The sequence below is a fragment of the Harpia harpyja genome (assembly GCF_026419915.1).
Source record: "Harpia harpyja isolate bHarHar1 chromosome 26 unlocalized genomic scaffold, bHarHar1 primary haplotype SUPER_26_unloc_3, whole genome shotgun sequence".
Classification (NCBI taxonomy): domain Eukaryota; kingdom Metazoa; phylum Chordata; class Aves; order Accipitriformes; family Accipitridae; genus Harpia; species Harpia harpyja.
Genome location: NW_026293175.1, coordinates 1 through 65427, shown reverse-complemented (window position 1 = coordinate 65427; position 65427 = coordinate 1). Strand labels below are relative to the sequence as shown.

At 70.2% G+C, this 65427-nt stretch overlaps 6 protein-coding genes and 1 long non-coding RNA gene across 7 annotated transcripts in view; 6 read left to right on the top strand and 1 right to left on the bottom strand.

Moving 5' to 3' along the window:
- LOC128138010 (blue-sensitive opsin-like) overlaps window positions 1-1568 on the top strand; it is a 5505-nt gene extending 3937 nt beyond the window's left edge. Inside the window, 1 exon segment of the mRNA XM_052779281.1 lies at window positions 1365-1568. Coding sequence (XP_052635241.1) covers window positions 1365-1493 — 129 coding nt within the window. The 3' untranslated portion in view covers window positions 1494-1568.
- A 3697-nt stretch (window positions 1569-5265) lies between these two features.
- LOC128138006 (red-sensitive opsin-like) lies at window positions 5266-8232 on the top strand. The gene is given in 7 exon segments (XM_052779277.1): window positions 5266-5452; window positions 5557-5853; window positions 6506-6674; window positions 6767-6773; window positions 6775-6933; window positions 7680-7919; window positions 8068-8232. Coding segments are annotated over 7 exon segments (1095 nt in total). The 5' UTR covers window positions 5266-5343; the 3' UTR covers window positions 8182-8232.
- A 3163-nt stretch (window positions 8233-11395) lies between these two features.
- On the top strand, window positions 11396-26168 carry ATP2B3 (ATPase plasma membrane Ca2+ transporting 3). Its single transcript, XM_052779280.1, is given in 24 exon segments — window positions 11396-11484; window positions 13850-13996; window positions 14727-14916; window positions 15249-15446; window positions 15760-16017; window positions 16122-16247; window positions 16324-16452; window positions 17060-17101; window positions 17236-17255; window positions 17257-17401; window positions 17495-17709; window positions 18347-18403; window positions 18405-18590; window positions 18936-19177; window positions 19399-19633; window positions 19873-20052; window positions 20596-20683; window positions 20889-20995; window positions 21260-21451; window positions 21537-21750; window positions 22760-22971; window positions 24227-24334; window positions 24708-24896; window positions 25883-26168. Coding segments are annotated over 22 exon segments (3579 nt in total). The 5' UTR covers window positions 11396-11484; window positions 13850-13996; window positions 14727-14738; the 3' UTR covers window positions 26141-26168.
- Window positions 26169-26334: 166 nt separating this feature from the next.
- On the bottom strand, window positions 26335-28866 carry CCNQ (cyclin Q). The gene is made up of 6 exons (XM_052779276.1): window positions 28718-28866; window positions 28480-28613; window positions 28163-28350; window positions 27669-27800; window positions 26677-26898; window positions 26335-26586 (listed from the first exon to the last, which is right to left on the bottom strand). The coding sequence occupies exons 1-6, from the start codon at window positions 28864-28866 to the stop codon at window positions 26335-26337; spliced, it is 1077 nt and encodes a 358-aa protein (XP_052635236.1).
- Window positions 28867-29916: 1050 nt separating this feature from the next.
- LOC128138008 (uncharacterized) lies at window positions 29917-32184 on the top strand. The gene is made up of 8 exons (XR_008233936.1): window positions 29917-29978; window positions 30064-30125; window positions 30225-30322; window positions 30417-30549; window positions 30642-30720; window positions 30811-31028; window positions 31735-31816; window positions 32050-32184. It is a non-coding gene; the product is annotated as an uncharacterized LOC128138008 (long non-coding RNA).
- A 5407-nt stretch (window positions 32185-37591) lies between these two features.
- On the top strand, window positions 37592-62899 carry LOC128138007 (filamin-A-like). The gene is given in 69 exon segments (XM_052779278.1): window positions 37592-37890; window positions 37893-37997; window positions 39876-40124; window positions 40499-40596; window positions 40716-40803; window positions 40806-40862; window positions 41266-41330; window positions 41332-41385; window positions 41636-41662; window positions 41664-41730; window positions 41961-42122; window positions 42309-42485; window positions 42488-42508; window positions 43510-43560; window positions 43563-43646; window positions 43893-44019; window positions 44226-44362; window positions 44959-45152; window positions 45233-45338; window positions 45753-45904; window positions 46001-46057; window positions 46059-46144; window positions 46238-46281; window positions 46284-46396; window positions 46478-46568; window positions 46664-46833; window positions 47061-47069; window positions 47071-47179; window positions 47597-47859; window positions 48403-48420; window positions 48422-48781; window positions 48783-49002; window positions 49089-49249; window positions 49251-49263; window positions 49346-49508; window positions 49993-50153; window positions 50247-50374; window positions 50376-50418; window positions 50847-50970; window positions 51047-51203; window positions 51293-51401; window positions 51404-51481; window positions 52665-52916; window positions 53343-53456; window positions 53822-53962; window positions 54168-54217; window positions 54219-54297; window positions 54390-54563; window positions 54720-54860; window positions 54863-54880; window positions 55366-55418; window positions 55421-55571; window positions 55665-55715; window positions 55718-55819; window positions 56130-56252; window positions 56581-56847; window positions 57522-57656; window positions 57737-57807; window positions 57809-57856; window positions 60194-60286; window positions 60288-60327; window positions 61045-61221; window positions 61738-61863; window positions 61866-61955; window positions 62046-62125; window positions 62128-62191; window positions 62194-62271; window positions 62673-62779; window positions 62781-62899. Coding segments are annotated over 69 exon segments (7851 nt in total). The 5' UTR covers window positions 37592-37643; the 3' UTR covers window positions 62862-62899.
- Window positions 62900-63674: 775 nt separating this feature from the next.
- On the top strand, window positions 63675-65037 carry LOC128138011 (60S ribosomal protein L10-like; the record flags this gene model as incomplete). The annotated part of the gene is given in 8 exon segments (XM_052779282.1): window positions 63675-63692; window positions 63839-64093; window positions 64206-64250; window positions 64493-64550; window positions 64667-64680; window positions 64682-64775; window positions 64900-65004; window positions 65007-65037. Coding segments are annotated over 8 exon segments (620 nt in total), but the record flags the coding sequence as incomplete, so codon positions are not given.
- Window positions 65038-65427: the final 390 nt, after the last annotated feature.

Sequence of the window (65427 nt, the reverse complement as noted above, 5' to 3'; positions counted from 1 at the left end):
CCCCGGTAATGCCCCAGTGACACCCCAATAACATCCCAGTGATGCTCCAGTAACACACCCCAGTGACACCCCAATAACCCCCCAGTGACCCCCAGTAACCCCCTGGTAACACCCCAATAACACCCCAGTGATGCTCCAGTAACACGCCCCAGTGACACCCCAATAACCCCCCAGTGACCCCCGGTAATGCCCCAGTGACACCCCAATAACATCCCAGTGATGTTCCAGTAACACACCCCAGTGACACCCCAATAACCCCCCAGTGACCCCGGTAATGCCCCAGTGATGCCCCAATAACATCCCAGTGATGTTCCAGTAACACGCCCCAGTGACACCCCAATAACCCCCCAGTGACCCCCAGGTAACACCCCAATAACATCCCAGTGATGCTCCAGTAACACGCCCCAGTGACACCCCAATAACCCCCCAGCGACACACCCCCGTGACCCCAGTAATGCCCCAGTGACACCCCAATAACACCCCAGTGACCCCCAGGTAACACCCCAATAACACCCCAGTGATGCTCCAGTAACACGCCCCAGTGACACCCCAATAACCCCCCAGTGACCCCCAGTAACCCCCTGGTGACACCCCAATAACATCCCAGTGATGCTCCAGTAACACGCCCCAGTGACACCCCAGTAACACACCCCAGTGACCCCCTGGTGATGCCCCAGTAACACGGCGCAGTAACACGCCCCAGTGATGCTCCAGTGACCCCCTGGTGACACCCCAATAATTCTCCAGTAACATCCCAGTAACCCCCAGTGACACCCCAGTAACCTGCCCCAGTGACCCCCTGGTGACACCCCAATAACTCCCCAGTGACACCCCAGTAACACGCCCCAGTGATACCCCAGTAACACACCCCAGTAACCCCCAGTGACACCCCAGTAAGGGACCAGTGATGGCCTAAGAACATGCCCCAGTGACCCCCTGGTGACACCCCAATAACTCGCAGGTGACACCCCAGTAACACGCCCCAGGGACCCACTGGTGATGCCCCAATAACACCCCAGTGACCCCCTGGTGACACCCCAGTAACACGCCCCAGTGATACCCCAGTAACACACCCCAGTAACCCCCAGTGACACCCCAGTAAGGGACCAGTGATGGCCTAAGAACATGCCCCAGTGACCCCCTGGTGACACCCCCAATAACTCCCAGGTGACACCCCAGTAACACGCCCCAGTGACCCACTGGTGATGCCCCAATAACGCCCCAGTGACACCCCAGTAAGAGCCCAGTGACATCCAGGCAGTATGCCTGGTGACAGGGGGGACGCTGTCGGGGGCGGGGGGGGTGACAGCGGCGAGGGGGGGGTGACGCCAGCGGGGGGGGAGTGACACCATCGCCCTCCCCAGTTCCGCTCCTGCATGCTGAAGCTGGTGTTCTGCGGGAAGAGCCCCTTCGGGGACGAGGACGACGTCTCGGGATCCTCGCAGGCCACCCAGGTCTCCTCCGTCTCCTCCAGCCAGGTCTCGCCCGCGTAGGCCGCCCCACGGCAGCCTCTGCCCCACGGCGTTCGCCCCACGGTGGGCTCGGGCCCCCCCCCCACACACATCTCCCCCACCCCGGGGCGGCGTGGGGCTCCCCGGGCGGTGGGGTGCCGGAGGGGGGGGACGCGCGCGTGGCTCCTCCGCCCGCCGTGGGGCAGCCCCACTGCTCTGTTGTACATACACCCCCCCCGCGCCCCGCTGTACCCCACGGCATTAAACACTGGAGATGCAGCCTCTGCCTCTGCACGGGGTGGGGGGGGTCCCCACGCCCCCCCCCCGGAGCCGGCCCGCGGTGCGGGGGGGGGCCGCGCGGGCCGAGTTCTGCTAGTAGTGAGCTTTTTGCCAACGTAAATAGTTCAGAACTAGCGGAATTCCTGTCGCACGGCCCCGGGGCGGGCACGGCCCCACGGCGACCCACGGCGGTTCACGGCGCCTCACCGCGGCCCGTCGTGCCCCACGGCAGCCCCTGATGCCCCCACGGCACCCCACGGCGGCCCGTGGAGTCCCGTGACAGCCCCGTGGCGCTCCACAGCAGCCCGCGGTGTCCCGCACGGGCCCCGCAGCACCCCGTCGTGTCCCACAGCAGCCCCACGGAGGCCCGTGGTGTCCCGCGGCAGCCCCACAGCAGCCCACGGTGCCCCACAGCACCCCACCATGGCCCGTGGCACCCCGGCAGCCACCCGTGGCATCCCTCAGCAGCCCCACAGCACCCCGCAGTGGCCACTGGTGTCCTGCGCCAGACCCACGGCAGCCCGGGGTGTCCCACATCACCCCGTTGTGTCCCACAGCGCTCCGTAACGCCCCACGGCAGCCCCGCAGCACCCCACTGTGTCCCACAGCACCCCATGGTGCCCCGTGGCTGTCCACAGTCTCCCACAAAGACCCCACGGCACCCCACGGCACACATCTTGTCCCACAGCAGCCCCGCAGCCCCACACAGTGGCCAGTGGTGTCCCGTGGCACCCCACAGCACCCCACAGCGGCCACTGGTGTCCTGTGCCAGACCCACGGCAGCCCAGGGCGTCCCACAGTGATCCCACAGCAGCCTGTGGTGCCCCACACCGGCCCACTGTGTCCCACATCACCCCACGTCACCCCACAGCACCCCATGGTGCCCCACAGCAGCCCCACACAGTGGCCAGTGGTGTCCCGTGGCACCCCACGGCACCCCACCATGTCCCGTGGCGTCCCTCAGCAGCCCCACAGCAGCCACTGGTGTCCTGTGACAGACCCACGGCAGCCCGGGGTGTCCCACAGCGGCCCCACAACACCCCACTGTGTTCCACATCACCCCATGTCACTCCACAGCACCCCATGGTGCCCCACGGCACCCCCACAGCCCCACACAGCACCCCACGGTGTCCCATGGCACCCCACAGCAGCCCTTGGTGTCTCACGGCACCCCACCATGTCCCGTGGCATCCCTCAGCAGCCCCACAGCGGCCACTGGTGTCCTGTGACAGACCTACGGCAGCCCAGGGTGTCCCATGGCACCCCACGGCACCCCACTGTGTCCCACAGCAGCCCACTGTGTCCCACGTCACCCCACAGCACCCCACTGTGTCCCACAGCACCCCACTGTGTCCCATGGCACCCCACAACATCCCACAGCACTCCACTGTGTCCCACAGCACCCCACGGCACCCCACTGTGTCCCACAGCACCCCACAGCGTCCCACAGCACCCCACTGTGTTCCACGGCACCCCACAACATCCCACAGCACTCCACTGTGTCCCACAGCACCCCACAGCACCCCACTGTGTCCCACAGCAGCCCACAGCGTCCCACGGCACTCCACTGTGTCCCACAGCACCCCACTGTGTCCCGCGTCACCCCACAGTGTCCCACAGCGTCCCACAGCACGGCACTGTGTCCCACGTCACCCCACAGCAGCCCACTGTGTCCCATGGCACCCTACAGCGTCTCACAGCACCCCACTGTGTCCCACAGTGTCCCACAGCACCCCACTGTGTCCCACAGCACCCCACAGAGCGTCCCACAGCACCCCACTGTGTCCCGCATCACCCCACAGCACCCCACTGTGTCCCACAGCACCCCACTGTGTCCCACGTCACCCCACAGCACCCCACTGTGTCCCACAGCACCCCACAGAGCGTCCCACAGCACCCCACTCTGTCCCGCATCACCCCACAGCACCCCACAGCGTCCCACAGCACCCCACTGTGTCCCGCGTCACCCCACAGCACCCCACTGTGTCCCACAGCACCCCACTGTGTCCCGTGTCACCCCACAGCACCCCACAGTGTCCCACGGCAGCCCCACGCGCCCCACATCATCTGCGGTGTCCCCACGGCCCCCCGCCGCGTCCCCACAGCCGCCCTACGGCACCCGTGACGTCCCCGCAGCCCCCCACGCCCCCCCCCCCAGCCCCACGGCACTTACCCGCCCCGGCTCCAGCGGGGTCCGGCTGCCCCCCGGGTGCTGTGGGGAGAGAGACAGGGAGTGGGGGGCACCGACACCCCCCACAGCACCCCCCTCATCCCGCCTGCCCCACACGGGGGGGGCTCCCGCCACCCCACGGCCCCGGCATGGGGCAGCCCCCCCCCCCACCCCTTTCCTCGCCCGAAACGGGGGTCCCGCACCCCGCCGGCGCGCCCCACGCGCTGCGCCCCGTTCTCCCCCGCCGCCGCCGCCGCCGCGCCCCCTTTTCCCCTCCCGGGGGATTAAAATTTCCAGTGTCCCCCCTAATCGGACTCCCCCGGGGCGACCCGAAAATCCCCGGATTAGGGGTGGGGGGGGGGCGGCTCCCGGTTGCGCCGGAGAGGATTAGGGTCGGGGCTGGGGGGCACCTTTGGGGCGACGGGCCCCCGGGGAGCACCCCCAAACCCCGCACCCCCTGCGGACCCCTGTCGGGATGGAGCGGGGCGACGGCCCCCCCGCCTTTGGGGCCCCCCTCGTTAATCCCCCCTCCCCAGCTGGGCCTAATTGCTAATTAAGGCTGCGGGCTATTTTTAAGGGTGCTGGGGCGAGGGGGGGGGGGGGTGGCCCCGTTCCCCCCGTGCCCTACTTGGCCCCGCGCCGCAGCCCCCCCCCGGTGATGTAACCGCCTTGGCCCCATGACCGCGATCTGTCGGGCCCCATGAGCGTCAGCGCCCCGACGCCGTGGGGCGGGAGGGGGTCCGGCACCCAGTTATGGGGCAGGAGGGGGTCCGGCACCCCGCCGTGGGGTGAGAAGGGGCCTAGTGCTCCGCTGTGGGGGGAAAAGGGGGTTCAGCGTCTTGCTGTGGGGCAGGAGGGGGTTCAACACCCCGCTATGTGGGGCAGGAGGGGTGCCAGCACCCCGCCATGGGGCGGGAGGGGGTCCCAGCACCCCGCCGTGGGGCAGGAGGGACCCCCAATCCCCCGTGCTGTGGGGCAGGAGAGCGTGGGGTCATGCCGCCCGCGGGGCAGGGTGCGGGAACGCCGGCCGTGCCGCGTCCCGGGGGGCCGGTGACGGCCGCGGGCCCTGTCCCGCTCCCCCACGGGCGCAGACCCCGGGCGGGGGGCTGGGGGGGGGGTGTGGGTGTCCGCTGGGCGCCCTCGTTAGCCAAACGGGCCGTCAGGAAATTGCGGGTGACGGGATTAGCCCTCGGCGTCAATCCCAATCAGCGCTCACCCCGGCTGCTCGGCAAAGCAGGCGGGTGAGGCCGGGCCGGGCCGGGGGGGCCCCCTGATCCCCACGGCCCAATTAAGGGATCAGGGGGGCTTTGGGGGGGACGGGGGGCTAATCCCGGGGGGGTGGGTATAAGAAGCGGGGAGCGGGCGGCGGGCGGCAGAGCCCGGCGCCGACATCCGCTCCCCCCCCGCCCGAAGGTCCTCGGTCTCCTTCCTCGGCTAGGCGGCATGGCGGCGGGCTGGGAGACGGCGGTGTTCGCGGCGCGCCGGCGGCACGAGGACGAGGACACGACGCGGGACAGCGTCTTCACCTACACCAACAGCAACAACACCCGCGGTGAGCGGCCGGCGCCGGCGGGGTGGGGGGGACACGCGCGGAGGTGGGGACGGCGGGGCGAGCGCCGACACCCCCCCCCCCTCGACCTTTCTCCGCCGCCCCAGGTCCCTTCGAGGGTCCCAACTACCACATCGCCCCGCGGTGGGTCTACAACCTGACCTCGCTGTGGATGATCTTCGTGGTGGTGGCCTCCGTCTTCACCAACGGGCTGGTGCTGGTGGCCACCTGGAAGTTCAAGAAGCTGCGTCACCCCCTCAACTGGATCCTGGTCAACCTGGCGGTGGCCGACCTGGGGGAGACCGTCATCGCCAGCACCATCAGCGTCATCAACCAGATCTTCGGCTACTTCGTCCTGGGCCACCCGCTCTGCATCATCGAGGGCTACACCGTCTCCGCCTGCGGTGAGACCCGCGTCCCTGCCCGGGGAGTGCCGGGAGGCGTGGGGCAGGGCTCGGGGTGCTGGGAGCCGTGGGGCAGGGCTGGGGAGTGGGTCTGTGTGGTGCTGGGAGCCGTGGGGCAGGGCTGGGGGTGCTGGGAGCCGTGGGGCAGGGCTGGGGAGTGGGTCTGTGTGGTGCTGGGAGCCGTGGGGCAGGGCTGGGGGTGCTGGGAGCCGTGGGGCAGGGCTGGGGAGTGGGTCTGTGGGGTGCTGGGAGCCGTGGGGCAGGGCTGGGGAGTGGGTCTGTGTGGTGCTGGGAGCCGTGGGGCAGGGCTGGGGGTGTTGGGAGCCGTGGGGCAGGGCTGGGGAGTGGGTCTGTGGGGTGCTGGGAGCCGTGGGGCAGGGCTTCGGGTCCCAAGACCCCCACATGGGGGCAGGACCACGGGGCCGGGCTAGGAGCCGGAGGGTGAGCCGCAGCACAGAGCCGTGGGGCTGAGATGTGGGGCAGGACCCGGGGGGGGCCGAGCGCCCCACGCCACAGCCCCGGCCGGGCTAGAGGATACACCGAGACCCCCGGAGCCGGGCGCCGAGGGGCCGTACGCCGTGGGGTCGTACGCCGTGGGGCCGTACGCCGTGGGGCAGCCCCCCTGACCCCCCCGCCCTTCTCCCCCCCCCAGGCATCACGGCGCTGTGGTCGTTGGCCATCATCTCCTGGGAGCGGTGGTTCGTCGTCTGCAAACCCTTCGGCAACATCAAGTTCGACGGGAAGCTGGCGGTGGCCGGCATCCTCTTCTCCTGGATCTGGTCCTGCGCCTGGACCGCGCCCCCCATCTTCGGCTGGAGCAGGTGGGGCGGGGGGGCGCGACGAGGCTGGGGGGGGGCAGGCGGGCCCCACGGCGGCCCCTCGCCCCACACGTCTGCCCCGTTCCGCCCCCCAGGTACTGGCCCCCACGGGCTGAAGACGTCCTGCGGCCCCGACGTGTTCAGCGGCAGCTCGGACCCGGGGGTGCAGTCCTACATGGTGGTGCTGATGGTCACCTGCTGCTTCTTCCCCCTCACCATCATCATCCTCTGCTACCTCCAAGTCTGGCTGGCCATTCGGGCGGTGAGTGGGGGGGGGGGGCGTCCGGGGAGCCCACCCCCACCCCACAGAGCTCCCCAGGTCTCCTCGAGAGCCCCGGGCAGCCCGTCTCCCCACACAGACCTGCCACAGACCCCCAGGGAGCCCCCCTGCAGCCCATCTCCCCCCCCCAGACCCCCCCGCAGCCCCCCTTGGAGCCCCTGTGGGGCCCATCTCCCCCCATAGACCCCCCCCCCGCAGCCCCCCAGGAGCCCATTTCCCTCCCCTAGACACCCCCATGGGGCCCATCTCCCCCCCACAGACCCCTGCAGCCCACGAGGGAGCCCCCCTGGAGCCCATCTCCCCCCCCCCACCCCCTTGCAGCCCCCCCATCTCCCCCCGCAGCCCCCTTTGGACCTCCTGTGGAGCCCATCTCCCCCTCCTAGACCCCTGCAGCCCCAAGGAGCCCATCTCCCCCCCCCAGACCCCTCTGCGGCCCCCCCCCATCTCCCCCCACAGCCCCCCTTGGAGCCCCCCTGGAGCCCACCTCTCCCCCCCAGACCCTCTACAGCCCCCCAGGAGCCCATCTCCCCCCCCAAACCCTTCTGCAGCCCCCCCAGGCCCCCTTGGAGCTCCCCCAGAGCCCATCTCCCCCCCCCCCGACCCCCCTGCAGCCCCCCATGGGGCTCACCTCCCCCACCTAGACCCCTGCAGCCCCCCGGGAGCCCAATCCCCCCCCCCCCCGCCCCGAGCCCCCCTCCCCTGAGCCCCCTCCCTCCCCTGGGCCGCAGGTGGCCGCCCAGCAGAAGGAATCGGAGTCGACGCAGAAGGCGGAGAAGGAAGTGTCGCGCATGGTGGTGGTGATGATCGTGGCCTACTGCTTCTGCTGGGGGCCCTACACCATCTTCGCCTGCTTCGCCGCCGCCAACCCCGGCTACGCCTTCCACCCGCTGGCCGCCGCCCTGCCCGCCTACTTCGCCAAGAGCGCCACCATCTACAACCCCATCATCTACGTCTTCATGAACCGGCAGGTGGGCGCCCGCGGGGCGACGCGCGTGGGGAAGCGGGATTCGGCGCGGCGGCGAGGACGGCGGCGGGGTCGGGGCGGGGGCAGGGCGGGGCAGCGGCGCCCGCCTCTGCCCTGACACGCCCTTCTCTCTCCCCTCTCCGGCCCCGCAGTTCCGCAACTGCATCCTGCAGCTCTTTGGGAAGAAGGTGGACGACGGCTCCGAGGTCTCCACCTCCCGCACCGAGGTCTCCTCCGTCTCCAACTCCTCCGTCTCGCCCGCGTAGGGCCCCCCCCGGCCCCCTCCCGCCCCCCAATAAAGGTTTGTACCCCCGGAATGGTGTCGGCCTGCCCCGCGACCTCCGCCTTCCCATCAGCCTCTGCGGCGGGGGGGGGGGATACACCCCCCCCCCCCAAGACCCCCACCGTCCCGGCAGCCCCCGGGCCCGAGGCCCGCGGACACGACGGCGTCCCTTCCCGCGGGGTGCGAAGGTGGGCGCCGAGCCCCGCCCCCGTCAGGCTGACAGCCAGTAGGGAGCCCCCCCGGGCGGCACGCCGCGCAGCTATTGGCCGAAGGGGATGTCAGTCTCGGGCGCACGCCCGCCCCGCCCCGCCCCGTTCCCGCGGACGCCGGGCCAATCGGAACAGGCGCGGCGGAGCGCCGCGCTTCCTCCAATCACGGGGGGGGACGTCACCGGGGAGGGCGGGGCGCACTCGGCACCGCACTTCCGCGCCGACGGGGAGGGCGAGCGGGAGGGCGGGCCGCGGCGCCAAGCGGCCAATCAGAAGGGGGCGAGGGAGGGGCGGCGGCCAATCCGGCGCGCCGGACGGGGAGAAGGGGCGGGGGCTCCCGTCGCCGTCAGCGATTTCAAACGGCGGCGGCGGCGGGGCGGGGCGGGGCCGCACCGGCAGGAGACGTCACCACCGCCCGGCGGCTGGCCACGCCCCGCCCGCGCCCATTGGCGGAGAGGGGAGGGGGCGGGCAGGAGGCGCGCGCCGCGCTCCCATTGGCCGAGAGGGGCGGGTTGGGGAGGGGAGGGGGGGGCACGTGCTGGTCGCGCGAGCGCCGCGCGCTGGCCGGCCGGGAGGGGGCGGGGGGGAGGTGGCGCTCCCTCCTCTGATTGGCTGCGGCGGGAAGGGGGTGCACGCGCCGAGCGGGTGGCAGCAGCGGCGGGGGGGGGGCGGGGGAGAGCGGTGACGCGGCGTCCCCGCCAGCGCCGCGCCCTGATTGGCGGAAAAGGGCGGGAGCGGCGCGCGCCCGCGCTGATTGGCGGAAAAACGGCGGGAGCGGCGCGCGCCGAGCCGTTAACGCCTGGAGTGGCGGGAACAGGTGGCCGCCGCGCGAGCGCTGCGCTCTGATTGGCTGAAGGGCCGCGGGGGAGGGAGGGGTGGCACGTGTGTGTGTGGGGGGGGTCGCTCGAGCGCCGCCCTCTGATTGGCAGAAAAGGGCGGGAGCGGTGCGCGCCTGCTCCGATTGGCTGAAAAACGGCGGGAATGGCACGTGCCGAGCCCTTAACGCCTGGAGTGGCAGGAACAGGTGGCTGCCGCGCGAGTGCTGCGCTCTGATTGGCTGAAGGGCCCGGGGGTGGGGCGGCAGCCACGTGGGGTGGCACAAGCCCAGCGCTCTGATTGGCTGAAAAGGGCGGGAGGGGCGCTGTCCCGGTTTGACCCCAGCCGTAGACTAAACCCGGTGCAGCTGCTCAGGCGCTTCCCCCCCACCCAGGGGGATGGGGGAGAGAATCGGGGGGAAAAAAACCAGTAAAACTCGTGAGTGGAGATAAGAACAGCTTAACAGAACAGAAAACAAGAAACTAGTAACGGTAACGCTAATAAAATGACAACAGTAACGATAAAAGGATCGGAATGTACAAATGATGCGCAGTGCAACTGCTCACCGCCCGCCGATCACCACCCAGCCAGTCCCCGAGCGGCGATCCCCCGCCCCCACTCCCAGTTCCTATACTGGATGGGACGTCCCATGGTATGGAATACCCCGTTGGCCAGTTTGGGTCAGGTGCCCTGGCTGTGTCCTGTGCCAACTCCTTGTGCCCCTCCAGCTTTCTCGCTGGCTGGGCATGAGAAGCTGAAAAATCCTTGACTTTAGACTAAGCATTTTTAGCAACACCTGCAAGCATCAGTGTTATCAACGTTCTTTGCATACTGAACTCGAAACACGGCACCGTATCAGCTACTAGGAAGACAGTTAACTCTATCCCAGCTGACACCAGGGCAGGCGCGTGCCTGCTCTGATTGGCTGAAAAAGGCGGGAATGGCATGCGCCAAGCCCTTAACAGGAGTGGGGCACGTGGGAGTCGCGCAAGCGCTGCGCGCTGATTGGCTGAAAAGGGCGGGAGTGGAGCGTGCCCGCTCTGATTGGCTGAAAAAGGGCGGGAATGGCGTGCGCCGAGCCTTTAACAGCCGGAGTGGCAGGAACACGTGGCCGCCGCGCGAGCGCTGCGCTCCGATTGGCTGAAGGGTCGGCAGGGGCGGTGGCGGCGGCGTCTGCCACGTGGGGGTGGCGCGGTCCGATTGGCTAAAAACGGCAGGAGGGGCGCGCGCGCCGGCGCCGGCGCGGATTGGCAGGAAGGAGAGGGAGGGGCGGGGGGGGAGCGGCGCGCCGTTTTCGGCGGGAAGCGGGAGTGCACGTGCCCATCGCGCGAGCACCGCGCTGCGATTGGCGGGGAGCAGCGGGGAGGTGGGGGGGGGGGAAGAGGCGCTCCGATTGGCGGAGGTGGCGCCCGGCCCCGCCCCCGCCGCCTGAGGGAGCATTGGCGGGAGGGGGCGCCATTTTGTCCCGGAGCCCGGCCGGGGCCGTGGGCTGGTCGGGGGTTTCTCCCCGTCTCTGAGGTAACCGAGCCCTGCCCGGGTTCCCTCAGCCCCGCCATGGCGGCCGGGGAGGGCAGACGCCCTGCGCGGCTGCCGGCGAAGCCCCGGCGGAGGCTGCGGTGCCGGGGAGACCCAGCTGAGCGCCTGGCCCCCAGGTGTGTGCGCGGTGGGACCGGTGCCCGTGCGGGCCGGGTGCGGAGGGGGAGCGGGCGCTGGGGGTCTGTCCTGGGACGGGACGGAGGGGTTCGGCGTGGGGGGGGGACACACAGGGGACGTGTCCCTCGAGGGACTGGGAGCACTGGGATCCTTGTGCTCCCAGACCGGTTCAAGGTGGTGGTGGGAGGATACTGGTTTTCCCTCCCCCAATCCAACTGGTCTTACTGGGGCTCCAATCGACATCTGGCATGGCTGGGACCGCCCCCCCCCGCCCCAGCCGAGGAAGGAGCCCAGGCATCCCGCCCCTGCCCGCTCTCCCTCTGCGTCCCCAGGGTCCCCCGTGTCCCCCGGTGCTGGTGAACAAGGGGCTGCGGCGGGGGGGGGGTTGTGTCCCTGTCCCGGGACACGCGAGGGACACCCACGGGGGACACGCGGGGTCAGCTACAGGCGGAGGAGGGGGCGTGCCCGCTCGGTTGTGTGTGCGCGGGGGGCGTGTCTTCGTGACCCCGCCCTCCCCACCGCCCAAGCCCCGCCCCTCCGGCCCCGCCCCCCGGCCCGCAGCGCGCCGCGCCTCGGGCACCGCCGCAGCGCCGGGGACCCATGGGCCGGTATGGGGGGGGGGCACCGGGGACGGGGAGGGAGTGCCCTGCGTGGGGAGAGGCGGGCAGTGTAAATGGAGGGGGCTGCAAATCGGGGGGGGGGGGCGTTGTAAGGGGGGAGGGGGTCCGTTGCGAATGGGGGGGGGGCTGGCTGGCAAAAGAGGGGGTGTATTGCAAAAGGGGGGGCACTGTAAACGGGGAGGGGGCGTCTGTGTGAGTTGCACGGGGTGGGGGGGGGTCGGGGCAGCGCGCGGGGGGGGGGGGGGGCAGCAGGCTCTGCGCCCCGGTGGGCCCGTTATGGCACTGCGGTGCTGCCGGCGGTGGCGGGGGTGGGGGTATTGTCGAGGGGGGGGGTGTCGCTTTGGGGGGGCCGCTTCGTTTCGTGGGGTCACGGCACCTCACAGGGCCGGGTGTTGCTTTGGGGGGGGCACGGTGGGGGTCCCCGGTGCTTGGGGGCGGGGATGGGGGGCTGGGGACTTGCCGGGGAGCCCTGCGGGGAGGTGGGGGGGGGGGAACAGGGGGGCGGTTGATGCGATCACACGCGTGTGCAACGGCGTGGGGGAGGGCCCTGTGCATGCTGGGGCTTCTGGGGGCACACGCGTGTGCTGGGGGACACCTGTGTGCGGGGGTGGGCCGGCAGCACACGCATGTGTGTGCGGGTGTGCCGGTGGGCACACGTGTGTGCAGGCGGGCCGGGGTGCACGGGTACAGGGGGTACACGCGTACCTGTCAGTGCGCTGAGGGCACACGCGTGTGCAAGGACGGCCGGGGCGCACGCCTGTACAGGCGCGCTGGTGGCATGCACGCGTGCCAGGGGACGCGCGTGTCCGGGCCGTACCAGCGGGCGTGTGCGCAGGGGCGTCAAGGGCACGCGTGCGAGCGCGTCGGGGCAGCGGTGGCCACGCGCGCGTGCGAGCGCGTCAAGGGCGGGCGCGCGTGCAAGCACGCCGAGGCAGCGGCGGCACGCGCGCGTGCGAGCGCCTCGAGAGCACACGCGCGTGGGAGCGCGCCAGGGCCCGGGCTCTGGCACGCGGGGGGCTGGAGGGGGGTCTCTGTGCGCGTGTCCGTGTGTCCGTGTCCCCCGTCCCACGCACACGCGTGTGCCGGCCCGGGGGGGCGGGGCTTGCACACGCGCGTGCCCCCGCCCCCCCCCCCCGTTGCGGGGGCAGAGCCGGGCCGGGGGCGCCCCGCCCCCCCCTTTGGCGCAGTCCTCGCGCGCCCGCCGCAGGGCCGGGGGCGGAGCCGAGCCGCGCTGGCCCCGCCCCCGCCCGCCGCTCATTGGCCGCCGCCGCGGGACGGACGGGCGCGGGGGGGCGGGGCCTGGGCGGAGGGAGGGGCGGCCTGAGGGGACCGGGGGCGGCTGCTGGGGGAACTGGGAGCTGCTGGGGGAACTGGTGGGACTCGCCGTTACTGGGGGAACTGGGAGCTACTGGGCAGACTGGGAGTTGCTGTAGGAACTGGTGGGGCTCGCCGTTACTGGAGGAACTGGTGGGACTCACTGTTACTGGGGGAACTGGGAGTTACTGGGGGAACTGGTGGGACTCGCTGTTCCTGGGGGAACTGGGAGCTACTGGGCAGACTGGGAGTTGCTGTAGGAACTGGTGGGGCTCGCCGTTTACTGTGGGAACTGGTGGGACTCGCTGTTCCTGGGGGAACTGGGAGTTACTGGGCAGACTGGGAGTTACTGTGGGAACTGGTGGGACTCGCCATTACTGGGGGAACTGGGAGTTACTGGGGAAACTGGGACTTACTGTGGGAACTGGTGGGACTCACTGTTACTGGGCAGACTGGGAGTTACTGGGAGTGATGAGGGAATTGTGGAATAAGGGTTACTGGGGCAGCTGGGAGCTACTGGGATTTACTGAGGGTGTTACGGATTGGGACTTACTGGAAGAACTGGGGAGAGAGAATGTAAGAAGAGGGGGAGCTGCTGGGATTTACTGGGGGAACTGGAGGAGGAGAACATGAGAAGACTGCAAGTTACTGGGATCGCTGGGAGCTACTGGGATTTGCTGAGAGAATTGAGAGTTAATTGGAGCTTCTGCAGAGCCTGGGAATTACTGTGGGAACTGAGGGTAATGGGGTACTGGGGAGACTGGGAGCTACTGGGATTTGCTGAGGGGATTGGGAGCTCTGGGACTTTCTGAGGGATTTGTTGGGGGAACAGATCACTGGGGGAGCTGGGAGTTACTGGAGATCTGGAGGAACTCGCAGTTTTGGGGGGGACTGGGCTATTCTGAGGCAGCTGGGGATCACTGGGGGGACTGGGAGATGCTGGTGTGTAGGGAGGGGGCAGGGCTTTGCTGGGGAAGGGAGGTGACGGACTGGGAGTGACTGGTCCGTGCTGGGCCGCGGGTGACGGCCGTGTCCCCAGGTGTGGCCCGGGCAGGGGGGGCGGCCGCCCCTGACCCCGGCGCCGTCCATGGCCTGGCCCCCGCGGGGGGGCGAGCGACCAGCCAGGGGGGGCCCCCCGGCATGACCCCCCCCGGGCCCCGCCACCGTCACCGTCACCGCTGAGCAGGTGAGAGACCCCCGGCAGCGCCCCTGCTCCCCAACAATGTCCCCAGGCCATGTCCCGTGTCCCTGACGATGTCCCCAGCGATGTCCTATGTCCCTAATGATGTCCCCAAGCCATGTTCTGTGACCCTAATGATGTCCTGTGTCCCTAATGATGTCCCCAAGCCATGTTCTGTGACCCTAATGATGTCCCTTGTCCCTAATGACGTCCCCAAGTCACGTTCTGTGACCCTAATGATGTCCCGTGTCCCTAATGACATCCCCAAGTCACGTTCTGTGACCCTAGCGATGTTCCCAGCAATGTCCCATGTCCCTAACGATGTCCCCAACAATGTCCCGTGTCCCTAACGATGTCCCCAAGTCATGTCCCGTGGCCCTAGCGATGTCCCCCAGCCCCAATGATGTCCCTTGTTTCTAATGATGTCCCCAAGTCGTGTCCTGTATCCCTACCGATATCCCTTGTGCCTAACGATGTGCCAAGTTATGCCCTGCATTCCTAGCGACCTCCCTCGTCCCTGATAACGTCCCCCACAATGTCCCTCGTCCTTAGCGACGTCCCCAAATTGTATGCTGTGTTCCTTGCCTCTAAAGATGTCCCCAAGCCATCAGGGCTGTCCCCAACAATGTCCCTTGCCCCTAATGATGTCCCCAAGCCCCGTCCCATATCCCCAGCGATGTCCCCGCTCCCCGTCCCCTTCGCGCTCCCCCAGCCTGCCGTGTCCCCGTCCCCGCAGGCCGCCGGCGCCATGGGGGACCTGGCCAACAGCGCGGGGGAGGCCGGCCCCGGGGGGGGCTTCGGCTGCAGCCTGGCGGAGCTGCGGGCGCTGATGGAGCTGCGCGGCGCCGAAGCCCTGCTGAAGGTGCAGGAGGCCTACGGGGACGTCCACGGGCTCTGCCGCCGCCTCCGCACCTCGCCCACCGACGGTAACGCCGCCCCGGGACCCCCCCGAGTCCTCCCTGTCCTCTAGGGACCCCCCCTGGAGCCTGGAGACCTCTCTGTCCCCCCAGGGACCTGCCTATGCCCCGAGACCCCCAGAGTTCTCTAGGGACCCCCCAGAGACCCCTGCGTCCCCTGGGACCCACCCCAGGACCTCATTGTCCTGCAGGGCCCCCCCCAGAGACCTCGCTGCCCCCCGCCCCCGGGACCCCAGGACACCCCAGCAGGAGCAGGGGGGTGACACCAGGGCTGCGTGGGACCCCCGATGCGGGAGGGGAGGAGGGACGGGACGCAGATGTCCGGGTGTGCCCCCCCCCAGGGCTGTCGGAGGGGGCGGCGGAGCTGGATCGGCGGCGCCAGGTCTTCGGCCAGAACTGGATCCCCCCGAAGCGCCCCAAGACCTTCGTGGAGCTGGTGTGGGAAGCGCTGCAGGACGTCACCCTCATCATCCTCGAGGTGGCTGCCGTCGTCTCCCTGGGGCTCTCCTTCTACGCCCCCCCCAGCGGGGACACCGAAGGTGGGGGGGGCCTCGGGGGACGCCAAAGGTGGGGAGCCTGGGGGGGGGATTTGGGGGGGACCCCCTGCGGCGGGGGACGGAGGGACGCCGTCCCCGCTTCCCCATCGCCTCCCTTGGTCCCTGTGTCGTGTGTCCCCCCCATCCTGTCCCCTGTGTCCCCGTCCCTTGGCTCACCTCGCCCCCGCGTCCCCCTCCGTCCCTGTCCTTCAGTCCTGCCCCACGGCCACGTCCCCACATCGCCCTGATGTCACCCCCGTGTCCTGCCGCCGTCCCCGCTGGTGGCCTGACGCCCCCCCCCCCCTCCACCCCGCAGTCTGCGGCCATGCCTCGGGGGGCACGGAGGACGAGGGGGAGGCGGAGGCGGGCTGGATCGAGGGGGCGGCCATCCTGCTGTCGGTGGCCTGCGTCGTCCTCGTCACCGCCTTCAACGACTGGAGCAAGGAACGCCAGTTCCGGGGGCTGCAGAGCCGCATCGAGCAGGAGCAGCGCTTCACCGTCGTGCGCCACGGCCGCCAGGCCCAGGTCCCCGTCGCCGAGCTGGTGGTGGGCGACGTCGCCCAGGTCAAGTACGGTGAGTGCCGCGGCGCCGGGGGAGGAGGGGGGGGTGCCGGGGGCTCCGGCAGCCCCGACGCCGGGGCGGATGGGCGCGCCGGGGTGACGCGGCCACCCTCGTAGGTGACCTGCTGCCGGCCGACGGCATCCTGATCCAAGGCAACGACCTGAAGATCGACGAGAGCGCGCTGACGGGGGAGTCCGATCACGTCCGCAAGTCGGTTGACAAGGACCCCATGCTGCTCTCGGGTGAGGCGGGGGGGCGGCCGGCAGCGTTCGGGGGGCCGGGGAGCCCCGCTGTGACCCCCCCCGCCTCCCCGCGCAGGCACCCACGTCATGGAGGGCTCAGGGAAGATGGTGGTGACGGCGGTGGGGGTCAACTCGCAGAGCGGCATCATCTTCACCTTGCTGGGCGCCGGCGGGGAGGAGGAGGAGGAGAAAAAGGAGAAGAAAGGTGGGTGGCCGGCCCCCCTCCCTCCACCCCCCCGTCTGTCCCGCTGTCCCTGTCGTGTGTGGCCTCCATCCCCTCATGCCTGTGTCCCTGGGGGTTGGGAGCGAAGTGACTCCTCGTTGGCTCTGGATTGACCAGGGACGGGCTCTGCTCACCCCTCCCGGTGCTGTCCCAATCCGGAGTGACTCCACGTTGGCTCTGGATTGACCGGGGACGGGCTCTGCTCACCCATCCCGGTGCTGTCCCAATCCGGAGTGACTCCACATTGGCTCTGGATTGACCAGGGACGGGCTCTGCTCACCCGTCCCGGTGCTGTCCCAATCCAGAGTGACTCCTCGTTGAGTCCAGGTGGGCTGAGGTCCTCCGGACGTGGTCTCCCTCAACCTGGAGTGACTCCTGACGGGCTCTGGGCACTCGGGGTTCATCACGTCCCACCCGCACCCTTTCCAGGGGCTCTCGGTGTCCCCGGATGGAGCCGAGTCCTTCCTCCGGCCTTGGCTCATCCCGGTTTGGGTTGATGTGGGGGTGCTGGGGGGGTCCCCAACCCCGTCCCTTCCCCTCATGTCTCGCCCTGTGTCTGACGCTGGCGCCATCCGTCCTTCTGCCGCAGGGAAGCCCCAGGACGGCGCGGTGGAGAACCTGCAGAGCAAAGGTGCGCCGGGGTCCCTCGCCGGGGCAGGGGGTGGCGGCGGGGGGGGACGCGCCCGGACCCCCCCCCCCCCGTGCGTGTGTGTCCTCCGTCTTTTCCCCCCCTCACCGCCGACGGAGCCGTGTCGGTGTCCCCAGCCAAGAAGCAGGACGGGGCGGGTGGCGATGGAGATGCAGCCGCTGAAGAGCGCGGAGGGGGGGGACGTGGAGGAGCGGGAGCGGAAGCGGAGCAGCGGCCCCAAGAAGGAGAAGTCGGTGCTGCAGGGCAAGCTCACCAAGCTGGCCGTGCAGATCGGCAAGGCAGGTGGGCGCCCGGATAGCCGGGGATCCCCCCCGGGGCGGGGATGGGGACGTCGTCCCCCGCCGCCGGCGGGTGCCTGAAGGCGCTGTGCGGCAGGGCTGGTGATGTCGGCGGTGACGGTGATCATCCTGGTGCTCTACTTCGTCATCGAGACCTTCGTGGTGGAGGGTCGGCCCTGGCTGGCCGAGTGCACCCCCGTCTACGTCCAGTACTGGGTCAAGTTCTTCATCATCGGCGTCACCGTCCTGGTGGTGGCCGTCCCCGAGGGGCTGCCGCTGGCCGTCACCATCTCCCTCGCCTACTCCGTCAAGGTCAGGCCCTCCCGGTGCCCCCCCTCCGTCCGTCTGTCCTCCGGGCTCGCCTGTCCTCGAAGCTCCTCCACCCCGCCACAGATCCGTCCTCTGTTCTCCGCGTTCCTGCCCATCTTCTCCATCTCTGTCTGTCTGTCTGTCTTCCAAGCTCTTCTGTCCGTCCGGTCCCCCATCCCTTCATCCGTCCATCCTCAAACTTATCCGTCTCGCTGCAGACCGTCCATCTGTCCCTTCTCCACGCGTCTCTGTCTGTCTTCTCCATTCCTGTCCGTGCTCCAAGATCATCCATCTGTCCACCATTCTGTCTGTCTGTCCTCCACGTCCGTCCGTCCATTTCCCTGGCCCTCTGCCTCTCCTCCAAGCTCTTCTCCGTCCGTCTGCCCTTCCGTCTGTCTGTCCGTCCGCCCCTCCATCTCTCCTCCAAGCCCATTTGTCCACTCCGAGCTCTCTGTCCCTCCGTCCATCCATCCTCTGGGCCTGTCCATCCCTCCATCCCCTCCCTGAACGCCCATCCCAGCCCTCCGCCCCTGCTACTGCCGTGCCCCCCCTCGCCTTTCCCCACCCCGGGGTGCCGCTGTGTGCCCCCCTACCCCTCCCCAGCGCCCCCCCATCTCACTTCTCCCCCCCCCTCCCCCAGAAAATGATGCGGGACAACAACCTGGTGCGTCACCTGGACGCCTGCGAGACGATGGGCAAACGCCACGGCCATCTGCTCCGACAAGACGGGGACGCTCACCACCAACCGCATGACGGTGGTGCAAGCCTTCCTGGGGGACACCCACTTCCGCAGCCCCCCCGACCCCTCCAGCATCGCCCCCCGCACCCTCGACCTCCTCGTCCAGGCCATCGCCATCAACAGCGCCTACACCACCAAGATACTGGTGAGGGAGCTGGGGGGGGGGGGGAAGGGACCTGGGGGACCCTGTTACCGCCCGGGGCACCTTTGAGACCCCCCCCCCCGGGGGGGCTGAGACCCTTGGGGGGAGCTTGAGCCCAAAGCCGGGGGGCTCTGGACCCCTGGGGGGGGGTGTCAGACACCGCGGGGGTCACTCAACGCCCCCAGGGACCCCTATTTGACCCCACTCTCTGCTTTCTGCCCCGACGGCCCTTCTTTGCCCCCCCGCCATCCTGTTTCTGCCCCCCCCCCCGTATCCCCCCCCATACCTGCCCCTCTCACCCCCTACCTGCCCCAACCGCCCCGTATCTGTCCCCCCCTCGCCCCCCAGCCCCCCGAGACGGCGGGGGGGCTGCCGCGGCAGGTGGGGAACAAGACGGAGTGCGCGCTGCTGGGGCTGGTGCTGGCGCTGCGGCGGGACTACGAGGCAGTGCGGGCGCAGGTCCCCGAGGAACGGCTCTACAAGGTCTACACCTTCAACTCCGTCCGCAAGTCCATGAGCACCGTCACCCGCCTGCCCGCCGGCGGCTTCCGCCTCTACAGCAAGGGCGCTTCCGAGATCCTCCTGCGCAGGTGAGGGCGGGGGGGGGGGCGGCTGCGCCCCAAAAACTCCCTGGGGACACAGCGGGGATGGGGACGCTCGGGGGATCCCCCCACAGGATCCTCCCGTGGTGCTGAGGGTTCCCCCCCCCTGCCCCGGGGCCACCATCTCATGGGGATGGGGATGCTCGGGGGACGCTGCTCCCGGTCCGTCTTCCCCCCACGGACCCCCCCCCCCGCCGCGGTGCCCGCAGGTGCTGCGCCATCCTGGGGGTCGGCGGGGAGGCACGGGCCTTCGGGCCGCGGGACCGGGAGGACGTGGTGCGGAAGGTGGTGGAACCGATGGCGGCGGCCGGGCTGCGCACCTTGGTCCTGGCCTTCCGCGATTTCCCCCCCGTCCCCGAACCCCCCTGGGACGACGAGGCCGCCATCGTGGGCGAGCTCACCTGCATCGCCGTCGTCGGCATCGAGGACCCCGTGCGCCCCGAGGTGCGGGGGACGGGGAGGGGGGGACCCACGCATGGAGGACGCGGGGCACGCGGAGGGGATGGGGAACACGCGGAGGACGTGGGGATTGGGGGAGGCGGGGGGACACAGCGAGGGGGGCAGCGGATGGCTGCGGAGGGACGTGGAGACGCGCGGGGGGGGACGCGGGGACGCCGGGGGGACGTGGGGACAGGGGCGGGACGTGGGGTCGGGGGTCCCTGACCGCCCCGGGGTGCCCGCAGGTGCCCGAGGCCATTCGGAAATGCCAGCGGGCCGGCATCACGGTGCGGATGGTGACGGGGGACAACCTGAACACGGCGCGGGCCATCGCGGCCAAGTGCGGCATCCTGCCGGCCGGCGAGGACTGGCTCTGCCTGGAGGGGAAGGAGTTCAACCGCCGCATCCGCAACGAGAAGGGGGAGGTATGGGGCTGGGGGAGCACTGGGATGGACTGGGAGCACTGGGAGGGGAGGAATGGGGTGAGAGTTGGGGTCCTTGGGGGGGGAGGGCACTGGGATGGACTGGGAGTACTGGGAGGGGAGGAATTGGGTGAGAGGGGGTCCTTGGGCAAGGGAGGGATGGACTGGGAGCCCTGGGAGGGGAGGAATGGGGTGAGAGTTGGGGTCCTGGGCAGGGGCGGGCACTGGGATGCACTGGGAGCACTGGGAGGGGAGGAATGGGGTGAGAGTTGGGGTCCTTGGAGGGGGGAGGGCACTGGGATGGACTGGGAGTACTGGGAAGAGAGGAATAGGATGAGGGGGGGTCTTTGGGGGAGGGAGGGATGGACTGGGAGCCCTGGGAGGGGAGGAATGGGGTGAGAGTTGGGGTCCTTGCGGGGGGAACGGACACAAACAGGGAGCACTGGGGCGCTGTCCCATGGGGCTGCCCCACAGTTTGGGGGACAGGGGCTGGGGGATGTCCCGGGGGCAGTGGGGGGCTCACCGCCCCCCCCGTTCCCCCCCCAGATCGAGCAGGAGCGCCTCGATAAGGTCTGGCCCAAGCTGCGGGTCCTGGCGCGGTCGTCGCCCACCGACAAGCACACCCTGGTCAAAGGTGGGGTGCGGGGCGTGCCGCGGGGGACGTTTGGGGTGCAAGGGGAGTATTTAGGGGGGTGCAGGGGGGGAACCTGGGGGGCAAGGAGGGCGTCTAGGGGTGGTTGGGGTGAAAGGGGGGGTGTGTTTGGGGGGCGGAGGGGGTGCTGAGGGGTGCCGGGGGCGCCCAGCGGCCGGTCGGGCTCCCCACCGCGCCCCGTCCCCAGGGATCATCGACAGCACCGTCGGGGACCAGCGGCAGGTGGTGGCCGTCACGGGGGACGGCACCAACGACGGCCCCGCGCTCAAGAAGGCCGACGTGGGCTTCGCCATGGTAACCCACCCCCCCCAAAACGCAGCCCCCGGCACCCCCAGACCCTCCCTTCCCCCCCTCAGGGGGTCCCCCGGCACCCCCCCAAACCCTCTCCACCCCATCAGGGGACCGTCGTCACAGGGCACCTCCTCGTTCCCGCCCCGGCGTCCCCCCGGTTTTCCCCATCTCCATCCCGGAGGGTCCCTGGAGCCCCCGACCCCTCCCCGTCTCGGGGTCTGTCGTCCCCCCCCCCCCTTCTCCTCGCCCACCCTCGGGTCTCCCCAGGGCATCGCGGGGACGGACGTGGCCAAGGAAGCGTCCGACATCATCCTGACGGACGACAACTTCTCCAGCATCGTCAAGGCGGTGATGTGGGGCCGCAACGTCTACGACAGCATCTCCAAGTTCCTCCAGTTCCAGCTGACCGTCAACGTGGTGGCCGTGGTGGTGGCCTTCACCGGGGCCTGCATCACCCAGGTTGGGGGGGGACACGGCAGGGGGGGCGGGGGGGTGGGGACGGAGGGGGAGACGGACGTTATCCGTGCGTCCCACCGCCCCGCAGGACTCCCCGCTGAAGGCCGTGCAGATGCTGTGGGTCAACCTCATCATGGACACCTTCGCCTCGTTGGCGCTGGCCACCGAGCCGCCCACGGAGGCCCTGCTGCTGCGCAAGCCCTACGGCCGCAACAAGCCCCTCATCTCCCGCACCATGCTGAAGAACATCTTGGGCCACGCCGCCTACCAGCTCGTCATCATCTTCACCCTCCTCTTCGTCGGTGCGTGGACGCGGGGGACCGGGTGCCCCTGGGGGGTGTTAGCAGAGGGCCCGCACCCCGCGGCTGTGGGCCCCGAGATGGTCCCACGCCCCACGGGAGACGGCGGGAGAGGTCCCACGTCCCTTGGGCACCCACGGGAGATGCTGGGAGAGGTCCTACGGCCCGTGGCCGTGTCCCCGGGGCGGTTCCACATCCCTTGGGCACCCACGGGAGATGGTGGGAGAGGTCCTACGGCCTGTGGCCGTGTCCCCAGGGTCATCCCACATCCCTTGGGCACCCATGGGAGATGTCCCAGGGTGGTCCTGCATCCCTTGGCCACCCACAGGAGATGCTGGGAGAGGTCCCACACTCACAGCCATGTCTCCGGGGTGGTCCCGCATCCCTTGGGCACCCACGGGAGATGGTGGGAGAGGTCCTACGGCCTGTGGCCGTGTCCCCGGGGTGGTCCCACATCCCTTGGCCACCCACGGGAGATGCTGGGAGAGGTCCTACGGCCCGTGGCCATGTCCCCGGGGCGGTTCCACATCCCTTGGGCACCCACGGGAGATGGTGGGAGAGGTCCCACATCCCTTGGGCACCCCATGGGAGATGTCCCAGGGTGGTCCTGCATCCCTTGACCACCCACGGGAGATGCTGGGAGAGGTCCTACGGCCTGTGGCCGTGTCCCCGGGGTGGTCCCGCATCCCTTGGGCACCCACGGGAGATGGTGGGAGAGGTCCTACAGCCCATGGTTGTGTCCCTGGGGTGGTGCCACATCCCTTGGCCACCCATGGGAGATGTCCCAGGGTGGTCCCGCATCCCTTGGCCACCCACGGGAGATGCTGGGAGAGGTCCCACAGCCCATGGCCGTGTTCCCAAGGGCGTCCCACATCCCACGGGAGATGCGGTGGGAGGTTCCGCACCCATGGCCGTGCTCCCGCGGGTGGCCTCCATCCCAAGGCAGGCTGGGAGCAGCCGGGGGTCCGTCGCGGGTGGTGGTGACCTCCCCCCCCCCCCCCCAACCCCGCAGGGGAGGTCTTCTTCGACATCGACAGCGGGCGCAACGCCCCCCTGCACTCGCCGCCCTCGGAGCACTACACCATCATCTTCAACACCTTCGTCATGATGCAGCTCTTCAACGAGATCAACGCCCGCAAGATCCACGGCGAGAGGAACGTCTTCGACGGCATCTTCGCCAATCCCATCTTCTGCTCCATCGTCCTGGGCACCTTCGCCATCCAGGTGGGACGCGGCGCGGTGGGGGGGGGGGACGGGGGGGACGCGCTGGCGCGCGGGGGACCGACGGGGACCTCGTCGTCCTCTCCGTTGTCCCGGGCGCCTTTGCCGTCCGGGCGGGCTGCAGGGAGGTCTGGGGGGACCCGTGGCGATGTCCAGGCGTAGAGGGGACCCACGGGGACCCCCAGGAACCCCCCAGAGGTGGAGGGAACCCGTGGGGACCCCCAGGGGGACCCCCAAAAGCGGAGGTGACCTACAGAGACCCTCTGGGGACCCAGAGGGACCCCCGGCGTTGGAGGGGACCCCCCGCTCCCCAGGGGACCTCGTTACCTCCTCCGTCGTCCGGGGCACTCTCGTCACCCGGGCGGGACGCGGGGACGCGTGGGGACCCCCGGACGCGGCGGGGGGGGGCCCACGGTGACCCTGCGGGGGACACCCAGGCACGGAGGGGACCCCCGGGGACCCCCATCTTCTGCTCCATCCTCCCAGGCTCCTTCAGCATCCAGGTGGGCCCCAGGGACCCCCAGCTGCGGAGGTGACCCGTGGGGACACTGGACACGGGAGGGGGGGCCCGCAGGGACCCCCCCGGGGACACCCAGGCAGGGAGGGGGAGGCCCCCCCCCCCCCCCCCAACAGCCCCCAGCGTCTGCTCCGTCGTCCTGGGCACCTTCGCCTCCAGGTGGGCGCAGGGGGGCCATGGGGACCCCCAGCAGCTCCGGGGACCCCCGAGGGACCCCCGTCACCTATGGGGACCCTCAGCAGCCTGTGGGGACCCCCTAGGGACCCCCGAGGGACCCCTGTCACCCATGGGGACCCCCGAGGGACCCCCGTCACCCATAGGGACCCTCAGCAGCCTGTGGGGACCCCCTAGGGATCCCCGTCACCCATGGGGACCCTCAGCAGCTCCAGGGACCCCAGAGGGACCCCTGCCACCCATGGGGACCCCCTAGGGACCCCGTAGGGACCCCCGTCAGCCCCAGAGACCCCAGGCGGACCCCCAAGGGACCCCCGTCACCCACAGGGACCCCCAGCACCCACGGGGGCCCCTGACTTGGGGGGGGGGGGAACCCCTCTTCTCCCCGTGAGGACCCTCGCACCCCACGGGGACCCCGGACCTCGACGAGATTCTCTGGACCCCCAGCTCCCCAGGGGCACCCTGTCACCCCGTGGGGACCCTACGGGACCCCTACAGGGACCTGGCCGGGGGGGGCCGGGGACCCCGCTGAGCCCCCCCCTCCCCTTTCCGTGCCCCCCCCCCCAGATCGTCATCGTGCAGTTTGGGGGGAAGCCCTTCAGCTGCTCCCCGCTGAGCGCCGAGCAGTGGCTGTGGTGCCTCTTCGTGGGGGTCGGCGAGCTCGTCTGGGGGCAGGTACGTACCGGGGGGGCACCCCTGACCCGGGGGGGGGACGGGACACGCGACACCCCCCCCTTGTCCCCCGGGTGCCCCCCTCCCCCGGAGGGGCTGCGCCCCGAACCCTCGTTAAGCCCGAGCCCTCCTCGAGCCCCTTGGGCCCCGCACCTCTGCTGCCCTGGGCTCGTTAACCTCCCGCCCTCGTTACCCCGAGGGGCTGACCCCCACCACCCCGCGCCCTCGTTAACCTTTGCTCATTAGCCCCCCGCCAGGGCACCTCGTTAACCCCTGAGGGGGCAGGTGCTCGGGGAGCCCTCCTTAACCCCGGCGCCCTCGTTAACCCCGCGTCCTCATTAACCCCGGCGCCCTCGTTAACCCCGCTCCCCGCCAGGTGATGGCGTGGGTGCCCGGGGGGCGGCTGCGGTGCCCCGGGGCGGGGCCGGGCCCGTCGGGGCGGCGGCGGCGGGCGGCGGCGGCGGCGGAGGATGAGGAGGAGGAGGAAGAGGTGGACGCGGCGGAGCGGGAGCTGCGGCGGGGGCAGGTGCTCTGGGTGCGCGGCCTCAACCGCATCCAGACCCAGGTGGGCACGCCCGCCCCGCCCTCTGACCCCGCCCCGTGTGGGGGGAGACGCCCTCCTGACCCTTCGCCTCTGACCCTACGGGGCTCCCCTGACCTTTCACCTCTGACCCTACAGCCCCCTGACCCTTCACCTCTGACCCTACGGGGCTCCCCTGACCTTTCGCCTCTGACCCTACAGCCCCCTGACCCTTCACCTCTGACCCGATGGGGCTCCCCTGACCCTTCACCTCTGACCTTACATCCCTCCTGACCCTTCACCTCTGACCCCACTGACCTCTTGACCTCTGACCCTATGTGAACCCCCCAGCCTCAGAGCTGGCCCTCTATGGACCCTTGACCTCTGACCCTCAGGATCCCTTACGGCCCCTGACCCTTGACCTCTGACCCTACAGCCCCCAACGCTGTTCTGTGCAGGGGGCACCCCGCCCCCCCCCCAGCCCCCTAGCAGCACCGTGACCCCTGACCTCCGACCCCCGGGGCGCTGACCCCCCGCCCTCCGACCCCGTGACCCCCGGGGCGCTGACCCCTCTCTTCTCTCCCGCAGATGGCCGTGGGCGGCACCTTCCAGCGAAGCGGCTCCTGCCTGGGCGGCGCCCGGCCCCGCCCCCCCCCGCCTCGCCCACGCCGCCCCCGGCAGCCCCGCCCGTGAGTGTCCCCCGGGGACACCCCAGGGACCCCCCAGCCCCCCCCCGAACACTTAGAGCCCCCACCGAGACCCTGAGCCCCCCCCCAATCCCCCCCCCCTTTCCCCACCCCCTCATCCCTCCCCCCCATTTCCCTCCCCCCCCCCAGTCCCCATTTTGGGGGGGCACCTCCAGGGGGTGGGGGGTGGGCGCACCCATGTCCCGGGGGGGGCACCCAGGGGTGATTGGGGGGGGGGGGTGCGTTTGGGGCACCTGTGTCCCCAGTGGGTTTGGGGGGGGGGGGGGCAGCAGGGGCACCCCCTCCCCACTAACCCCCCCTCTCCGTTTCCTTCCCCCCCCCCAGATGCGGGTGGTGCGAGCCTTCCGTAGCTCCCTGGGGGGGCCCCCCCCGCGGCCCGAAGCCCGTCCCGGCCCCCCCTTCGGGGCCCCCCCCGAGCTGCTCTTCGGGGACACGCGGGACATCCCCCTCATCGACGACACCGACGCCGAGAGCGAGGCCCCCCCCAACCGCAACAACAACCACCGGCCCCCCCGGGGGCACGGGGGGGCGCGGGCGGGACCCCCCCCCGCCCGCCTCCACAGCCTGGAGACCTCGCTCTAGCACGGACGGACGGACAGACGGACGGACCCCCGCCATTTATCTGCGGGGGGGGGCCCCCCTCGTTAACCCCCCCCCACCACAGCAGTCCCGGACTGGGCCCCCCCGGCGGGGTGCTGGGGCACTGGGAGGGCACTGGGAGGGGGGGTGGGGGGGGTGGGGATTTTAATTTATTCTGATTTACTGTATGTAATTATTTATTGGGGGGGGGGCTCACACGAGGCCGGGCACACGCTGTGTGCGCTCCCCCCCCCCCCCCAACCTCCTTTGCCCCCCCCGCGGGGCCGGCGGTCATTAAAGACGTTACGGAAGGAGCGGCTGCAGGCGGGGCGGGGCGGGGGGGGGGGCCGCGGGGGGTCGCCCCCCACCTGGGTGTCGAGGCCGTAGAGCCCCAGCAGCTCCCGCACGATCTCCTCCAGCTCCTCGGGGCCCAGCCCCGGGCTCAGCACCTGGGGGGGGGGACACACGCACCCCATTACCGACCCCCCCGGGACCCCCCCCCCCCCCCAATTCCCCACCCCCCCCCCCGCCCCTCTTACCTGCCACCAGCGCGGGGGGTCCCCGGGGGGGCCCGGGCGGCCGCAGAGGGCCAGCGCCAGGTGGAGAGCGGCGGCCGCCAGGTGCTGGGGGGGGTGGCGCAGCCCCAGCCCCCCCGCCGCCCCGTCCCGCACCAGCGCCCAGGAGACCCCCGCACCCGCGGGTGCCCCCAGCCCCCCCCGCCGCCCCCAGCGCCCCAGCGCCAGCAGGTACTGCAGCAGGTACTGGGGGGGGGGCGAGATGAAGGGGGGGGGGGTTAGGGACCCTCCTGGGGGAGAGGGGGGGGGCCGTGGGGGGTGGGATTGCAGAGGTATAGGGGGGGTCCTGTGGGGATCCCGAGGGCTGGGGGGGGTCCCATGGGCGTCCTGTGGGGCGTGGGGGGGTCCCCGGGGGTCCCATGGGGCATGGGGGGGGGATCCCAGAGGTATAGGGGGGTCCCATGGGGAGCCTGAGGGCTGGGGGGGGGTCCCGTGGTGTTCTGTGGGGCGTGGGGGGGTCCCAGGGTGGCCCTGAGGCTGGGGGGGATCCCAGAGGTATAGGGGGGGTCCCATGGGGATCCCTAGGGCTGGGGGGGGGGGTCCCCAGGGGGTCCCATGGTGTCCTGTGGGGCGTGGGGGGGGTCCCATGGGGCATGGGGGGGATCCCAGAGGTAGACGGGGGTCCCATGGGGATCCCTACGGCTGGGGGGGGTCCCAGAGGGTCCCATGGGGCGGGAGGGAGGTCCCAGGAGCATGGGGAGTCCCATGAGGGGGTCCCTAAGGGATGGGGGGGTCCCATAGGTGCTCCCGAGGGCTTTTTGGGGGGGGCAGGAGGGGTCTCTGGGGGTCCCCCAGGGTCCCATGGGGGTGCAGGGCGACTGGGGGCCGGGGGGGGCACACCCGCCTTCCTGGGGGTCCCGGGGAGCTGGTGGGTGCTTAGGGAGGAGTCGGGGGGGGTCCTGGGGGTCCCGGGGAGCTGGTGGGTGCTTAGGGAGGAGTCGGGGGGGGTGTCTCACCTTGTGGGGGTGGGCGACGGGGACGCGGAAGCGGAGGACGCGCAGCAGCAGGAGCTCACACTGCAGCAGGCTGTCCCGCAGCCCCCAGAACCCCCGTCCAGCCCCGGGGGGGGCTGCCCGGGGTGCAGGCACCTGGGGGGGCACGGCCACGCCGCTGGGGGCGCGGGGGCTCCCCTCGGGGCGGGGGGGGGATTTGGGGGTGTCCCAGAGCACGGGGAAGGGGGGTCTTGGGGCACCCTGTGGTCGGGGGGGGGGAGGACTGGGGGGTACTGGGGGCTCAGGGTGGGTTTTGGGAGGGGGGGGGTGTCCCAGGGGCGGTTATTGGGGGGCTGGGGGTGGGGGGGAAGGTTGGGGCGCAGGGTGCGAGTGGGCGGGGCCGCGGGTGTCCCGAGGGCGGGGTTTAGGGGGGAGTGGAGAGGGTCGGGGGCGTGGCCGCGGGGGGGCGTGGTCGCGGCGGGGGGAGGAGGAGGGGGTGGTGGTGGGCGTGTCCGTACCTGTGCGCCACGTTGAGGGACGTCGCGCGCGCGCAGGGGCGTGCCCTGCGCCTTGCCGGCCAGGAAGAGAGCGGCGGCCGCCACCAGGTGGGGGTCGTGGGGGGCGGCCGGGCCCACGGCCCGCGAGAAGCGGTGGAAGGCGGCGCAGGCCGTGGCCAGCGCCACCGAGCCCAGGCCCAGCTTGACGCCTAGCCGGCGGCGTGACGTCAGCGCCTGACCCCCCTCCGCCCACCCCGCCGTGACGTCACACGGCGGCGGCGGCGGGGCCACCCTGCCTTCCCACCCCCCCCGCGCCCCTTCCTCCTCCCGGTCCTTACCGGCCTCCATGATGAAGCGGGCGATGCGGAAGCGGGCGCGGGCCTCGGCCCCGCCCGGCCGGGCCCCCCGCGCCTCCGCCGGCTCTAGCGCCATGGCGGCCTGCGGGAGGGGAAGGGGGACGGTGCCGTCGGCCCTCACCGGGACGCCCCCCGGCGGTGGCGTCCACGCACGATTCCTTTCCCCGCCCCCCCCCCCCCCCCCGCCCCGCGGTTGACCGAGCGACCGGTGCCGCCTCACCCGGTGGCGGCGGCAGCGGCGGCGGCCCCGGTGCGGCCCAAGCACTTCCGGGGGCGGGATCTCTCGGCGCAGACGCCGCCGCTTCCGTCCGCCCCTATTGGCCGAGAGGGAGAGAGAGAGGCGGAGCCGGAGCGCGGCCGGCCACCCATGGCACGGCGGGAAGCCTCCGATTGGCCTCGGCGGGGTGGGCGCGCTGGCCAATGGCAGCCGGGGGGCGGGCGTGGGAGAGAGGAGGGAAGGCGGGGACCGCGCAGGCGCTCCCGGTGGGCGGGTTCCTCCCCTCCGGCGACTCCGGCCAATCAGCGGGCGCGGCGGCTCGGCGGCGGCCAATCGGCGAGGGGCGGCTCGCTCAGGGCGGGAAATGGCGGAGGAGGCGGCGGCAACGCTGGAGCGGCTCGAGGTGGCGGCGGGGCCCGGGGGGGTCCCGTTATCTCGGGGGGGGGGGGGGGGGCGAGGGAGGGGAACCCCGGTACCTCGAGGGGGATCGGTTACCTCAGGGGGGGTCCCGTTACCTCAGGGGGGGGCGAGGGAGGGGAACCCCGGTACCTCGGGGGCGATCGGTTACCTCAGGGGGGGCTCCGATACCTCGGGGGGGGCGAAGGAAGAGGACCCCGGTGTGTCGGGGGGGGCCCGGTTACCTCGGGAGGGGCCCGTTACCTCAGGAGGGGCGAGGGAGGGGAACCCCGGTACCTCGAGGGGGATCGGTACCTCAGGGGGGGTCCCGTTACTTCAGGGGGGGCTCCGATACCTCGGGGGGGGGGGGCGAGGGGGAGGGGGACCCCGGTACCTCAGGGGTGTTCTAGTACCTCAGGGGGGGTCCCGTTACCTCAGGGGGGGCGAAGGAGGGGGACCCCGGTGCCTTGGGGGGGTTCCGGTACCTCAGGGGGGTGGTCCCGGTACCTGGGGGGGGGCGGTCAGGGCCGTGGCAGCCCCACGGAACTCTGGCCACCCCCCCGGGGGGTCCCTGACAATCTCCCCCCCCCCCAGGCGCTGGCGTGCCCCACCATCGCGCCGGTGGTCCCGCTGGAGCCGGCCGAGGCCCTGCGGCTGCTCTGCACCCCCTCGGCCCAGCGCCTGGCCCTGCTGGAGTGGGTCTGCTCCCGGTACCGCGGGGGGGGGTCCCCGTCCCCACCACCCACCCCCCCCCCCGTGCCCCCTCCTCACCCGCCTCCCCCTCGGCGCCCCTTGGCAGGGTGTACCCCCCCCCTCGCCGCCCGCCTGGACACCCTCCGGTATGGCCCCAAGGACGCCCGGCTTCGAGGTAGGACCCCCCCCCAACAGCCCCCCCTCTGCCGGGCAGCCCCTGTGCCTCCTTCCCGGTTCAACCAGTGGCCCTTCTCCTCCAGAACTGGCCAAACTGGGAGCGCAGCTGATGCTGTGCCGGCCTGACGACATGGCGCTGGTGGAGGTGAGAGCTGGGGGGGGGCGTGGATTAGGGGGGCTGGGAGGGTAAGGGGGGGCTGGGGCTTTTGGGGGGCTGGGGGGCTCAGCCCTGCCCCCCCACCAGGGCACGGCCCCCCCCGAGCAGCAGCTGGAGTTCATCAGGGACCTGCTGGACGCAGCCCCCCCGCCGGAAGACGAAGGCAACGGCTCCCCCAAGAGCAGGTAGGGACCCCCCAACCGGGCTCCCCCTGCCCCCCACCCTTGGGGATCCAGCCCCCCCCTCTGGGGACCCAGGCTGCCCCCCCCCCCCCCCCAGGTGCAACACCCTGCGCCGCACCGCCCGCTTCCTGCACGAGGTGCTGAAGACCCCCGAAGGGATGGCAGCCCTGAACCCCCCCTCCCCCTCCTGCGCTGCTTATCTCTGACGGCTACGAGAGCCCCCCGCCCAGGTGGGTACGGGGGACCCCGGGAGCTGCCCTCCCCCCCGGGGGGGGGTCCCAGGTGTCTGGCACTGACCCCCCCCCCCCCCCCCCTCCCCCAGGAGACCCCGTCCCTCGGGGCCGGAGCTGGATGCAGCGCTGGGGGCGGCGCGGCAGCACCTGGAGCTGCTGGAGGCGCAGGTGAGGCCGGGGCTCCCCCGGGGAGGGGGTGCGGACCCTCACACCCCCCCCCCCCACCTCGGGGTCCCTCCTGACGCCTCTCTCCCGCAGAACCCGGAGCTGGGGGGGTCGCCGGGCCCGGGCCCCCCCCCATCCTGCCCACCCTGAGGGTGGCGGCGGCGCGACCTCGCCGCCCTGGCGGCGGCTTTTGGGACGGTGGAGCTGCAGGACCCCTGGGGGGTCCCTGGGCTCGGGGGCACCCCCCACCCTCGCCCCCTGTGGCCCCCCTGGCCCCCCCAGTCTGTCAGGGCCTGCAGCAACTCGTGCAGGTGGGGGGGGGCAGCCTGGGGCACCCCACTGCTGCTGGTTGGGGGGGGGGTCTGGGCCCCCAAACGTGGGGCGCCCTGGGTTGGGTGGTTTGGGGGGTCCCTGGGCCCCACGGGATGATCTTGGGGGGGTCCCTGTGCCCTACATGGGATCATTGGGGGGTCCCACAGGGCCTTGGGGGGATCCCTGGGCCCCCTGGGAGTCTATTTGGGGGGTCCCTGGGCCCCACAAGAGGGTGTTGGGGGGTCACTCTGAACGCCGTAGGGGACTGGGGGGTCCCTGGGCCCCGCAGGAAGCTTTTGGGGGGGTCCCTGTGTCCCACAGAGACCTGATGGGGGCATCCCCAGCAGCACTTGGGCCCACAGGAGGGTGTTGGGGGTTCCCTGGCCCCCACAGCGAGGGTTTGGGGACCCATAGGTGTGGGGGGGGGGTTGGGGTGCCCTGGGCCCTATGTGGAGGTGTTGGGGGGGGGGGGTGGGGGTGGTCTCTGGGCCCCACGGGGGGGGCAAGCAGCACCCTGGGGTCTCTGGACCCTACAGGGAGGGTACTGGGGGGCTCTCTGGGCCCCATGTAAGGGATTGGGGGGTCCTTCCTCCCTTTGGGGGGGTTGGGGTCCTCGTGCCCCATGGAGGGGGTTTGGGGGGTGTCCTGGGGCTGCTGGCACCCCACAGCCCCCCCGTTCACACACCTCCCCCCCCCCCCCCCCAGAGCCTGGAGGCCGTGGCTCAGCTGGGTGACACGGCTGCAGAGGTGATGCGGCTGGCGGGGGGGGGCCGGCACCGGGCAATGGGTGAGTGGGGGGGGGGGGCACCGGGGGTACCCCAAAACCCACCCGGGGGGTCTTTTGGGGTACTGGAGGGGGGTCGGGGGGGTCTCCAGGGTCTTGAGGGGGTACTTTTGGGATTGGGGGGGGAGTCTGGGGCTGTGGGGGGGCACCTCTGGGACTTGGGGGGATCTCTGTCAGGTGGGGGGGTGCCCTTTTTTGGGGTGCCACCCCTGACCGCCCCCCTGTTCTCCCCGCAGAGACCCGGGTGGCCGCCCTGCAGCAGCGCTTCAAGGACGTCCTCAAAGACGGGGGGCCCCCCAAGGACTGACACCCCCCCCCGCCTGGACGCCTGGGTTCGTTGCACTGCTGCGGGCGGCGGGGGGGGCGGATTCGGGGTGTCCCCCCTCCCTCGCTGCACCTGGATTTGGAGGGGGCCCCCTAATAAGCAGATTAAAGATGTGCAGAGCAATGCTAATTGCTGCTAATTAAGGGGGGACGGGCACAGGACTCCAGGCGTACGCCGTGGGGCGGGAGGGGGGGTCCCGAGGGGCCGCCCGGACGCCTGGGTTCTATTTTGGGCGGGGGGGGGGGGGTGAGGGGGGGCCGGCGCGTTTTCGGGCCCTATATGAAGGAGCGCCAGGGTCGGGGCCGTGTTTACACCGAACCCGCCGTGACTCAGCTCCGGGGGATGAATTCCTGCCCCTGACGGGGAGGGGGGGGCTGACCCCACAGAGGACCCAGGCGTCCCGGTGCCGCCCCATTCCCCCCCCCGTCCCCCCCCAGAGGACCCAGGCGTCCGGGGCTCCCCACCCCACCTGGTATTTCTCATGACGTCCCTGCCCCCCCCCCCCCCAGATTCCTGTGGGGGTGAGATCATCGGGATGGAGCCAGCCCGGCCCCCAAACCCCCCCCGGGGCCCCCCAAAACCCCTGGGGGGGTAAATGCCCTCCCTGGTGCCCCCTAACTCCCCCCCCCGCCAGGCTCCAGAGCTTCCCCCGCAGCACACGGAGCCCTGTGCAGGCGTGTAACACGCCTGTGTGCGCAGCAGGCGTGTCACATGTGTGCTTGCACGTGTGGGAGGGATGTGACCCCGCGCAGACGTGTAACTCGTGTGTCTGTATGTGGGGAAGTGGCACGGGGCCCGCACAGCCGTGTAACACATATGTTTGTACGTGTGGAGGCAACATGGCTCCTCGCACGGGTAACACGCGTGTTTGCACGTGTGAGATCGACATGATGCCCATCCGCAGGCCTGTAACATGGATTTGCACATGTGGGAGCGAGCTGGTGCCACGCACAGGCCAGTAACGTGCGTGTTTGCACGTGTGGCAGCGGCCGAAGGCCCCACGCAGGTGTGCAACACGTGTTTGCACGTGTGCAAGTGGCACAGCAGCCCGCACAGGCGTGTAACACGTGTGCCAGGATCCCCGTGCGAGGGACACGCGTGCGTGAGGACGCTACTGTGCACAGAGACGTCCCCCGACTCCTGCGCCGGGGTTTTGAACACGAACTGCCATGGAGGTCCCCGGTAATGACCCCCCCGTAACGACCCCCGATAACGAGCCCCCGGCGCTATCGGGAGCCCCGGCTGGAGCAGCCGCTTCCGGCGCTGCCTCATTTCCTGACCCCAAAGGGCTGGGGGGGCCCAGTCCCACAGAGCCCTATAGGGTCCCCGTGGGCCCCCTCCTGCCCCATAGGGCCCCCGTTCTGCCCCACGGCGTCCCCACGGGCCCTTCCTTCCCTAGAGCCCCTCTATGGGTCCTCTCCGGTCCCAGGGGAATCTCTGGGGGTCCCCCTACCCTATAGGGCTCCAGTTCTGCCCTACAGAGTCCCTGTGGGCCCTCCCTTTCCATAGGGTCCCCCAGAGCCCCTATCCTGCCCCGTGGGGTCTCTGTAGGTCCTCTTCTCCATAGGGACCCCTAGAGCCCCTTTAGTGCCCCATAGCATCCCTATAGGTCCCCCCTTCTCCATAGGGACCCCTAGAGCCCCTATCCTGCCCTATGGGGTCTCTATAGGTCCCCCTTCTCCATAGGACCCCATAGAGCCCCTATTCTGCCCCAGAGCATCCCTATAGGTCCCCCTCCTCTCCATAGGGTCTCATAGAGCCCCTGTTCTACCCCATGGGGTCTCTATAGGTCCCCCCTTCTCCATAGGGACCCCATAGAGCCCCTTTACTGCCCAGAGCATCCCTGTAGGTGCCCCTTTTCCATAGAGCCCCTGTTCTACCTCATGGGGTCTCTGTAGGTGTCCCCCCCCTCCACAGAACCCCATAGAGCCCCTTTACTGCCCCAGACTATCCCTATAGGTCCCCCCTTCTCCATAGAACCCCCATAGAGCTCCTTTACTGACCTACAGGGTCTCTATAGGTGTCTCCCCCTCCATAGAACGCCATAGAGCCCCTTTACTGCTCTATAGGATCTCTATAGGTCTGCCCCCCTCTCCATAGGACCCCACAGAGCCCCTTTACTGCTCTACAGGATCTCTATAGGTCCCCCCCCTCTCCATAGGACCCATAGAGCCCCTTTACTGCCCTATAGGATCTCTATAGGTCCCCCCCCCCTCCATAGGACCCCATAGAGCCCCTTTACTGCCCTACAGGATCTCTATAGGTCCCCCCCCTCTCCATAGGACCCCATAGAGCCCCTTTACTGCCCCAGAGCATCCCTGTAGCCCCCCCCCACTGTCCCTACAGGCTCCCCCGGCCCCACGGGGTCCCCATCCCGCCCTATGGGGGACCCCACAGGCCCCCCCGGCCCCCCCCAAACCTCCCGCACCCCCTTCTCCCTCCCTCGCCCCCCCCCCCCCCCGCCGCGGGGGGCGGGGCTCCCGCCGCCCGTTACCAATTAAGGCTCCGCGCGCGCCGCGCGCCCCCCCGGCAACCGCCACCCGCGCGGCGGCCGCGGCTCCATCGGCTGCTCCTGCCCCGGCTCCGGCTCCGGCGGCTGCTCCCGTCCCGGCCCCCTCCCGACCCCCGACCGGTGCCGCTCCGGTGAGCGCGGGGATGCGGGGTGGCGTGGGGAGGGGGGCGGCGTGAGGAGAAACACGCGTCGTCGTCCCCGGGGGGGGACGGCACCCCGCTTTTGGGGGTCGGGGAGGCTCTCTGGGGGAGCGCCGGGCGTTTGTCGTGAGGAGAACCCCCTCTTAATGGGGCTGGGGGACCCCCCTGTGGGGGGAGAAAGGCAGGGACCCCCGCTTTTTGGGGTCGGGGGGGCTCTCTGGGGGAGCGCCGGGCGTTGTCGTGAGGAGAACCCCCTCTTAATGGGGCTGGGGGACCCCCTGTGGGGGGAGAAAGGCAGGGACCCCGCTTTTTGGGGTCGGGGGGGCTCTCTGAGGGAGCACCAGGCGTTGTCGTGAGGAGAACCCCCTCTAAATGGGGCTGGGGGACCCCCCTGTGGGGGTCTGGGGACCTTCCTGTGAGGAGAGAAAGGGGGGAACCCTGCTTTTGGGGGTCGGGGGGGCTCTCTGAGGGAGCGCCAGGTGTTGTCGTGAGGAGAACCCCCTCTTAATGGGGCTGGGGGACCCCCCTGTGGGGACAGCAAGGCAGGGACCCCGCTTTTGGGGGTCGGGGGGCTCTCTGAGGGAGCGCCAGGCGTTGTCGTGAGGAGAACCCCCTCTTAATGGGGCTGGGGGACCCCCCTGTGGGGGGAGAAAGGGGGGGACCCCTCTTTTGGGGTTCGGGGGGGCTCTCTGAGGGAGCCCTTGGGGGTTGTCATGAGGAGAACCCCCTCTTAATGGGGCTGGGGGCCCCCCTGTGGGGGGAGAAAGGCAGGGACCCCGCTTTTGGTGTTCGGGGGGGCTCTCTGAGGGAGCGCCGGGTGTTGTTGTGAGGAGAACCCCCTCTTAATGGGGCTGGGGGACCCCCCTGTGGGGACAGCAAGGGGGGGACCCCCTCTTCTGGGGTTCAGGGGGGCTCTGTGAGGGAGCGCCGGGTGTTGTCATGAGGAGAACCCCCTCTTCATGGGGCTGGGGGACCCCCCTGTGGGGGTCTGGGGACCTTCCTGTGAGGAGAGAAAGGGGGGAACCCTGCTTTTTGGGGTCGGGGGGGCTCTGTGAGGGAGCCCCGGGTGTTGTCGTGAGGAGAACCCCCTCTTCATGGGGCTGGGGGACCCTCTGTGGGGGAGAAAGGGGGGGATGCTGCTTTTGGGGGTCAGAGGAGCTTCTGAGGGAGCCCTGCAGGGGTGTCATGAGGAGAACCCACCCTGGATGGGGCTGGGGGACCCCGCTGTGGGGGGAGAAAGGCAGAGACCCCACTTTTGGGGTTCGGGGGGGCTCTCTGAGGGAGCGCCGGGGTTGTCGTGAGGAGAACCCCCTCTTAATGGGGCTGGGGGACCCCCCTGTGGGGGTCTGGGGACCTCCCTGTGAAGGGAGAAAGGGAGGGGAGCCTGCTTTTGGGGGGTCAGGGGGGCTCTGTGAGGGAGCCCTGGGGGTTGTCATGAGGAGAATACCCTCTTAATGGGGCTGGGGGACCCCGCTTTCAGGGGTCGGGGGGGCTCTCTGAGGGAGCGCTGGGGGTTGTCGTGAGGAGAACCCCCTCTAAATGGGGCTGGGGCACCCCCCTGCGGGGGTCTGGGGACCCCTCTGTGGGGACAGCAAGGGGGGGACCCCGCTTTTGGGGGTCTGAGGGCTCCTGAGGGATGCTGAGGGGAGACCCCCCCTTAACGTGGCTGGGGAACACCCCTGCGAGGATCTGGGGACCCCGCTGTGGGAGGAGGAAGGGGGGGACCCCCGCTTTTGGGGTCTGGGCACCCCCTTGAGGGACCCGCTTGGGGGTCTCATGAGGAGAACCCGCCCTGGATGGGGCTGGGGGACCCCCCGGGAGGATCTGGGGACCCCCATGTCTGGGGAGCAGCCTGCTTTTGGGGGCCTGGGGACCCCCTCTTTGAGATTGGGGGGGGATCCCCCCATGGGGTGTGTCAGGGTGTGACAGGGCCCCCCTGAGATTGCGGGATGTCCCCGGTGACAGTGGGGGGCATGGCAGGTCATGGTTGTCCCTCCTTGCCCCCCCCCCCCAATTCGGGACTGGTGAGGGTGTTACCGTGAGCCGGGGTCTCCCCAAATTAGGGTGCCCTGGGAGGCTTCCCTAAAGTCCGGGGGCACTGGGGGGGTCTCAAAGAGGGGTGGTACCAGGAATGCCTTAACGGGGGCTTCTGGGGGTGCCCTAGATAGGGGTGGGGCCCCTAAATAGGGGACTCAGAGAGGGGTGCAGCGGGGGGGGTCCCTCAATGGGGTGTCCCGATGTGGGGTTCCCGTATAGGGATGCAATGGTTGTCCCGTAAACAGGGGTGCATGGGGGTGTCCCTCAAGGTGGGGGTCCTGATTTGGGGGTTCAGCGGTGGGTGCCTACCTCGGGGTCTAGCGAGTGGGTCCTCCTGAGTGGAGGGGTCCCCTATAGGGGTGCACGGGGGGGGGCCCCCCCCAATGTGGGGATCCCCGCGTAGGGGTGTTGTGACGGGTGCCCTACAGGGGTGCAATGGTTGGTCCTTAAATAGAGGTGCACGGGGGTGTATCCCGCTGTGGGGGTCCGCATGTCGGGGTGTGCCGGGGGGTCCTCTAAATAGGGGTGCAGCAAGGGGGTCCCCCGGTGCGAGGGTCCCGATGCAGGGTGCAGCGGTGGGTCCCCTGAAACAGGGGTGCGCTGAGAGGGGGGGGGTGTGTGTCTCTAATAGGGGTGCAGCGAGGGGGTTCTCGGGCAGGGGGTCCCCCGGCGGGGGTGCAGGGGGGGTCCCCCGGCCCCGGGCGGGGGTGCAGGGGGGTGCCCCCGTCCCTGACGCCCCTCTCCCCGCAGGCTGCGCCCCCTCCCTCCCCCCGCCGGGCGCAGGCGCAGGCGCGGCGCCGCCCCCCCGCTAAAGGGATGAGCGCGGCCGGCCGTGCCCGGGCGCAGGAGGCGTCGTCCCGCGGCGAGGCGGACGGGGAGATGCCGGCCACCGAGAAGGACCTGGCGGAGGACGCGCCCTGGAAGCGCATCCAGCAGAACACCTTCACCCGCTGGTGCAACGAGCACCTCAAGTGCGTGCAGAAGCGGGTGGGCAACCTGCAGACCGACCTGGGCGACGGGCTGCGCCTGATCGCGCTGCTGGAGGTGCTCAGCCAGAAGAAGATGGCCGCAAGTACAACGCCCGCCCCACCTTCCGCCAGATGCAGCTGGAGAACGTCTCGGTGGCCCTCGAGTTCCTCGAGAGGGAGAACATCAAGCTGGTCTCCATCGGTGAGGCGACGGGGGGGGTCCCTGCCGAGCCCCTCCCGCAGAGAACGGGGCGTCCCCCCCATCCCCAGACCCCCGCCATAACGGGGCGTCCCCCCCATCCCCAGACCCCCCACCATAACGGGGCATCCCCCCAGACCCCCGCCATAACGAGGCGTCCCCCCCCCCCACCCCAGACCCCCGCCATAACGGGGCGTCCCCCCCACCCCCAGACCCCCGCAATAACAGGGCGTCCTTGGGGGGGGCCCCCCCCAACGGGGCGATTGCAGGAGACCCCCGCCACAGAGCCCCCGTGGCAGTGGGCTGCCTTTGGGGACCCCCTAACGGGATGCTTCGGGGAGCCCCCCCTTGTAGTGGCATGCCTTTGAGAGCCCCCACCACCACCCCTCAAAGGGAGGCCTTGAGGATCCTCCCCCTTTTGGGACTCCCCCCCAAGGGGAGGGAGCCCCCCCCCCGCCATGAGTCCCCCTTTTGGGAGACCCCTCACGGGACTCCGTGGAAGCCCAGCCCCCCCCAGCGGGGCCCTGCCTGAGCCCCTGATAGGGTCGTCCCCCCCTTCGAGAGCCCCTCGTCGGAGACCCCCGGTAGGGCCCTGTGCGAAACCCCCCCCCCCCATTTGGGACCCCCCCGTATCCCCCCATTACGGTCCCTCCCCGCCCCCTCGGCCCATAACAAAGGCGGGGGGGGGCCGGGCCCGCTCCCATCCCAGGAATGTTGGGGGGGGGGGGGGGCGCTCGGCCGCCTGGGTCCCTCGTCCCGCCGGGGGTGGGGCCCGCCGGGGCGGGGGGGCCGAGGCCTCGCCCTGCGGCTCCCCACATCCTCCGGGCACAGATTGCGGGCGGGCACCGGCCCTCGCCCGCCCCGGGGCCCCGCGTGGGGGTTACTCATCCCCACTCGGGACCGGCCCCGCCGTGGGGCTGGGGGGGGGGGGTGTGCTGGGGGGGTCCCGAGAGCTCCCGGGGGGGCAGCGGGGGTCCCTGCGCGGCCGCGGGGGGATCCGTGGGGCGGCGGGGGGCCCGAGGGGGGTGCAGGGGGGTCCCCGGTGGGGCGGGGGGCGGGGGCGGGGCCGCCGGGGGGGCGGGGCCTCGCTGGTGCCCGAGCCCATATAAGGCCAAAAAATGCTGGAGCGGGGGGTGGGGCCGGGGGCGGTGCCTGGGCCCCCATCCCCCACCCCGCAGCGCCTCCCTGTCCCCCCCCTTACCCCCCTCCCGCGGGGCGGGGGACCCAGGCGTCCGGGCACCCGCCGTTACACCCCCCAAACCGCCAACGGGGACTCAGGCGTCCCGGCACCCGCCCTGACACCCCCCAAGCCACCGATGGGGACGCAGGCGTCGGGGCACCCGCCCTGACACCCCCCCTCCCCCCAAAACCACCAACGGGGACCCAGGCGTCAGGGCACCCGCCCTGACACCCCCCCCCTCAAAACCACCAACGGGGACCCAGGCGTCAGGGCACCCGCCCTGACACCCCGAAACCGCCAACGGGGACGCAGGTGTCGGGGCACCCGCCCTTACACACACCACCCAAACTGCTAATGGGGGTCCTGGTGTCCAAGCACCCACCCTGACACCCCCCCAAATCGCCAACGGGGGACCCAGCTGTCCGGCCACCCGCCCTGACACACCCCCCCTCAAGCCATCAGTGGGCACCCAGGCGTTTCGGGCTCCCTCTGTCCCACCCGTGGGTGCCACGTCCCCCCGTGGCGCGGATGTATGGCACCCTGTCCCATGCCCGCAGCAGCCCTGCGCCTTTGCACCCCTAGCCGCACCCTAAGTGGGTCCCTGTCCCAGGAGGGTGCTGCGTCCCTGTGCAGCGTCCTCCCGGTGCGTGCTGGGGTCCCGCAGGGGTCTGATTTCCCTGTGTGTGTGTGTGTCCCCGCAGACAGCAAGGCCATTGTGGATGGGAACCTGAAACTGATCCTGGGGCTGATCTGGACGCTGATCCTGCACTACTCCATCTCCATGCCCATGTGGGACGAGGAGGATGAGGAGGAGGCGAAGCGGCAGACGCCCAAGCAGCGCCTGCTGGGCTGGATCCAGAACCGCCTGCCCCAGCTCCCCATCACCAACTTCAGCAAGGACTGGCAGAGCGGCCGGGCCCTCGGTGCCCTCGTCGACAGCTGCGCGCCCGGTGAGGGGGACGCGGGGACCCCGGGGTGGCCCTGGGGGTGTTAGAGGACACGGGAGGTGGCTCTGGGGCGGAAGGGGACATGGTAGGGTGACCCTGGGGACGTGCGGGGACACGGCAGGGTGGCTCTGGGCTGTGTGGGGACATGGGCTGGCTCTAAGGGTGCGTGGGTGATGGCCCTGGGAGCACGCAGGGGTGCAGGGGGTGGCCCTCTGGGCACGTGGGGACACGGGGTGGCTCTGGGGCGCACAGAGACGACGCAGAGCGGCCCTACTGGCACGTGGGGGCAGGAGGGACATGGGGGTGCAGGGGAGGGGGACACAGGGCAGCTGTACCCCCCTGCCGCCGCCGGTGACCGTGCGCCCCGTTGCCCGCAGGGCTGTGCCCCGACTGGGACTCGTGGGACCCCAGCAAGCCCGTGGACAACGCCCGGGAGGCCATGCAGCAAGCCGACGAGTGGCTGGGCATCCCCCAGGTGGGCAGGGGGCCGCGAGGGGGCTTCAAGCCTCTCTCAGGGGGGGTGGGGAGGGTGGGGGGGGGACCCAGGTGTGTGGAGCGGCCCAGTGACCCCCCCTCTCCTGTGCGTGCTCCCAGGTGATCACCCCAGAGGAGATCGTGGACCCCAACGTGGACGAGCACTCGGTCATGACCTACCTGTCGCAGTTCCCCAAGGCCAAGCTCAAGCAGGGGCCCCCCTGCGCCCCAAACTCAACCCCAAGAAGGCCCGAGCCTACGGCCCTGGTGAGGGGGGTCCCCTTTCCCGTGGGGCTGCAGGACCCCTCCCTATTCCTTACCCTTTTGGGGGGCCCGCTCTGGTTTTTATGATGTTGTGAGGCTGGATCCAATTCCCTGCAGATTTGGGAGACTCCTGGTCCTTACTTCTCTGGGGGGTGACGCCCTATGGATTTGGGTTATCTATACGTTTGGGGCGTTTCACGCTCCCTATAAAGCTGTTTCCCATTGCCTACAAATCCGGGGGAGTCCCTTGTTCCCAGAAGGGCTGCGGAGCCAACCCCTGTTCCCCATAGGGCTGTGGGGCTGGGACCGCTATGGGGCCGGGGACCCCCGGGGTGGGGCTGGGGACCCCTGTGGGGCAGCCAGGGTGGGGCCAGGACCCCCATGGGGCTGACGGTGGGTCCCGCAGGCATCGAGCCCACGGGGAACATGGTGAAGCAACGGGCCGAGTTCACGGTGGAGACGATCAGCGCGGGGGCAGGGGGACGTGCTGGTGTACGTGGAGGACCCTGCCGGGCACCGCGAGGAGGTGGGCACGGGGTCTGGGGGAGCTGTGGGGTCTGGGGGGGTCTGTGGGGTGAGCCCGGGCGGGGGGCTGCAGGTGACAGGGATGTCTCGGTGTACGTGGAGGTTGGTTCGGCGTTGGGCGGTCTGTGAGCTGGGATGGGTGCTCTGGGGGGTGGAAGGTGGGCCCCGGTGGGGTTTTGGGGGGCTCTGGGGGGTCATGGGGCTTTTGGGGGCCGCTGGGGGTCCTCACAGCTCGGTCCTCTCCTCTGCAGGCTAAAGTGGTGGCCAACAACGACAAGAAACCGGACGTTCTCCGTCTCCTACATCCCCAAAGTCACTGGCATGCACAAGGTGGGGTCGGAGGGATGTGGGGGGGGGCTTTGTGGGGACTTCGGGGGCCTGGGAGGCGTTTGGGGGGGGTTCTGAGGCATTTTGGGGCCCCTCTGGGGCTGTTTGACCCCCTGGTGTGCTGCGCTCTTTTCTTTTGAGGTCTGGAGAGATAATTTTGAGGTCTCGGAGTGGTTTGGGGACTCTGGTGAGGCTTCACCCCCCTCCCCTGACGCCCCCCCCCCCCCATTTTGGGGTCCCCCCCGGCAGTGACGGTGCTCTTTGCGGGGCAGCACATCGCCAAGAGCCCCTTCGAGGTGCAGGTGGGGCGGGCGGCGGGCGACGCCGGCCGGGTCTCGGCGCAGGGGCCCGGCATCGAGCCCCTGGGCAACGTGGCCAACAAGAGCACCTACTTCGAGATCTTCACCGCCGGTGCGCCCCGGGGGGGGGTCGGGGGGCTCTGGGGGGGTCGCGGGGAGGCTGGAGGGAATTGCACCCCGGGGGGATTTGGGGGATCGGGTGGGGCAGGGCGAGCGGGAGGGGAGGCGTCCCTCCGGGGGGCCCGGGGGGGGGCAGCGGGTTCCCCCCCACCCCTGGTGACGCGGTTGCCGCCGGCAGGCGCGGGGCCGGGCGAGGTGGAGGTCTCCATCACGGACCCCAGCGGGCGCCGGGGGGCGGTGGAGCCGACGTTGGAGGCCCGCGGGGACGGCACCTACCGCTGCACCTACCGCCCCACGGCCGAGGGGCCCCACGCCGTCCACGTGGCCTTCGGGGGAGCCCCCATCCCCAAGAGCCCTTCAGCGTCACCGTGGGGCAGGGTGAGCCCCGGGGGGCCCCCCTGCCCCCCCCCCCCCACCCTCCATGGGGGTCTCTGGCCCTCCAGCCCTCCAGGCTGAGGGTCTCTCTCTTTCCCTGGCTTGGGGGTCTCTGTCCTCCTGTCCCCCCCCAACTCGGGGGTCTCTGTCCTTCCCAGCTCGGGGACCTCTGTCCCTCCAACTTGGGGGTCTCTGTCTGCCCTTAAACTCGGGGTCTTTGCCCCCCCACCCCCAACTTGGGGGTCTCTGTCCCCTCCGGACTTGGGGGGCTCTGTTCTGCCCCCACACTAGGGGCTCTGCGTTCTCCTCCCCTCCGAGCTGTGGGGAGGGGGGGGTCTCTGTCCTTCCCAACTCGGGGGCGGGGGTCTCTGTGCTTCTGCCCCCCAACTCAGGGGGTTGTCTCTGTGCTTCTGCCCCACCCCGGGCCCTTGTGGGGGGGTCTCTGCCCCCACGTGGGGGGCCCGGGGCTGTCGCTGCAGGGGGGTCTTGGCCCCCCGTGACTCTGCTCTGTCTCTCTCCACCTGTCCTGCTCCTTCTGCCCGTCTGTCCGGGAAGCGCCGGCCGGGGTCCTCGCGGGTGACCCACTGACGGTACGGGGGGGTGCGGGGGGGTGCTCCTGGACGCCTGGGTCCCTCCTTCCCCTCCCCTGCCGCGGTGCCCTTTGGGGTACCCCGGACACCTGTGTTCCCCCCCAGAATGTGCCCCAGCGTGGGTTTGGGGGTCCCCTCCGACTGCCTGGGTCCTCTCTGCAGCGTGTGCCCTGATGGGGGTTTGGGGTCCCCCCACACGCCTGGGTCCCTCTCTCCCCCCAGCGTGCCCCCCACAACATGCGGGGCGCTCCCCCCTGCTCCCTCTCCCCCTCCTTCCCCTGCAGCCCCTGTCCTTGGGGTGGCTTTTGGGGTCCCCCTGGGAAACAGAGTCCGTCTCCCCCCGCCCAGTGCGTGCCCCAGGGAGGGTTTTGGGGGTCCCTGGCTGGCGGGCCCCCCCTGACCCTCTCCCCACAGCCTGCAACCCCTCGGCATGCCGCGCCGTGGGGCGGGGGCTGCAGCCAAGGGGCTGCGGGTGAAGGAGACGGCGGATTTCAAGGTCTACACGAAGGGGGCCGGCAGCGGCGAGCTCAAAGTCACCGTCAAGGGCCCCAGTGAGTCTGGGGGGGGCCCCCTTCTTTTGGGGGGGGCTGGGGAGGGGGATTTGGAGTGTGTCCCGGGGGGGTTGAGGGGTGCCCTGAGGAGGTTGGGGTACCTGGACGCAGCCTGTGCCCCCCTACTCAAAGGGATATTGGGGTCACTGGGGGAATGTGGGGATGCTGTGGGGTTTTGGGGGGGAATCTGGGGTTTTGGGGGGCCCCCGGGGTTTGGGGGCGACCCCTCTGACGTGTGCCCCGCAGAGGGCACGGAGGCGGTGAAGCAGAAGGACCTGGGGGACGGCGTCTTCGGCTTCGAGTACTTTCCCACCACACCGGGGACCTACACGGTGACGGTGACCTGGGGGGGGCAGCACATCCCCGCAGGTGAGTGCTGGGGGGCACTGGGAGGGACTGGGGGGCACTGGGAGGGGAACAGCGTGGCCCCCGCCTCCCCAGCCCGGGAGCCAGGCACCATCACAGGCTGCCATCCCCGGTGGTGGGGCCGCTTTGGGGTGCGGGCTGTTTTTTGGGGAGCTGTGCCCGCAGCAGGGCCCTGCCCTGACACCCCCCCACCCCATTTGTCCCCCCCCCCAGCCCCTTCGAGGTGAAGGTGTCCCCCGAGAGCGGCAGCCAGAAGGTGCGGGCCTGGGGGCCTGGCCTGGAAGGGGGTGTCGTGGGCAAATCGGCCGACTTTGTGGTGGAGGCCATCGGGGACGACGTCGGCACCCTCGGTGAGGGCTTGGGGGGGGCCCGAGACCTTCAGGGGGCTGCTGGGGAGCATTTCGGGGGGGTTGGGGGGGCATGGGCTCTTCCTGGGGATCCTTCTGGGGGCTTTGGGATGCCTTGGGGGGCTCGGGGAGGCTTTTGGGGTGTCTGGGGGGGACTTGGAGGGGTTAGGAGGCTCCCAGAGGGGCTTGGGGAGGATGTGGGGCCTCGGGGTGTTGTAGGAACCTGAGGGTGATCCTGGGGGGGCTACTGGGGGGCCTCCAGGGGTTTTGGGGTGTCCTGGGGGACTTTGTGATCTCTCAGGGGCCTCTTTGGGGTTAAGCCTGGGGGGTGGATCTCTGAGGGGCCTCTGGGGCACTGCTGGGGATTTTGGGGGGGGCTTTGGGGTCTCTGAGGGGCTCCAGGGCTCCTCTGGGTGTTCTGGGGGGCTTTGGGGTCTCCAAAGGGGTCTCTGTAGCCCCTCATCGGGGTCTGCACATCCCAGCGATGTCGAGGTGCTGGTGGCCGCCGTGGGGCTCTGCATCCCTGGGGCGGTTGCTCTTCGGGGACCCCCGGTGTGGTTTTGGGGTGCCCCTGACCCCCCAACTCCCCCCCCCCCCAGGTTTCTCGGTGGAGGGCCCCTCGCAGGCCAAGATCGAGTGCGACGACCGGGGAGACGGGTCCTGCGACGTGCGGTACTGGCCGCAGGAGCCGGGCGCCTACGCCGTCCACGTCCTCTGCGACAACGAGGACATCCGCCGCAGCCCCTTCATGGCCGACATCCGCCCCGCACCCCGAGACTCCTTCCCCGAGAAGGTTGGGGACCCCCGTGGACCCCCTGGGCCCCCCCCCAACACCCAGGGGACCCCCCGTAACCTCTTCCCCCACTTTCTCAGGTCAAAGCCCATGGGCCGGGGCTGGAGAAGACGGGGGTGGCCGTCAACAAGCCTGCCGAGTTCACGGTGGATGCCAAAAACGGGGGAAGGGACCCCTCAAAGTGCAGATGCAGGTGAGGGGGGGCCAGGGGGATTGGGGGTGCAGCCTGAGTGGGAGGTGGCACAGGGGGGACTGGGGGGGGGCACCATCTCAGGTAGGGTGGGGCATGGTACATTTTGGGGGTTATGTGGCTTTAGAAGGATTTGGGAGCGCAGGCATGGGGGAGGTGGCATGAGGGTATTTGGGGGGGGCTGTGGGGGGGATTTGGGGAGCAGCCCCACTTAGGACACGATATGAGGTGGTTTTGGGGGATATCAGGAGGATTTGGGAGCCCCGGCACAGAGGCGGGGGAGCTGAGGGCAGCAGTTTTTTATTTGGGGGCCTGGCTATAGAGAAGGGGGTGTGGGTGGACTTGGGGGGGGGGGGTGTCACAGGGTGGGTTTTGGGGGTGTTGACCCGCCGTTGTCATTGTGTCCCCCCCCGCCCAGGACGCAGAGGGCAACCCCGTGGACGTCTCCGTCAAGGACAACGGCAACGGCACCTACAGCTGCTCCTACGTCCCCAAGAAGCCCCTCAAGCACACCGCCATGGTGTCCTGGGGCGGCTGTGAACATCCCCCAGAGCCCCTTCGGGTGAGAGACGGCGGGGGGGGTCCCCAAAACCCGAGGGGCTGGGCCCAGCCGCCTGGGGAGGCGGCAGGCCTGACCCCCACCCCCCCAAAACCGCAGGTGGGCGTGGGGGCCGGCAGCCACCCCCACAAGGTGAAGGTCTACGGCCCCGGCGTGGCCAAGACGGGGGCTCAAGGCCCACGAGCCCACCTACTTCACCGTGGACTGCACCGAGGCCGGGCAGGGTGAGCTGGAGGGCGTGGGGTGGGCAGGGGGTTGCCTGCAGGGTGGGTCTGTGGTGGCAGGAGGGCGCCGGTGGGGTTTGGGGTGCTGAACACCCCCCCCCCGGCCCCCCAGGGACGTGAGCATCGGGATCAAGTGCGCCCCGGGGGTGGTGGCCCGGCCGAGGCCGACATCGACTTCGACATCATCCGCAACGACAACGACACCTTCACCGTGCGCTACACCCCCCGCGGCCCCGGCGCCTACACCATCATGGTGCTCTTCGCCAACCAGGTGGGCTTGGGGGGTCTAGGGGAGGGGGCACGAGGGGTCTTGGGGTGCAGGGGGCTGATTTTTTGGGGTCCCTACCCGCAGGCCACCCCCACCAGCCCCATCCGGATCAAGGTCGACCCCTCGCACGATGCCAGCAAAGTGAAGGCGGAGGGACCCGGCCTCAGCCGCTCTGGTGAGCTGGAAGGGGTAGCAGGAGCGGCCCTGGGGGGGGCCCCGGCAGGGATTTGGGGGCCCCCCCCCCTTGACCCCTCGGGTCCCCCCCGACAGGTGTGGAACTGGGGAAGCCCACCCACTTCACGGTGAACGCCAAGGCGGGGGGCCGGGCCCCCCTGGATGTGCAGGTGACGGGGCCCGGGAAGGGCGAAGCCGTGCGGGACCTGGAGGTGATCGACAACCATGACGGCACCCACACCGTCAAGTACACCCCCCTGCAGCAGGTAACGGGGGGCGGACCCCAAACCTTGCACCCCCCCCAAAATACCCCCCTCCCCAGCAGGTAGTGGGGAGGATCACCCCAAAAACCTAGCACTCCCTCCTCCTGTTGTAATGCGGGCAACCGAACTCCCACCGATACACCCCTGGTGCAGCGTGGGGGGGGCCACAAAACCCCCTGCCAAAGCCATGGTGTGGGGCAGCCCTGCAGCCACCCCTTCTCTCCCCCCAGGGTAATTTGGTGGGTGTCGGTGACCTACGGGGGCGACCACATCCCCAAGAGCCCCTTCACTGTTGGGGTGGCCCCCAGCCTCGACCTCGGCAAGATCAAGATCTCCGGCCTGGATGACAGTACGGTGGGGGGGGCGGGAGGGTGCCCTGGGGGGTGGGGGGAGCACTCAGACCCCCTTTTAGAGGAAGTTTGGGGGTGGGGGGGGCAACTGGGGAGCTGTGTGGGCAACGGGGGCTGGGGGTCCTTGGGGGGGGTTTTGGGATGGAGAATCCAGGGGTGACTTGGGGACCCCCTTTTGGGGGGGGGGGTGTCCTACAGGGCTGGGGGCAATTTGGGGACCCCGTAGGGCTGGGGGGGGGGGTGTCCTGCTTGGGCGTGGGAGTTGTGGGAGCTCCCTCCCCAGAGAGGCTTTGGGGTGGGGCGTTTGGGGGTGTCTTTTTGGAGGGTGCTTGTTCTGGGGGGTGGGGGTTTTGGCAGGGGGAGCCCCCGTTTTTGGGGTGCAGCCCTCCCCCCAGCGTGTGGGTGCTCCCCCGCAGAGCTGGAGGTGGGGAAGGACCAGGAGTTCACGGTGAAGTCCAAGGGCGCCGGGGGCCAGGGCAAGGTGGGGGCGAAGATCACGGGCCCCTCGCGCAAGGCCGTGCCCTGCACGGTGGAGCCGGGGCTGAGCCCCGAGAACAGCCTGGTGCGCTTCATCCCCCGCGAGGAGGGGCCCTACCAGGTGGAGGTCACCTACGACGGCGTCCCCGTCCCCGGCAGCCCCTTCCCCGTCGAGGCCGTGCCCCCCACCGACCCCTCCAAGGTGGGTCTGACCCCCTGCGACGGGGCCCTGTGGGTTTGGGGGTGGCCCGACGGGGCGGGGGGGCCTGGGGACCATCCCTCTTGGCCCCGTGGGTCTGGCTTTGGGATGGGGACCCCCAGTATGGGGGGGGTCTCCAGGGGTTGGGGTCCCCAGGAGCTGGGATGTCCCAGTAAGGGCGATTAGGGTCCCCAGTAAGGGGGTGTCTCTGCTTATGGGGGTCCCTAAGGGCTGGGGGACCCCAGTGAGGGTGGCCAGGGCCCCTAGTAAGGGGCCGTCCCTGCTGCCGGGGGTCCCTAAGGGTTGGGTGCTCAGAGTGGGGGAGCGCCCCTGGTGATGGGGGACCCCAGTAAGAGCGTGTCCCCCGATGATGGGGGACCCCAGTAAGAGCGTGTCCCCGATGATGGGGATCCCCAGTAAGAGCAGCCCCCCGGGGCCATGGCTCCTCTCTAAGGGGATGTCCCTGGGGCGAAGGGTATCCCCAAGATCGGGGGGCTCCCTGGCAACGGCACCCCCCGCCCAACGTGGCGGCCTCTCTCCCCGCAGGTGCGCGCCTTCGGGCCGGGGCTTGCAGGGCGGGCTGGCCGGGGTGCCGGCCCCCTTCACCATCGACACCAAGGGGGCCGGCACGGGGGGCCTGGGGCTGACGGTGGAGGGCCCCTGCGAGGCCAAGATCGAGTGCCTGGACAACGGCGACGGCACCTGCTCCGTCTCCTACTTGCCCACCGAGCCCGGCGACTACAACATCAACATCCTCTTTGCCGGCGCCCACGTGCCCGGCTCGCCCTTCCGCGCCCCCGTCCGCGCCCCCTTCGACGCCTCCAAGGTGACGTGCTCGGGGCCGGGGCTGGAGGGGGCCACGGCCGGCCAGCCCGGCCACTTCCGCGTGGACTGCAGCCGGGCCGGCACGGCCGAGCTGACCATCGGCATCGCCATCGGAGGCGGGCGCCCGCGCCGAGGTGCGGGTGGAGGACAACGGCGACGGCACCTACACCATCGCCTACACCCCGCTCAGCCCCGGTGTCTACACCATCACCGTGGAGTACGGCGGGCAGCCCGTGCCGCACTTCCCCAGCAAGGTCCGGGTGGAGCCCGCCGTCGACACCGCCGGCGTCAAGGTCTACGGGCCCGGCGTGGAGGGCAAGGGTGAGCACAGGGCCGCGGCGATGGGGACGGGGACGTGGAGGGGCACAGCTGCCCTGATGGCCCCATCCTACCGTGTCCCCCGCCAGGCGTGTTCAGGGAGGCAGTGACAGAGTTTGACGTGGACGCCCGGGCGCTGACCAAAGCCGGGGGTCCCCACGTGAAGACGAGGGTGTCCAACCCCTCGGGGAACGTCACCGAGACCTTCGTGGAGGACCGGGGTGACGGCACCTACCACGTGGAGTACACCGCCCTATGAGGAGGGTGAGGCTTGGGGGGTGTGCGGGGATGGGGGGCAGCACCCGTGGCCTTGGGCTGACTTCCCTGCCGCCCCGCCCACCCCCAGGCATGCACACAGTGGAGGTGAGCTACGCCGGCAGCCCGGTGCCGCACAGTCCCTTCCGCGTGCCCGTCACCGAGGGCTGCGACCCGGCACGTGTTCGCGTCCATGGCCCTGGCATCCAGAGCGGCACCACCAACCAGCCCAACAAGTTCACTGTGGAGACCCGGTGAGAGCCCAAAACCCTCCAACCCACCCCCCTGGGCCCCCAAACCATTTCCTAGGACCCCCAGCAGTCGTCACAAGCACCCCTGTACCCCAAATCCCCCCTCGGTGCTGAAACCCCCCCCTCCCCGGTCCTCTACACTCTCCTGGACCCCAAGTCTGCTTCCCAGCACCCCTGAAATCCATCGTGGGTGCCCCAAGTCTGACCGCAGGTGCCTTACACACACTTTCCCAGCCTGAATCCTTCTCCCGGTGTCCCCTGAAACAGCCCCGTACCCCAAATCCTTTCCCTGCATCCCCTGAAACAGCCCTGTACCCCAGATGTCTTCACACTCTGAGTCCTCCTCTTCCTAGTACCCCCAAAAACATCTTTGTATCCTAAACGCACCTCCCAGAGCCCCTAAGCTTCCCCCCCGGTACCATCGAGTCCCTCCTGGGGTCAGGGGGGTTTGGGGTGCCCCACCTGACCCCCGTGCTCCCCCTGCCCCAGGGGTGCCGCACGGGGGCCTGGGCCTGGCGGTGGAGGGTCCCTCGGAGGCCAAGATGTCCTGCACCGACAACAAGGACGGGAGCTGCTCGGTGGAGTACATCCCCTACGAGCCGGGCACCTACAGCCTCAACGTCACCTACGGTGGCCACCAAGTGCCCGGTGAGTGCCTGGGGGTGGTCCCAGGGTGGGGGGAGGCGGCTGTGTCACACGCACCCCCTCCCCCACGCTCACGTGTCCCCCTGCCCCATCCAGGGAGCCCCTTCAAGGTGCCGGTGACGGATGTGGTGGACTCATCCAAGGTGAAGTGCGCGGGGCCGGGGCTGACGCCGGGCGTCGTGCGAGCCAACGTGCCCCAGACCTTCACCGTCGACACCAGCAAGGACCGGCGTCGCCCCCCTGGACGTTAAGGTTCAGGGCCCTAAAGGTCAGTGGGGCGCACGGGAGGTTTGGGGTACCCCCGCTTCGGGGCTGGGGAGCATTTGGGGTACCCCTGATCCAAGGGAGACAGGGGTATCTGGTATAAAGAGCGCCCTATGCTGCTGTGTGTTCTCGGGGGGGCATGGGGGGTCCTGGTGCACCCCACGGGGTGCCCTGTGGGGCCTCAAGGAGGTGTTAGGGTGCCCGGTCGGCTCTTGGGTGTCCTGTGGGACGTTACAGGGAGTCTCGGAGCACTTATATGGGATGTTACGAGGTCTCGGGGTGCCACAGGGGGTCTCGGGGCACCCCACGGAGCACTGCAGGCTCTTGGGGTGTCATGTAGGATGCCACGGGGGGTCTTGGGGCACGCTGCGATGCCGCGGGGTGCCCCGTGGGGTGCTCAGGCGTGCCCTGACACCCCCCACCCGCCCCCAGGCGTGGTGGAGCCCGTGGACGTGGCGGACAACGGGGACGGGACGCAGCGCGTCAGCTACGTCCCCTCCCGCGAGGGGCCCTACAGCATCTCGGTGCGCTACGGCGACGAGGAGGTGCCCCGCAGGTGAGGTGGGGGACGTGGGGGGGCCGGGGGGGGTTTCAGGGGGGCTGGTCTGACACCCCCCGGCTCTGTCCCGCAGCCCCTTCAAGGTGAAGGCGCTGCCCACGCACGACGCCAGCAAGGTGAAGGCGAGCGGCCCCGGGCTGAACACGACGGGGGTCCCGGCCAGCCTGCCCGTGGAGTTCACCATCGATGCCAAGGACGCCGGCGAGGGGCTGCTGGCCGTCCAGTTCACGGTGGGCACGGAGCGGGGGGCACGGGGAGGGGTCCGGCAGCGGGGGGAGGCCAGCCCAGCGACGTCCCCGTCCCCCCCGTGTCCCCGCAGGACCCCGAGGGCAAGCCCAAGAAGGCGACAATTCGGGACAACCAGGACGGCACCTACACGGTCTCTTACGTCCCCGACATGACGGGGCGCTACACCATCCTCATCAAGTACGGGGGGACGAGATCCCCTACTCGCCCTACCGCATCCGCGCCGTGCCCGCCGGCGACGCCAGCAAGTGCACCGTCACCGGTAAGCGCTGCCGTGGGCGACGCACGCGTACGACGGGGACACCCACCGCCCGCCCAGCCGCTTCCAGCCAAGTCACCGCGGGTGGGGAGGTGGGGGGGCACGGGCGGGGGGTGAGCGGGGAGGGTGGCCGGGGGGCACGGGGGGGCCTCACCACGTGTGTCTCACTGGATTTCTTGCTTCTCTGCCCACCCCACGTCCCCCTGCGCCCCCCCTCCCCCCCCGTCCTCTCCCCACCCCTCTTTTGCCCACGCTGTAGTCTCCATCGGAGGTCACGGCTTAGGTAAGCTCACGGCATGGCTCGCTTGGCGTCGGGGCGCATGCGTGACCCCCTCCCCGCACCCCAAAGTTACCCCCGTCCCCGTGGACAAGCGGGGACCTTCCCCGCAGTGGTGTGAAGGAGGGGCCAGGGTCTAATTCTGGGGGACCCTCGGGCCTCATTTAATACTGGGGGCACCCCGTGTTCTCCTTTAAATCACGGAAGGGTCCCCCCAACCTCGTTTAATGATGAGGGACCCCCCTAGACCTCACTTAGTGTCAGGGCCCCCCCAGGTGTCATTTTAACCCTTCAGGGTTCTCTTTTAACTGGGGGGTCCAGACCTCGTTCAATGTGGGGTGACCCCCCAATTCTGCTTGCTCTTGGGGGTCCCCCCCAGTCCAGTACCAGGGACCCCTTTTGGTCCTGCCTTAATTGTGGGGCATCCCCCAAACCTCATTAAACAGGGGGGAGGGATCGTGCCGGTAGCTTGAACCTCCGAATGTTTGGGGGTTCCCTGGCTCGGGACCCTGTTGTGGTTGGGGACCCCCCCATTTCTGGGGGCACCCCTGGCCCCACACAGGGCAGTGAGCTGTAGGGTCCTGGGGCGTTACGGGGTCCCTGGCTGCCCCTACGGAGCAGAGGGGCCCCCTCCATCAGGTCACTACCTGGGTGTCGGATGGGGGAGGTCTGTGCCTCATTAATGCCTAATTTCCCCCCTCCCCGTGACATGGCATGAGCTTTCCCCGTGCTCAGCCTGCCAGGGGGGCTCGGGTTCCCCCCAGCTTTGGGGGGATCCTTCAGCCGTCCCAGGGGGTGGGCAGCACCGGAGCCTGCCGGAGACCCACGGCAGGGCGCACGTCCACCAGTGGGGCCGGTTTGGGGGTGCCCCCGCCATGGGGCGGGCAGTCACCCCCCCCTTTTCGGCAGGGGCGGGCATCGGCCCCACCATCCAGATCGGGGAGGAGACGGTGATCACGGTGGATGCCAAGGCGGCGGGCAAGGGCAAGGTGACCTGCACCGTCTGCACGCCCGACGGCTCCGAGGTGGACGTGGACGTGGTGGAGAACGCCGACGGCACCTTCGACATCTTCTACACCGCCCCCCAGCCCGGCAAGTACGTCATCTGCGTGCGCTTCGGGGGCGAGCACATCCCCAACAGCCCCTTCCAGGTCATGGTGAGTGTGCGAGGGGCGGGCGAGGGGGCCGGGCGGCGGGCCGGGGCAGGCAGCGGGCAAGGGCGGGGGGGCGTGCAAGGTGTGCACTGCGCAGGCCACGTGCAAGGTGTGCACTGCGCAGGCAGCGTGCGAGGTGAGCGGTGTGCGAGGTGGGGAGCATGCAGGGAGCGCGCAAGGGGTGTAACGCAGGCCGCATGCAAGGAGCGTGCGAGGTGGGGGAGCGTGCAAGGAGCGTGCAAGGCAGGCAGGCGAGGTGCCAAGCAGGCTGCGTGCGAGGAGCGTGCGGGGCGTTGTAGCAGGCAGGCAGCGCGCCAGGCGGGCGCGATAACGGACGCAGGCAGCGTGCCAGGCAGCGTGCCAGGTGTGTAGCAGGCAGGCAGCGCATCAGGCAGTGGGCGGGTGGGGGGGGGGTCCGGCATCCGCTAACGAGCTTGTTTGCGCAGGCGACCGACCGCCCGCTGCTGGGGTGAACGGCTGGACATGGCCGGGCTGCGCCCCTTCGACCTCGTCATCCCCTTCACCATCAAGAAGGGCGAGATCACCGGTGAGGGGGGGCAGACGCCCCAAAACGCCCTGGGGGGGTGTCCCTAAAACACCTGAGCTCCTGTAGGGGGTCCCCAGGCCTCCCTTGAGTCCTTCTGGGGGGGTCTGCAGAACCTGCTTGGGGGTCCCCAAGATGTGGGGGTCCCTAAAGTCCCCCCAGGTCCTCCTGGGGTGTCCCCAAGGCAGCCAATGTCCTCCTAGGGGTCTACAGGTCCCACCAGGGGATCCCCAGGACAACTAAGATGGTCCCGGGGGGTCCCCAAGACAGCCAGGGTCCTTCCAGGGGTCCCCCAGGCCCTCTCGGGGGTCCCCAGACCAGCCAGCACCCCCTGAGCTCCCCCCCCCCCCCCATTTCACCCCCCCTAGGGGAGGTGCGGATGCCCTCGGGGAAGGTGGCCAAGCCCGACATCACGGACAACAAGGATGGGACGGTGACGGTGCGGTTCGCTCCCACCGAGGCCGGCCTGCACGAGATGGACATCCGCTACGAGAACATGCACATCCCAGGTGGGGGGGCTCGGGGGGGGGCTTTGGGGGGACCGGGGGGGGCCCTGTTGAAGCATCACAGCCCCAGGGGTGCCGTGACAGCATCCCACGTGCCACCGTGTGTCCGTTGCGACGTCCTGGCGTCTGCGAGGATCCTCCCGTGGCAGTGGGGGGGTCTCGATGCCCCCCTGACCCACGCCGTGCCCCCCCTTTGCCCCCCCCCCAGGCAGCCCCCTGCAGTTCTACGTGGACTACGTCAACAGCGGCCACGTCACCCGCCTACGGCCCCGGCCTCATCCACGGCACCGTCAACAAGCCGGCCACCTTCACCGTCAACACCAAGGACGCCGGCGAGGGTGAGCCCATGGGGGGGTCCGCCAGGCACCTGGGTCCTCCCCGGCAGGCACGGGCCCCCCCCCTGAACCCTACGTGCCCCCCCCCGCCCCAGGAGGTCTGTCGCTGGCTGTGGAGGGTCCCTCCAAGGCGGAGATCAGCTGCACGGACAACCAGGACGGGACGTGCAGCGTCTCCTACCTGCCGGTGCTGCCCGGGGACTACAGCATCGTGGTGAAGTACAACGACAAGCACATCCCGGGGAGCCCCTTCACCGCCCGCATCACCGGTACGGGTGGGGGGGCACCCCGAGGTGCTGTGGGTGGTCCTGGGGCTCCCTGCAGCGGCTCTGAAGTCCCCAGGGGTCTTGGGGCCGTCCTGAGGGTCCCTAAGTGGGTCCCGGGCATTTTTGGGGTGCCTTCCCCGCTGACCCCCGTCCCCGCAGGTGACGACAGCCTGCGCCTGTCCCACCTGAAGGTGGGGCGCCTCGGCCGACATCCCCTGGACATCGGGGAGACGGACCTGAGCCAGCTGACGGCCACCGTCACCGCCCCCTCGGGCCGCAAGGAGCCCTGCCAGCTCAAGCGCCTCCGCACGGCCACATCGGTGAGGGGGGGGGGACGCTCGGGACGGGACGGGGGTCCCTGGGGACGCCGGCAACTCGCCCTCATGGTGTGAGGAGCCCGGCCGGCTCCAACGCCTCTGCAGCCGAGGGAGGGGATGTGGGGGGGGGACACACGGAGGGAGGACGTAGGGCCTCGGGGACGCAGGGACACGGTCACCGTGACCTCGCTGTTGGGGCGTAAAGAGCCCGGTCAGCTCAAGCGGCTGTGCGGTGTCTCCTGATGTCCCCGCGTCCCCGTACCGCCATGCCTCTGTCCCCCGTGTCCCCGTACCCTGCTGAGAGTGTCCCCACACCGCGTCCCCTTGTCCTGACACCCCTGCGGGGACGTCCCACGTATCCCTGTGCCCCCCCAAGTCCCCCCGCCCCATCCCTTCTGTGTCCCCGTACCGTGACACCTGGCTCCCCCGCTGACGGCATCCCCACGCCGCGTCCCCTCGTCCTGAGGCCGGTGTCCCCGTCCCCGCAGGTATCTCCTTCGTGCCGCAGGAGGTGGGGGAGCACCTGGTGCACATCTCGCGGGGGGGGGCAGCCCCTGGCCCGCAGGCCCCATCTCCGTCACCATCAGCCAGGCCGAGCTGGGGGACGCCAGCCGGGTGCGCGTGGCGGGGCCCGGCCTGCGCGAAGGACGGACCTTCGAGCCGGCGCACTTCACCATCGACACCCGCGACGCCGGTACGCCTCCATCCCCCGGGAACTGGGCAAGGGGCTGTGTGTGTGTGGGGGGGTCCCAGGCGCCGGGGTCCCTGCTGACGGCCCCCTCCCCAGGCTACGGGGGGCTGAGCCTCTCCATCGAGGGGCCCAGCAAGGTGGACATCACCACGAGGAGCTGGAGGACGGGACCTGCCGCGTCTCTTACTGCCCCCACCGAACCCGGCAACTTACATCATCTCCGTCAAATTCGGCCGACCAGCACGTCCCCGGTGGGTGCCGGGGCGGGAACTGGGGGGACTGGAAGTGCTGCTGGGGGGGGCGGTGCAGGGGCAAGCGGTGGCACTGGGAGGGTGTATCGGGGAGGAATGGGGGGAACTGGGAGCACTGGGGAGGGTCTACTGGGGTAATTTGGGTTATTGGGAGCATGGTGGGAGGGTACGGGGGGGGATATGGGGAGGGAGCTGGGGCACTGAGTGGGGTGTGGGGGTACAGTGGGACCAGGAGAAGACTGGAGGGGTTTAGGGGGGTGGTCCTTGGGCCTGGGGGAGCCGATGTGACCCCCCCCACGCCCCCCCGCAGGAAGCCCCTTCTCAGTGAAGGTGACGGGCGAGGGGCGGGTGAAGGAGAGCATCACGCGTCGGCGCCGCGCCCCCCCCGAGGCCAGCGTTGGCACCGCCTGCGACCTCAGCCTCAAGATGCCGGGTGAGCGTCCCTGGGGGGTCCCTGAGTGTCCCATGGGGGGCTCGGCAAGCCCCACGGTACCTCTGAGCGTCCCTGGGGAGGTCCCCGAGGGTCTCGGGAGGCTGCTGGGGCAGTTTGGGGGGGGGGGACAGATGGACACGACCCCAAGGACCTGCGGGGGGACCCCAGAGATAGAGGGTCCCCCAAGGACCCACGGGGGGACAGAGTGGGACACACAGAGGAACCCCAGGACCTCCCCTGGCACGGGAGGGTCCCTAGGGTGGTGGGGGGGGCCGGGGGGAGCCCCGTGACCCCCCCCCCCATGACCCCCCTCCCTCGTTGCCGGCAGAGCTGAGCGCCCACGAGGTGACGGCGGTGGTGACGGGCCCCTCGGGGCAGGCGGTGCCGGCGCAGGTGCTGGAGGGCGACGGCGGCGCCTACAGCATCCGCTTCGTGCCCGCCGAGACCGGCGTCCACTCGGTCAGCGTCAAGGACCGGGGCCAGCACGTCCCCGGCAGCCCCTTCCAGTTCACCGTGGGGCCCATGGGCGAGGGAGGCGCCCACAAGGTCCGCGCCGGGGGGCCCGGCCTCGAGCGGGCCGAGGCCGGCGTGCCAGGTGAGCGCGGGGCGCCCCAAAACCTGCCCGAGACCCCCCCCCTCGGGGCTCTCCGCTACTCGTGCGGGGCTGCCCCGATCCTGTTATGGTCCCTGAACCCCTTGGGGTGCCCCAGAACCGCCTTGGGGGTGCCCCAACCTGTTCCAGGCACCCCAAAACTCACCCAGGGTTCCTCAGGGACCCTGAACCTGCCAGGGGGGCACCCCAAAGCCCCCTCGGGGCTCCTCCCTGACCCCCCCCTTGGGGACCTGCCCAGGCCTGTCTGGGGCTCCTGAGCCTGCACAAGACTCCCTGGTCCTTCACAGGGCTCCCTAAAACCTGTGGGGGGGCTCCCAAAATCCTGACTGGGGCTTCCTGAAACCCATTGGAGATTCCCCAAATCCATCTGGGGTTCCCCAAAATCTATGGGGGGTTCCCCAAAATCTATGGGGGGTTCCCCAAATCCTAACTGAGGCCCCTCAAACCCACCCGGGGGCTCCCCAAAACCTGCTGCAGGTCTCCTGAACCCAGCCTGGGCTCCTGAACTTGGCCCCAGGTCCCCCAGACTGGCCCTGCTGGGGAGGAACTGGGGGGCTGCCCCCCAGATGGGGTGTGATGGGGTAGGTGGGGGGTGTCAGGCCTTTGGGGGGGGCCTGACACCCCACCTCTGCTACCCGCCCCCCCCCTCCCCCCAGCCGAATTCAGCATCTGGACGCGGGAGGCGGGCGCCGGGGGCCTCTCCATCGCCGTTGAGGGGCCCAGCAAAGCCGAGATCGCCTTCGAGGACCGCAAGGACGGATCCTGCGGCGTCTCCTACGTCGTCCAGGAGCCCCGGTACGGGGCCGGGGAAGGGTGGGGGGCCAGGGAGAGGTGGGGGGACCCCCCCTCCCTGACGCCATCCCCCTCCCCGCAGGTGACTACGAGGTGTCGGTGAAGTTCAATGAGGAGCACATCCCCGAGAGCCCCTTCGTGGTGACGGCCCGCTGCCCCCTGCGACGCCGCCCGCCGCTTGACTGTTTCTAGCCTTCAGGTGAGGCACCGGGAGAAACCCCCCCCCTCGCACCCCCCCGGCTGGGCTCGGGACGCCATGCGCAGGGCAGGCAGCTGTAGAGTCAGCGTAGCCCTAGGGGGGCTTTGGGGTGTCTGTATAGGGACAGTGTAGCCCTAGGGCAGCGGTTTTGGGGTGTCTGTGGGGACAGTGTAGCCCCAGGGCAGCGTTTTTGTGGTGTCTGAAGACAGCGTAGCCCCAGGGCAGCATTTTTGGGGTGTCTGTGGGGACAGTGTAGCCCTAGGGCAGCGTTTTTGGGGTGTCTGAAGACAGCGTAGCCCTAGGGCAGTGGTTTTGGGGTGCCTGTGGGGACAGCATAGCCCCCAGGGCAGCGTTTTTTAGGGTGTCTGTGGGGACAGCATAGCCCTAGGGCAGCGTTTTTTGGGGTGTCTGAAGACAGCGTAGCCCCAGGGCAGCATTTTTTGGGGTGTCTGTGGGGACAGCGTAGCCCTAGGGCAGCGTTTTTGGGGTGTCTGAAGACAGCGTAGCCCCAGGGCAGCATTTTTGGGGTGTCTGTGGGGACAGTGGTAGCCCCAGGGCAGCATTTTTGGGGTGTCTGTGGGGACAGCATAGCCCCAGGGCAGCGTTTTTGGGGTGTCTGTGGGGACAGCATAGCCCCGCGAAGGGCTTTACTGGGGTTTTTTGGGGTGTTTGGGGGGGGTTCCTAGTTTTGGGGGGCTTTAACAGGGTTTTGGAGGTGTTCGGGGGGCCAGTCTATCTTTAAGAGAGTTTCAGCGAGGTTTGGGGTGTCTAGGGCATCTGCAGTGAGGTTTGGGGTGTCCAGGGGGCCTGCAGCAGGATTTTGGGGGGTGTCTAGGGGATCTGCAGCAAAGTTGGGGTGTCCAGAGGGTCTGCAGCAGGGATTTTGGGGTGTCTAGGGGGTCTGCAGCAGGATTTTGGGGTGTCTAGGGCATCTGCAGCGAGGTTTGGGGTGGTGTAGGGGGTCTGCAGCAGGATTTGGGGGGGCTCTGTAGGCGCAGCGGGGTTTTGGGGTCCCTGCGCTGGCCCAGGCAGCCCGTGCGTCCCCCCAGCCCGTCGCGGGGTCCCGGGGGTCTTCTCTCGTGTCTCTTTTAAAGGCTATTAACAGCCCCCCCGTCGCCCCCCCACCCCGCTCGGGGGGGGCGACCCCGGGGCCCGGAGGGGCCTTAGCGGGAGAGAACGGCCCCCCCAAACCCCCCCCCAGCACCCCCAAACCCCGGGGACCCCCGGGGCCCCCCGTTCTCTCCCGTTAAGCTCTCCGGCCCCACGAGGTAAGTGGGGGCGCAGGGTGGGGGGCTCCCCTGACACCCCCAAATCCCTCCCTGCCTCCTGGGAGACCCCGATACCTGCAGACCCCAAATGGGGTGGGGGGCTTTCCCCAGCACCCCCAAACCCCTCCCTGCCTTGGGGGGACCCCCGAAACCGGGGTGTTGGTGTAAAACCTTCCCCCGAAGCGGAGGGTTTGGGGTGGGGCCTCCCCCCCCCTTGTTATTTTGGGGTTCGGGTCTCCCCGGGGTCGTTTGGGGTAGGGATTTCCCCCTCCCCAGGTGGGGATCTTGGGGTGCAGATCCCTCCCGGGGGTGTTTTTGGGGTGCAGGGGTGTGTGTGTCCCCCCCCTCGAGGGATACTTGGGGTTTTTGGCCCCACGGGGCTTGTCGAGGGGAGGGGGTAAATGACCCCCCCGGGGTTATCTGGGGTGAGGAGTTGGGGGTGTTATCCCCCTGGGATTTTTGGGGGTATCAACCCTCCCCCGGGCTTATTTGGGGTGAGGGTTTTGGGGGTGTTAACCCCCCCCGGGTTAGTTCTTTGGGGTGTCCATCCTCCCCCCCCCCCCCGAGTTATTTGGGGTGAGGGTTTTGGGGGTGTTAACCCCCTGGCTTTTTTTGGGGAGTGTTAACCCCCCTTTGGGTTGTTTTGGGGGTGAGGATTTGGGGGTGTTCATACCCCCCTGCATTGTTTTGGTGTGAGGGTTTGGGGGTGTTAACCCCCCCGGGGTTTTTTTGGGGGGTGTTAACCCCCCCTTGGGTTGTTTCGGGGTGAGGATTTGGGGGTGTTCATCCCCCCTGGGTTATTTGGGGTGGGGTTTTGGCACGCAAGTGCCCCCCACCCCCGCAGATTTTGGGGGTGCAGACCCCCCCCCCACTCAGATGCTTGGGGCTGTTAAGCCCCCCCAAGGCCGCCCAGGCTGGGCTTTGGGGCTGCCGGCGCCCCCCCAACCCTTACCCACGGGGGGGGGGGGGGGTGTCTGAGGGCAGGGGGCCGCTGCCACGTCCTCCCCCCTCCTCCCCCCGGTTTTGGGGGGCTCCCCCCCCCCCTCGCTGACGGTCTCTGCCCCCCCAGGAGTCCGGGCTGAAGGTTCACCAGCCGGCCTCCTTCGCCGTCAGCCTCAACGGGGCCAAGGGGGTGCTGGACGCCAAGGTGCACAGCCCCTCGGGGGGCCCTGGAGGAGTGCCACATCACCGAGGTCACCGAAGGTGAGGGGGACCCCCCCGGGGGGGGACCCTCGACCCCCCCCGAACCCCCCCCCCCCCCCCCCGAAAAAAAAAACCAAACCAACCTGCCGCCCTCCCCTGAGGGCGCCCCGGCTCTCTCCTGGCAGCCGCGGTGAGCTCCTTCCTCCTGGGGGGGGGGGGGACACCCCTAGGAGGAGAGGGGTTTGGGGTGTCCCCCACTGGTTTTGGGGGCCCCCCCCGCTTTGGAGGAGAGTTTTGGGGTCCCCCTCTACTGTGGGGGAGGGTTTTGGGGGGGGGGTGTCCCCCACTTTGGGGGGTCCCCCCCCGCTTTGGGGGGCTCTCTCTGGTTCTGTTGGCTTGGGTTTGGGGGTTCCAGGGAGGCTGCAGGGCCCCCCCCCCCCAAGGGGTGTTTTGGGGCTGGGGGGGGGCCTGGCTGACCCTGCCTGACCCCCCCCAGATGTGGGGGGGGTCTGGGGGGTTTAGGGTTGTCCTGTGGACCCCGTAGGGGGTCATGTCTCACAAGGTAGGTTTTGGGGAGGGGGGAGGTATTGGGGGGGGCTTTGTGTATCATACAGCCCCCGTGGGGATTTTGGGGCCCCCGTGGGGTTGCAGGGGGGGGCTCCGTGGCACCCACGGGAGCCCCTCTGGCTCTGGTGCCCTCCCGGGAGGGTGTGTGGGGGGGGTCCCCCGTGGGGTCAGGGTGTCCCTACTGACACCCCCCGTGTGTGTCCCCCCCAGACAAGTACGCGGTGCGGTTCATCCCGCGGGAGAACGGCGTCTACTCCATCGACGTCAAGTTCGAGGGGTCCCACATCCCCGGCAGCCCCTTCAAGGTGCGGGTGGGGGAGCCGGGGCAGGCGGGGGACCCCGGCCTCGTCTCCGCCTACGGACCCGGCCTCGAGGGGGGCACCACAGGTACGGGGGGGGGGGGTCATGGGGGACCCCAGGGGCTTGGGGTGGGGGGTCATGGGGGTCCCAGGGAGTTGGGGGTCGTAGGGGTCCCATTGGGGTTGGGGTGGGGGTTTTAGGGACCCCAGGGGCTTAGGGTGGGGGGTCGTAGGGGTCCCAGGGAATTGGGGTGGGGGGGGGTCTTAGGGATTCTAGGGCGTTGGGGTGGGGGGTCGTAGGGACCCCAGGAGGTTGGGGGTCTTAGGGACCCCACGGGTTGGGGTGGGGGGGTCGTAGGGGTCCCACGGGCTTGGAGTTGGGGGGTCTTAGGGACCCCACGGGTTGAGGTGGGGGGGGTCATAGGGGTCTCAGGGGGTTGGGGTCTTAGGGACCCCACGGGGTTGGGGTGGGGGGGTCGTAGGGGTCCCAGGGGGTCGCAGAGCCCCTATGGGGTGTCGCAGTGCGAGGCTCCGAAGGGGCCCCCCGTGGTGCGCGGGGGGGGTACCCCGCGGGTGCTGACCCCCCCCCGTGTCCCCCCCCCAGGCTCCCCGGCGGAGTTTGTGGTGAACACGGCCACGGCGGGTCCCGGGGCGCTGGCCGTTGACCATCGACGGCCCTCCAAGGTGAAGATGGACTGCCGGGAGTGCCCCGAGGGCTACCGGGTCACCTACACCCCATGGCCCCCGGCAGCTACCTCATCGCCATCAAATTCGGGGGACCCCACCACATCGCCGGCAGCCCCTTCAAGGCCAAGATCACCGGTACCGGAGAGGGGGGGGGGATTTGGGGGTGCGGGGGGGGGGAGATTTGGGGGTGCGTTGGGGGTACTGACGTGCCCAAAACCCCTCCAGGGCCGCGCCTGGTGAGCAGCCACAGCCTGCGGGAGAGCTCCTCGGTGCTGGTGGAGGCGGGGGGCCGGGCGGAGGCCGGGGGACGACGGCCACAGCGGCGGGGGGGGCCCCCCCGGGGACCCCCAAATTCTCCTCCGACGCCAGCAAGTGGTGGCCAAGGGGCTGGGGCTGAACAAAGCCTTCGTGGGGCAGAAGAACTCCTTCACCGTCGACTGCAGCAAGGCGGGTGGGTGGCCGGGGGGGGGCTTTTTGGGGTGCGGTAAGCCCCCCCCCCCAGTTTTGGTGTTGGGGAAGGGGGGTTGGTGGCCGGGGCCCGCTGATAGGTCAATGCTTTGGGGGGTGAGGGGGTGTTTGGGGGGCTGGCTTTTTGGGAGGGGGGGCTTTTTGGGGGAGGAGCTGGGTTTTGGGGCTGGTTGGGGGGGGCTGGGTTTTGGGGGGGGTGGTTTTGGGGGTGCAGCTTTTTAGGGTGCTTGGGGGGGGGGGGGGGGGGTCTTTGCTTTCAGGAGCCGTGGGAGAGAGGGGAGGCGGTTGGGGCACCGGGGTTCCTCCTGCCGGCACGTGGCTGTTTGGGGGTGACCCCCTCTCCCGATTTTGGGGTGACCCCCCCCCTTCCCCCCCCCCCTTTAGGGAACAACATGCTGCTGGTGGGGGTGCAGGGCCCCCGCTCGCCCTGCGAGGAGATCGTGGTGAAGCACCTGGGCAACCAGCTGTACAACGTGGGCTACCTGCTGCGGGGAGCGGGGCGACTACCTGCTGGTGGTCAAGTGGGGGGACCAGCACGTCCCCAACAGCCCCTTCCGCGTCACCGTGCCCTGAGGGGCACCCCAAAAACACCCCCACGGGGGGGGGGCCCCCCACATCCTCACACACACCCCCACACACACACACACACACTCCCTCCCCCCGGCACGGCGCTGGGGACCCCCCCCTCCAAGATTGGGGACACCCCTGCAGTTTGGGGGGGAGCTCCCCCCCCCCCCTTTCCCTCCCAGGGCTCTTGTTTTCGGGGGGGCCCCCCCGCCACTGCCACCCCCCTCTGCCACTCCCCCCCCCCCCCCTCACGCTGCCCCCCACCCCGTTTCCCCCCGGGGGGGGGGGGCAGGGAGGGCCCCCCCCCCATTTCTACAGCTGCCACTTTGGATTCCCCCGCCCCCATTTTCTTTTTTTATTTTATTTTAATTTTTTAACATGACCTGGGGGAGGTTCCCGGCGCTGCCCGCTCCCCCCCCCCCCCCCGCGTCCCCCCCTCTCCCCCGAAACCGGGGTCCCGGGGGGGGAACCCCAATAAAAACTCGTTCTGCTTCACTGTGTCTCCTGCCTGTTGGGGGGGGGGTCACCTACATCTGAGGGTGCCAGGGACCGGGGGGGGGGCACACAAAGGGGGTCCCCCGATACGTGGGGCGGAGCCCCCCGTACATGGGGCGGGTCCCTACCGGCGGTCCCTGCAGGAGGGGCGGAGCCTGGGCGGGGGCCGCGCACTAGCGGGAGTGCCGCCCCGCCTGCATGATTTATGCAGAGAAGGCGGGGCTACGCAAATAAGCCCGTGACGCTCACACTCCGTCCAATCCGCTCCCGGACAGCGCCACGCGGCCGCGGGGAAGGGCGCGCCGTTGCTGCGGCTATCCGCGCATGCGCGGGGGCTCGATGGTTAAACGCCGCGACTAGAGCGCCGCGGGGCAGACTGCGCCCTGCGCACGCCCCGCGGGCCACCGCCCCGCTCTCTGATTGGCTCGGCTTCCTCTCTATGCTGACTGAGCTCGCTAGAACGTCGCCCCCCGCCTCTATCCACCGAGAACCGGCGCCGGGAGCCCCCGCCGCCCTCCGCCGCTCCCCTCCCGCCTCCCCCCGTCTTCTCGGGGCCGCCGCCGCTTCCCTGGTTCGCGGCGGCCGCCGTCGGGCTCGTCTCGTCGCGTCCCCGCGGGCGGGTCCTCCGCCGGGCGGCCAGAGCGCCGCCGGAAGTTGAGAGGCGGTGGCCGGAAAGCCGGTGGGCGGGCGCCATATATAAGCAGCGCGCAGGCGCCGCCTTCCTCTTTTTGGCGCACGGCGAGGTGAGCGCGGGGCCGCGGCGGGGCCGGGCGGCGGCGGGGAGGCTGCGGGGGGGTCCCGTAGGCCGCGGCGTCGCCCCCCGCTCAGTCCGTTCCGCTTATTCCCTCCACTCAGGTCCCCACGGCCCGGAGCCGCCATGGGCCGCCGCCCGGCGCGATGGTGAGCCGCGTGACGTCACCGCGCGGGGAGGGGGAGGGGGAGGGGGGGGGCTGGGATGGGTGACGTTGTCCCACACCTCTCGACGTCACGGGCTAAAGGCTTGGGGGGCCGCTTGCGGAGGGAGGGGGGAGGTGGGGACGGGGCGGGGGGGGCGCTGTGAAGGGCATTACGCGATTTCGGGGCGCCTTTGCCCCCCCCTTCACTGCCGCCCCCCCCCCTTCACTGCCGCCCCTCCCCCCCAGTTACAGATACTGAAGAACAAGCCGTACCCCAAGTCCCGCTTCTGCAGGGGGGTCCCTGGTAAGTCCGCAGCCCCCACCCTGGTTTTGGGGTACCGTCGCCCCCCCCCCCACTCCCGTAGCCGCTGTTTGGGGGGGCCGCCCCTGACGCCACCCCCCCATTTTTTTCCTCCGCAGACCCCAAAATCCGCAATCTTCGACCTGGGGCGGAAGAAGGCGAAGGTGGACGAGTTCCCCCTCTGCGGGCACATGGTGTCGGACGAGTACGAGCAGCTCAGCTCGGAGGGTGCGTCCGAGGCGGGGGGGGGGGAGGTTGGGGGTCCCTCAGCGGAGCGGGGGTGACCCGGGGGGGTGTCCCTGCCAGCCGTGACCCCCCCCCCCCCCAAAATCTCTTCCCCCCCCCCCCCCAGCGCTGGAGGCCGCCCGCATCTGCGCCAACAAGTACATGGTGAAGAGCTGCGGGAAGGACGGGTTCCACATCCGCGTCCGCCTGCACCCCTTCCACGTCATCCGCATCACAAGATGCTCTCCTGCGCCGGCGCCGACAGGTGGGGGCTCCCCCAAACCGCGGGGGGGTGGGGGGCTCCCAGAACAAGGGATGAGACGGGATTGGGGGGGGGTTGCCAAAATGGGGGGAAGTGGCCCACGATGGCCAGGGAAGGGGAGAATGCCGGCAGAGAGCGGCCGGCCAGGGCAGCGCCAGGCACCCCAAAACCGGGGGGGGGGGGGCAAGAACCAGAGGGAACTCGCTGCCCCCCCCCTCGGCTGTGGTGCCAGGGGGTGTCTGCCCCGATTCGGGGGGGACACACTTGAGAGCACACGGGGGTGGGGGCAGGGGACCCCCCTTACCTGTAGAAAGCGGGGTGCGTTTTTCTTAGGGGGGTGGGGCAAGCGCTCGGTTCTGGGGTGTCCACTGGGGGTTGCGATGGTTTCCCTGG

What these genes read in the sequence shown, in the direction of transcription:
- CCNQ (XM_052779276.1), bottom strand. Translation starts at nt 28,866, where the DNA reads ATGGGTGGCCGGCCGCGCTCCGGCTCCGCCTCTCTCTCTCCCTCTCGG. An exon ending in GCCGCTGCCGCCGCCACCGG is followed by an intron (nt 28,614 to 28,717) that starts GTGAGGCGGCAC and finishes CGTCCCGGTGAG; the next exon opens with GGCCGACGGCACCGTCCCCC. An exon ending in CCGCTTCATCATGGAGGCCG is followed by an intron (nt 28,351 to 28,479) that starts GTAAGGACCGGG and finishes GCCGCCGGCTAG; the next exon opens with GCGTCAAGCTGGGCCTGGGC.